The 72,089-nt window shown below is 48.2% G+C and overlaps 4 pseudogenes across 4 annotated transcripts in view; 2 read left to right on the forward strand and 2 right to left on the reverse strand.

Annotated features, from left to right (window-relative positions):
* Positions 1-16,671: 16,671 nt before the first annotated feature.
* Positions 16,672-17,158, reverse strand: LOC309621461 (serine/arginine-rich splicing factor 3 pseudogene; annotated as a pseudogene). Its single transcript has one exon. The product of its transcript is annotated as a serine/arginine-rich splicing factor 3 pseudogene (transcript).
* Positions 17,159-21,895: 4,737 nt separating this feature from the next.
* Positions 21,896-25,322, forward strand: LOC309621462 (thimet oligopeptidase-like; annotated as a pseudogene). Its single transcript has 7 exons — positions 21,896-22,037; positions 22,238-22,613; positions 22,693-22,888; positions 23,886-23,943; positions 24,050-24,178; positions 24,815-24,953; positions 25,167-25,322. The product of its transcript is annotated as a thimet oligopeptidase-like (transcript).
* A 40,607-nt stretch (positions 25,323-65,929) lies between these two features.
* Positions 65,930-66,416, reverse strand: LOC309621463 (serine/arginine-rich splicing factor 3 pseudogene; annotated as a pseudogene). Its single transcript has one exon. The product of its transcript is annotated as a serine/arginine-rich splicing factor 3 pseudogene (transcript).
* Positions 66,417-71,153: 4,737 nt separating this feature from the next.
* LOC309621464 (thimet oligopeptidase-like) overlaps positions 71,154-72,089 on the forward strand; it is a 3,427-nt pseudogene continuing 2,491 nt past the window's right edge. Inside the window, exons 1-3 of the transcript in view lie at positions 71,154-71,295; positions 71,496-71,871; positions 71,951-72,089. The exon at positions 71,951-72,089 is cut by the window's right edge and continues 57 nt beyond it. The product of the transcript in view is annotated as a thimet oligopeptidase-like (transcript). The remainder of the gene's footprint in view (positions 71,296-71,495; positions 71,872-71,950) is intronic.

Below are 72,089 nucleotides of genomic sequence, written 5' to 3' on the forward strand. Positions count from 1 at the left end.
GGATGGCAGAAAGGGGTTACAGGAGGGAGCGTGGGGAGCAGAAAACACAAAGGAAGACAGAATCCTCAAACAGAATCCTCAATGCCTTTCAGAGACTGGAACTAGACCTGCAGAGGAGGGCAGCCCTGTCACACCGACCCCCCACCCCGCCCCGGGCATGTTAATAACACGGAACCACTTGCTCAAATTACACGTTAAAAAACACCTTCTTGGCCTTCCCTGGTGGCGCAGTGGTTACGAATCCGCCTGCCAACGCAGGGGACACGGGTTCGAGCCCTGGTCCCGGAAGATCCCACATGCCGCGGAGCAACTAAGCCCGTGCGCCACAACTACTGAGCCCGCGTGCCACAACTACTGAAGCCCGCGCACCCTAGAGCCCGTGCTCCACAATAAGAGAAGCCACCACAATGAGAGGCCTGCGCACTGTAACAAAGAGTAGCCCCCGCTCACCGCAACTAGAGGAAGCCAGTGCGCAGCAATGAAGACCCAACACAGCCAAAAATAAAATAAAATAAAAAATAAAATAAATTTAAAAAAAAACTGTAAATGACGCCTGCCCTCAAAAAATGCCCTGGGGTAGGGCATAGGCAAGGAAATTCAACACATGACAAATTTTTCAAGAACTCAATATGAAGAGGGAAGGTGTAGTCACTCTTTAAAAAAAAAAGGAAAAGAAAAAAAAGGACATGCCTAAAGTTCACTATAAGGAATTCTTAGCCATATGCAAATCCAACGTCCAAAAAGGTTTCAGCTCACACCAGTCAAATGACCATCAGCAAAAAGTCTACAAACTATAAATGCTGAAGGGCTTTTAGAGAACTGTGTACCTTCTAGCTGCTGGTGGGATGTAAAGTGGTAACAGCACTAACACAAACTGAATGGAGCTGCTTGAAAAGGTAAAAATTCAGCTACCATATGATGCGGCAGGGCACCTTTTGGGCCTATAACCTAAGGCCACCAGAATCGGAAAGACAGAGGCAGGCAAATGTGCACTGCAGCAATATTGAAATAGCCAAGATATGGAAGCAAAAAAAAGGTCCATAAACAGATGAATGGACAAAGAAGAAGTGGTATATAGACAGAATGGAATATAAGTCACGAAAAAAAGTAAAAGAATGGCATATGCAGCACCACACATGAGCCTAGAGATAATCACACAACGTGAAGTAAATCAGAACGCGAAAGACAAATGCCTTTTGATATCACTTATGTTATCTGAAAATTCATAAAAATGAACATATTTCCACAGAGAAAGGCAATCTCAGATTGAGAAGACAAACTTATGGTTAAGCCAAAGAAAAGGTGTGAGGAATGGATAAATTAGGATATTGGGGTTAACACACATATACTAATACATATAAAATATATAATCCCCAAAGACCTATGGAATACCAAGAGTGGTCTACTCAACACTCTGTAATAACCTACATGGAAAAGAACCCAAAGATCAATAGATATATGTATATGTGTAAATGAACAAGATTCTGTACACCTAGAAAAAAAGACATTTTTCAATCAAGTTTGCTCTGATAAAAACTACAACTTAAAGACACAGACAAGAATTAAGGAGGCTAAAACTTATGGGGGTTTGTCCTGGCACATTCCACTCTAATCTGCAACCTAAAAGCACAACTTGCAGCAAGGTTCTGTTTCCCTAGCAAGCAGAGTTGGCAACGTAGAAGTCTTCCCACCCTAAGGCCGTTTCCTCAAACAGCAGCTCAAATCTACTGCTAATGGTCACTAATATTCACAAGGACTGCAGGGCTGTAAATGACTCATGCCCTCAAAAAATATCCTGGGGCAGGGAATGGCCAAAAAATCCAAACGCGGCAAATTTTTCAAGAAGGCAATTAGAAGTTGTAAGTTTAGCTCAATCTTAAAAAAAAATGAAAAGGACATTGATAAACGCAAAACATCAGGAATTGTCAGACGCATGGAAACCCAATCTACACAAAGGTATCACCTCACACCAGTCAGAATGACCATCAGCAAAAAGTCAACAAACAATAGATGTTGAAGAAGTTGTGGAGAACAGCATAACCTCTCGGTCTAAGTGGGATGTAAACTGGTAACAGCCAATAATAGGAACAGAATGGCAGTGTGTTTAAAGGTAAAAAGTGAGTCACCATATGATCTGGAAGGCCCACTATTGGGCCTGTCACCTGTGAAAGCCAGAATCCAAAAGACACGGGATGGAAAATCGTGTATTGCAGCAGTATTTACAATAGGCAAGACATGGAAGCAAACAAAATGCCCATCAACAGATAAATGGACAAAGAAGAAGTGGTATACGTACCGAATGGAATAGTAGCCTCGGGAAAAAAATGAACAATGCCGTTTACAGGACTACAGATGAGCCTAGAAATAATCATATTAGGTTAAGTCAGTCAAAAGGGAATGACAAATATCCTATGATATCATTTATACATGTTATCCTAAGATTGCTACCAATGAACATATTTCCACAGAAAAAGACACTCACAGACTTATAAAACAAACTAATGGTTAACCAAAATGAAAGGTGGGAGGATGGATAATTTAGGACTAAGGGGCTAACATACATAGATTAATGTATGTTAAATGTATATAAACATATAACATATAAACTATATGAATTATATAATCACTAATACATAGAAAATATATAATGACAAAACACCTACCAAATACCAAGGGAGGTCTACTCAACATTCTGTAATAACATACATGGTAACAGGATCCGAAGATGAACAGACATATGCATGAATCGTTGAGCAGATTCTGTACAGCCAAACAATCACAACACTCTAATCAAATTTACTCCGATAAGAAATAGAAATTAAATTTAAAAAACAAACATAAGTAAGGAGACATAAACTTCTGGGGGCTTGTCCCAGCACATTCCACTCTAATTTACAACCTTGGAACGCTACCTCCAGGAAGACTCTGTTGCCCTAGTAACAAGAGTTGAGAACGAAATAATGCTGCCACCTTGTGGCTCTTTCCCACAACAGCAGCTTTAAACCCAGTGCTAATGGTAGCTTAATAGTCACAAGGACTGCTGGGCTGTAAATGACGCCTGCCCTCAAAAAATGCCCTGGGGTAGGGAATAGGCAAGGAAATTCAACACATGACAAATTTTTCAAGACGTCAATATGAAGAGGGAAGTTGTAGTCACTCTTTAAAAAAAAGGAAAAGAAAAAAAAGGACATGCCTAAAGCTCAGTATAAGGAATTATTAGCCACATGCAAATTCAACGTCAAAAAGGTTTCAGCTCACACCAGTCAAATGACCATCAGCAAACACTGCAGGATTCCACTCCCTGTGCTTTGTGGCTGCTTCCCAATAGCTATCTAGTTTACATTTGGTAGTGTATATATGTCCATGCCACTCTCTGACTTCATCCCAGATTACCCTTCCCCCTCCCTGTGTCCTCAAGTCCATTCTCTATGGCTGAGTCTTTATTCCTGTCCTGCCCCTAGGTTCTTCATAACCATTTATTTCTTTTTTTTTAGATTCCATATATATGTGTTAGCATACGGTATTTGTTTTTCTCTTTCTGACTTACTTCACTCTGTATGACAGTCTCTAGGTCAATCCACCTCACTACAAATAACTCAATTTCATTTCTTTTTATGGCTGAGTAATAGTCCATTGTATATATGTGCCACAGCTTTATCCATTCATCTGTCGATCCTGCCAACACTTTTACTTTACTCAACTGAGACCAATGTCAGACTTGTAAGGTAATAAATTTACGATGTTTTGAGTCACTCAATTTGCGGTAATTCGTATGAAAGCAATAAAAAACAAATACAGAGGTCCTACAAGAGCCAGGCTATATATTTATATTTAAGTATTTCTAAAATGAATTTAACCCTGTGATTCACAGCAGCAGCAGCTTCCAAGGGATCCCACCACACACCTGAGGCGAAAGCAGCCTAATAAAGAAGCAGTGACAGCAGCAGGTCACTGCCCCACACTTGGGGTAGAGGGGGATTTGATCTACTGTAGCAGCAGCGTAGCCTGAATGGGAATGCATCCTCCTGTGGCACTAGTCCCATCAGCATTAGTCTAATCTGCTAGCATCTGCTGTGCCAACAGGCCCAACGTATACAAACCCTCCAACTCAGTAGCATTAAGTGAGCCAGGCTCAGTGTTTCCTGAAACTCATATCCAATGGCACTGGAAAGCCCAGATATCACCTACTGTTATGAAAACATAAAAAACAATAACAGAAGACTGGCAACTTCAGAAAGAAAAGGGGAAAAATGGAATGGGTGAAAACAAGTGGGATAAATATAAGAGACTATCATTAGCCTCATGAGTTTCTTAAATTCCCTATGATGGTCAAAGCAAAAATTATGACACCATCTGATGTGGTTCTCAATGTATATAAAGGAAATACTACAGAAAATCATACTTTAAAACTGGGGACTATTAAGAGACCTAAATGGAAGTAAAATTTTGAAACTTCACTTGAAGTAATAAAAGACAGATTCCAGTAGGCTATGATAAGTTACATATGTATAGTGTAATGCCAAAAGCAACCACTAAGAAAACTATACAAACAGTATACACAAATGATTATAAATAAATTAGATTAAAATGGACTTACCAAAAAATGTTTAAGTAACCCACAAGAAGGCAAAATAAGAGAAACACAGGATTGAGAAACTAAGGTAAAAGACAAAACAAAAAATAAAATGGTAGACCTAATCTTTAACATAGCAATAATTACATTAACTGTAAACGATCTAAATAACCAAGTCAAAGACAGAGATTGGAAGAGTAGATGAAAAAATCACAAGCATGATCCAACTCTATACTGTCTATAAGAAGCTTACTTTAAACATCATGATATAGGTAGTTCAAAGTAAAAGGATGAAAAAGGTATATCATGTGAACATTCATCAGAAAAAGCAGGAATGGCTATATTAATATCAGATAAAGTAGATTTCAGAGCAAAGGAAATTATTAGGGGCAAAGAGGGTCATTACATAAAGATAACAGGAATAATCCACCTAGATGACCTAGTGATACTAAATGTGTGTGCACCAAACAACAGAACTTCAAAACACATGAAGCAAACACTGAAAAAGGTAAAAGGAGAGAATTTCAAATCCACAATTATTATTTGAGACTTCAACACAGCAATTTATAGAACTCCCAGAGAGAAAAATCAGCAAGGGTATGGAAGAACTGAAAACATCATCAATCAACAGGATATAACTGACATTTAAAGAACACACTCAATAAAAGCAGAATACATATTCAAGTGTCCATGGAACATTCACTCATATACCATACACTGGGTGCTAAAAAAAAACATTAGCAGATTTAAAAGAATAAAAATCATAGAGAGTATATTCTCTAGCCATAATGGAACCAGACTAGAAATCAATAACAGAAAGACAACAGGAAAATCTTCAATCACATGAAAACTAAACATCACAATTCCAAATAACTCATGGGTAAAAAGTCAAGGAAAAATTTTTAAATGCATAGAATAAAAGAAAATGGAGATATAACAGATCAACATTTGTGGAATGAAGTGAAAGCAATGCTGAAAGGGAAGTCTATAGCACTAAATTGGGAAAGAAAATATTTCAAAGAAATAGTCTAATTTTCTATATTAAAATAGTAAAAACGGAAGAGGAAAAAACACTAAACAAGCAGAAAGAAGGAAATAATAAAGATGAAACAAAAATCCATGAAACTGAAAACAGGAAAATGGGGGGCGGGGAGGAAATCAATGAAACAAAAGGCTGGTTCTTCAAAATAAACAATCTCATCAAGAAAGATGTAGCAAGACTGATCAAGATAAAAAGAGAGATGGCACAAATCACAGATATCAGAAATGCAACCAAGGATACCATGACATATCCTGCAGGTTAATAAGGGACAAGTTATTATGAACAAGTCTACACTATAAATTCAAAAATGTGGATGAAATGGACCAATGCGTCTACACCCAGAACTACCAAAACTCAGCCAAGATGAAAGAGACAATCTCAATTTTCCTGTAACTATGAGAAACACTGATTTTTCATTTAAAAACTCCCAAAAGAAATATTCAGGCTTAGATGTTTCACTTTTACCCAAGACTTAAAGAATTAACACCAATTTTACATGACTTGATAAGAAACAGAAGTAGAGGGAACAGTTCCTAATTAATTTTATGAAGCCAGTATTACCTTGATACCAAAACCAGACTGGGATAGTATAGAAAGAAGAAAACTACAGGCCAGTATTTTTTATGAAATTGGCTGTAAAAATCTTCAGCCAAATATTAGCAAATTAACTCCAGAAATATATAAAAAGAATAATATACCATGACCAAGTGGTATTCATTCCAGTTATGCAAAGTTGGTTAAATATTTGAAAATCAAACAATGTAATCTACCATATCCAATAGATTAAGGGGGAAAAGTCATGTGATCCTAATCATTAATGCAGAGAAAGCATTTGACAAAATCCAATCCCATTCATGATTTAAAAAAAAAGAAGAAAAGAAACTCCAAGCAAACTAGGAATAGAAAAGGAACATACAGAAACTCATAAAGATGATCTACAAACAACCTATACCGACATTATATTTAACTGTGAAAGACTGAACGCTTTCTCTGTAAGATCAGAAACAAGGCACCGATATCTGCTCTCACCACTTTTATTAAATATATTACTGGAGGTTCTAGTAAGAAAATAAAGCAAAAATAAATAAATAGATAAATTTAAAAGTTAAATTTTTAAAAAGTTTATTTAAAAGATGAAAGAACTATTCCTACTATGTTGAATAGGAAGGAATATATCCTCCTGAATGTTGAATAGTAATATATCCTATTATATTGAATAAGGAAAACTAAAACTGTCTGTATCTGAAGATGAGATGATAATCTAAATGGAGAAAATACCAAGGAATCCACATAAAGCTTGAGAAATAATATTAGTTTGTAAATGTTTTAGAGTACAAGATCCACACAATTTTATCAAATTATATATTAATAACAAATGTGTAGAAGCTTAAATAAAAATATGTGATGCCATTTACAACTGACCTAAATAAATACTTAAATAGAAGCCCAATAAGACATTTATAGGACCTCTATACTGAAAATTACAAAATGCTGATGAAGAAAATTTTAAAAGTCCCAAACAAAGAGGGAGACATACCTTGTTCATGGATTAGAAAACACAACATAATAAAGCTGTCAATTCTCCCCAAGTTAAGAGGCTTAACACAATTACTCTTAAAATGCCCTCAAGGTTTTTGTGGATATAGACAAGCTTATTCTAAGATTTATATGGTAGGAAGAGGCTGAAGAACAGCTAAAACAATTTGTAAAGGAAGATTAAAATGGGAGGAATTAATCTACCCAATTTCAAGATTTCGCAGTAGTGATGGAGGGTAGATACATAGATCAATGGAATGGAACAGAGAACCCAGCAATAGACTGACACAAATACATTTAACTTGGTTTTGACAGCAGTGCAAAAGCTATCAAGGAAGAATAGACTTTTCAAAAAATGGTACTGAAACAGTTGGACATCCCTCGACAAAAACAAACAAACAAACAATGAACCTTAACCTAAACCTTACACATCTTACACAAAAATTAAATCAAAGTGGATCATAATCTTAAATGTAAAAGCAGGACATTTTTAGAAAAAAAAAATAGGAGAAAATCTTTGGCATCTACAACTAGGTGAATAATTCTTAGACTTGACACCGAAAGTATGATCAATAAAAGCAAAAACTGATCAATTGGATCTCATCAAAATGAGTTAAAGATGCTTCATAGAAGATCCTTTTAAGTGGATGAAAACTCAAATTACACAGTGGGAAAACATATTTGAAAATCCCATAGGAGACAAATGACTTGTATCTATAATATACAAAGAACTCTCCAAACAACTTAAAAAAATCCAACTAGAGAATAGGCAGAAGACAGGAACAGACATTTCATGGAAGAGAATATACACATGGCAAAGAAGCACATGAAAAGATGTTCAACATCGTTAGCCATCAGGGAAATGCAAATTAAGACCATAATGAGATATCAGAGAATAACTAAAATTAAAGTATAGTGACAACATCAAATGCTAGCGAGTACGTAGAAAAATTATATCACATCACTGGTGGGAAAATAAAATGGTTTAGCCACTCTGAGAAACAGCTTGACAGTCTCTTTTAATCCTAAAAGTAGATTCACCCTACAATGCAGTAATTGTACTCTTGAGCATTTATCCAAAAGAAACAAAAACTTAATGAAGTTCCCACAGAAACTTACACATAAATGTTCATAGCAGTTTTATTTCTAATAGCCACAAACTGGCAACTCCCCAAATGTCTTTCAATGGGTGAATGTTGAAACAGATTGTGATAAAATCTTATGATAGAATACTACCGAGCAACAACAAGGAACAAATTATTAATATATGCAAAAATTGAAATGAACTTCAAGGGAATGATGCCGAGGGAATAGTTTTTAAAAGCCAATCTCCGAAGATTAAGTAATTCATGATTATGTTTACATATTATTCTTAAAATAACAAAACTGTGGAGATGGAGAACAGATTAGAAGTTGCCAAGGGTTAGAGATGGGGGTAGAAGGTACAGCGGGGGAACTCTGTGAGGTTTTTGTGGTCCCAGTACAAATAATACAGCAATCTTGGTTTTAATCCCTAAAGATTTTTAAAAGCAATTCCTAGTAAGAGGTGTCCAGATATTTAGCAATGGCAGCAGATTAGAGGTATAGCTCCCCAACATGACAACTTCGAAAGAGATCTATACTATCAATACTAATTTAATGCATATGTTAATTTTTAAAAGGCCAGTCACAATACTTAAATGGTACATATCTTAACGATATTACTCTGGGTATCCAGCTATACCAGATGGACTAGCAGGATTTTCTGTCCATTCAATCTTATTTAAGACAGTAAATCTTATAATAAGACAGTTAAAAAAAGAAAAAGAAAAACAACAAACCTCAACTACAGTTGGATATTCTCACAGCAAGATGAGGTGAAAATACGTAGCAGCGGTTCAAAAGCTTAAGCAGTGGCACCTAAATTTGGCTGCACATTAGAATCCTCTGAAGCACTTTTTAAAAACCCTCACACCGACGGTTGGTCATGCTAGACCAATACAATCCTTTTAACTCTCCTCAGACGATGCCAATGTCTAGCCAGAACGGAGAACCAGCGGACTAAGCAGAAGGGGATGTTTCTACAAAGATCTCTTAACAATAAGTCCTCTCACCCAATCAAGATTTACCTCCCCGCAAAGGGGTAAAGAAGGCTAGATGTTGTCCATACTTGCTTAGCTTTAATTAGCACTTGTGACTTGCCCAAAACCTAGATCATGTTTCCCCTAAATTTCACGTTATTCCCTAAGTTTATCAAACCCAAGGCTAAGGGGTTTGCCAGGATGAGATTTTAAGTGCTCACACAGGGGAAGTCCCTGGCAAACCAGGACAGCGGTCACTCTACACTGCAATGTAAAGCATCCTAAATAACCCTGCCACTGCTCCCAGATACTAGTCTGTGCCAACCAGTGGAGAAAAGGCATTCTCCATTACTACCATGGCAAATGCTACTGTACTTACCTTGGCTAGTCCCTATCTTTTCCAGGCGCCACTCCCCTTCACCTGCTGGTGGACGCTTCGGCCAGCTGACAATGCAGATATTTTCAAACTTTAAGGTGAATAAAAATCATCTGGAGGGCCTGTTGTAACAGAGATCACTGAGCCCCACCAGAGTTGCTGATTCCATAGGGCTGGGACCGGGCCCTAAAACTTGAATATCTAACACATTATCAGGGGATGCTGGGAAAGCTGGTCAGGTAATGGTAAAGCTGGCCAGGAAAAAGAAACCCGACGTGTCAGATCATAAAGTATGGAAGGGCAAGCCCGCCGGCAGTCCAGGCCGGGGGGAGGGGGCGGACCTGGGTCCCCAGCCCTACAGGGCCAACGGCAGACCGGCTCGGGCGCCCCTCGGAAGCGCGGGGTCCCCGCTGCCGAGTCTGTGGCCCCGGCCGGCCCCGGCTCCCCTCTGCCCACCCTGCGCGCGGGGGCTGCAAACGGCCGCGGAGAACCAGGCAGGGCGGGAAGGGGGGCTCCAAAGAGGGTCTGGCGACTCGAGTCGCTCCGTTACTCGGTGGGCTCAGCGCGCGCCGTGGGGGAAGAGAGGTGGAGGTCCGGGAAGAGGGGACGGGCGGCACTCACGTAGACCAGCAGCAGCCATGGGTAGACGGCGGGCTCGGCCACCACGGGCGACTCCAGCCTCAGCTTCTCCCCCACGTTTTCGCGCGCGGCCCCCGCACCAGGCTAGTCTGGCGGTTGGGGGAGGGGCGGGGCGCCGCCGGCGGGGGCGGGACAGGCGGGCGGGCGGGCGGGAGGCTGAGGGGAGGGAGCCTGGCCTGGGCCTCAGCCGGCGCCGCCGCCGCCGCCGCCGCCGGCCTGCTCCCGTCCGGCCCCCGGCTCCCTCTTTGTGGTCACAGGCCCGGGGCCTCCAGCGCTGCTGCCAACTGGGGCCGGCGTGAGGCAAGCACAATGAGCCGGGGCCCGGCTGAACCACTCACTCGCAGCGAGCGCCTCCCGCCCCGTGGACCCGCCCCCACGCACGCACGTACGCACGTACGCACGTACGAACGCACGCACGTACGCACGCAAAGCACGCACGCACGTCTTCAGCTGCCCCGCCCCCCCCCCCGGCCACACCCACCGGCCCGAAGTGGAGACCCGGGGAGACCCCTCGGGGCCTGGGGTGGCGGGTTCGACTCCCCCCCTTGACGTACCGTGACACCTCCCCCCCCAATATGTTTCTAGGTATTATATGTATATATGAATATACTATTATATACACACTTGCGTATCAATTTATATGTGTATGTACATGCGCATATTTACATATAGGTGTGTGTGTGTACACATTGTATATATGTATGTGTATATATCTTATATATATGATATATGTATGTATATATACGATGAATTTCTATATACAGTACATATATATTTTTATGCTATATGCTTTTATATGTAGGTGTATATGTGTGTCTATATGTATGTACGTGTATGTAATGCATATATTATATGTGTATGTATGTATACTGTCTATATGCACACCTAAATATCTTTGTATGTGTGTATATACGTATGCTATATATGTACCTAGGTGTGTATATTGCATATGTTATACGTATGTGTACATACTGTATACATACGAACTATGCATTTTATATGTGTGTATGTATAGTGTATATGTATGTGTGTATTGTCTATATTGTGTGTATATGTGTGTATACATACTGTATATATACGAACTGCATTTTATATGTGTGTATATATGTATGTGTGTATTGTATATACTATGTGTGTATATGTGTGTACGCATACTGCATATGTACACAGCTGTATATTTTTGTATGCTTGTACATATGTACGTGTGTGTGTATATACACACACACCCCATATGGATTCTGTTTGTCTGGAGAACCCTCACTGATACGGACACTTATGACAATTGAGTACCTGCTCTTTGCCAGCCAGGGAGCCAAAGGCTTGTCTTTCGGTGTCTCCCTTAAGTATCACGAGTCCCAGGAGGGAAGGTGATGCTGCTCCTACCAGTTGAGGTGCCTCAGGGTCAGTTAGGTGGACAGGGCGGGGGGCTGGAGCCTGGTGGAGCCCAGGTGGAGTTCTAGCAGCAGTACAGCCTAGCAGTCCCACTTCCCCGGGTGCTTCTCACAAAGACGCCGAGGGAGAGTCGGGACCTGAAGGAGGGAATGAGGAAGCTTCCGTGGGTCCGCAAGCCCAGACCAAGGCTGACTCGTCAAGAGTGTTAGAGGTCAGGACTGTGGTTACCCTGGGGGTGGGCTTACACAGAGCCATTCATATCCTGAAAAAGTATCCATTCTGCTCTTGTTTGTATGGTTACCCCCCTCCCCCAAATCTTTTAAAAACAGATTCTCTTGGTTGCTGGGAACACACACGGGGAAGTTGTGTGTGAGGGGGTATGATCCAGGGGACAGGGAGGATAAGCCCCCCACTCGTAGGGCAAGGAGTGGCTCAGCTTTGTGAGCTGAGGATGGCCCACGAGGTTCCAGAGAGAAGGGTCCCTGCTCCGTTCCTGCTCTGTGCACCCCATTCCCAGCCTGAGAAGCCCAGAGCCACCCACCCCCCCGCAACACACACACACCAGGGAGGAGAGCCAGTCACCCTGGCTCCCAGCCTCCGGCTCCAAGGCTCCCGGCACTAGGAGCTATTTTCAGCTTTCATGCCCTAGGACACGGCCAGAGCTATTGTCTCCGGAAACTCTCTGTCTGTCTCTCCCCCGGCCTCCCTCCCTTCCTCCCTCCCTCCTCCGCTTCTTCCCCTCCAGCTCCATCTGTCCTCCCCTCCACCCTGCATTTCTACCCAGGATGGCTCACAGACAGCTGCTCCCCGTGCCCACCTGCCACCATTCCATGGATGTCAAAGCAAGCCCTGGGGACTTCCCTGGAGGTCCAGTGATTAAGACTCCGAGCTTCCACTGCAGGGGACGCGGGTTCGATCCCTGGTCAGGGACATAAGATCCCACATGCCACACAGCACGGCCAAAATAAAATGAATAAATAAAGTTATAGTGATGAAACAGCCCTAGTGGTGCAAGGATGGGACGTATAGCTCTATGGTATAGAAAAAAGGTCCAGAAACAGATATATGAGAACTTGATATGATAGAAAGTGGGGAAATTAAGGAGTTTTCAATAAATGGCATTAGGACAATTGCATATCCATGTGGGGAAAAGTAAATTAGAAAAAAAAAAAGCAAGCCCTGGTCAGGTGTGACCTTGGGCCCAGGGCCATTGGCACAGGTTGTCATGTGGGATGTTCTTCCTTAGACTCCTCCCTCCCTCCTGTGTCACTGTCACTTCCTCCAGAACCTTCCTGGACTCCCCTCCACAAGCCCGGGGTGTGCCCTCACCCGCCCTGGATCACCAGAATTCCAATCCCGGCCCACCCTTCCCCGCCAGGTAGAGAACTGTGCATGGTCAATAAGACCGTAGAGGTCATTGGCCATTGCTATTGCAGCTGGAATTGTTACTGTGTTTAGATAGGGTGACCAACACCCGCCCCCAGTTTGCCCAGGACCGCTCAGGTTTGAGCGCTGGAACTCTGGGGAAACTCTCAGTCCCGGGGAACCCCAGAAGGCTGGTCAGCCTATTTAGGACAGATCTTTCACTTGATCTCCCAACCCCCGAGAGCCAGAAAGGGAATCTCCCCCCTCCTTCCATTGTAACCTTCATTCATTCACCCACTCATCCCTTTATTCAACTCCTTTATTCAGCAAGTATTTATGAAGCATCTACTACACAGCAGACACTCTTCTAGGTGCTGGGGACATAACAGCATCCCTGTCCTCAAAGAGCTCACGTTCTAGCGAGGGCAGCAAACAGTAAACTGAGAAGGTGTGATTTATTACATGGGGATGATGTCTCGGAGACCACTGCAGGGCAGGGGAGGTGGGAGAGGAAAGGGGCAGTTCTAAATGCAGGCGCTGACGGGATTGGGGCAGACCTTGCCCTGGGCCAGGCTGGTTGCTTCAACACAGCTGTCCTCGCCCAGAGCCATCCTGCCCCCGCCTCACCCAGTTCTTCCGTGATGTGTGGGGAAAATCTGTGGTTGTCACAACTGGGAGGGAGGGCCCCTGGAATCAAATGGGTGAGGCCAGGGATGCTGCTAAACCCCACACAGTGCCCAGGAGGGGCCCTCAGCAGAGGATGACCCGCCCCGAATAACCCCAGTGCCACGGGGGAGACCCTGCACTAATATTATTCAGACCCGCTGGTGCCCCGATTCCTGCACAGGCAGGGACTCTAACCGGCTCACCTCTGTATCCCGAGGTGACCTAGAGTGGGGCAGCCACGAGGGCTGAGATGAGTATCGGGGGTGAAATGACAAACCTCTGCACCCACTCTCCCCTCCGCACCCCAGGGGCGATGGTCTCTATCTCCTCCCCGTGCAGGTAGCTTTTCCCTGAGCCATTTCTTCTTGTCAAGGTCCCTGTCGCAGGTTGGGTTCCCCGAAGATGACGTTGAGAGCAAGGATTGGAGTGCAGGTGGTTGATGTGAGGCGTGCAGGAACAGATACAGCTGCCATAGGGTCCCACAATTCCACTCCCGGGCATAGATCCAGAGAAAACTCTAATTCAAAACTATACATACACCCCTGGCATTTCCCTGGTGGTCCAGTGGTTAAGAATCCATGCTTCCAGTGCAGGGGGCGTGGGTTCCATCTCTGGTCAGGGAACTAAGATCTCACATGCCGTGTGACAATAAAAGAAGAAAGAAAAAAGAAAGAAAGAAAGAGAGAAAGAGAGAGAAAGAAAGAAAGAAAGAAAGAGAAAGAGAGAGAGAGAAAGAAAGAAAGGAAGAAAGGAAGAAGGAAAGAAGAAAGAAAGAAAGATACATGCACCCCAACGTTCATTGCAGCACTATTTACAGTAGCCAAGACATGGAAGCTACCTAAATGTCCACTGATGGATGAATGGATAAAGAAGATGTGGTACATATATACAATGGAATATTATTCAGCCATAAAAAGAATGAAATAATGCTATTTGCAGCAACGTGGATGGACCTAGAGATTATCATACTAAGTGAAGTAAGTCAGAAGAGAAAGACAAATATCATATGATCTCACTTATATGTGAAATCTAAAATACGACACAAATGAACTCGTCTACAAAACAAAAACAGACTCACAGACATAGAGAACAGACTTGTGGTTGCCAAGGGGGAGAAACAGTGAGGGAGGGTTGGATTGGGAGTTTGGGGTTAGCAGATGCAAACTATTAAATATAGGATGGATAAACTACAACGTCCTACTGTCTAGCACAGGGAACTATATTCAGTATCCTGTGATAAGCCATAACGGAAAAGAAAAAAGTTTTATTTATAGGTTCCATCCCTAACTGAGCTGGCCCATCCCCTCCCATGTTTCTAAGTGCAGCCCGAGGCTGCAGACTTCCCACCGTGGTCTTCAGCTCCAGAGCAAGCCACCTGCGAACCACCCACATCTTCCCAGGGGCTGGCAACTCTCCTTTGCTACTGATTCCAAGACACATCCAAATAGCAAAAATGTGACCATGAAAAGAAACTCAGGCATGTTCAAATCAGGGAAATAACATTCTTAGCTCTGTTCAGTACTTGCTTAATTTTATAAGAGCTTAGAGTTACAAAAAAGTTGCAAAGATCTGTACAGAGTGTACAGAGTGCCGTGGACCCTGACCCAGTACCCCTATTTCCAACTCATTAGTACCTTAGTGTGACATGTTTATCCAACTAAGGAACCAAGATGGATACATTGTTATTAACTAAAGTCCACACTTTATTAGAATTTCCCTAGTGTTCCCCTAACATCCTTTTTCTGTCCCAGTCTCCTCTGGGCTGTGACATTTCTCAGACGTCGCTGGGTTTTGATACCTTGAAAGTTTTGAGGAGGACTGGTCAGGTGTTTTGTCCCTCAATTTGTTAGTCTGTTTGTTTTCTGATGTTTTCTTATGGTTGGTCTGGAGTTATGGGGTTTGGGGCGGAAGACCCAGACAGAGATAAAAATGCCATTCTCCTCAGGTCACATCAAGGATACACACCATCAACGGGACTTATGACAAACGATTTTACCCTTGATCACCTGGCCAGTATCGTCTTTTTTTTCTTGCTGCGTTGGGTCTTCATTGCGTGTGGGCTTCTGTAGTTGTGGCACGGGGGCTCAGTAGTTCTGGCTCCCAGGATCTAGAGTGCAGGCTCAGTAGTTGTGGCCCACGGGCTTAGTTGATCTGCAGCACCTGGGATCTTCCCGGACCAGGGCTTGAACCTGTGTCCCCTGCATTGGCAGGCGGATTCTTTTCTTTTCTTTTTTTCTTTTGCAACCAAAACGTTAATCCCAAGGATTCTCACAAAACATATTACAAATGACAGCATGAAAAAAAAAATTGCACAGTAACTCAAAGTTCAGCTCTACAATATACTCTTAATCTGGCAGGACATTGGTATCTTGATAATCTCAAATTTCCAAAAAATATTACAAAGAGCTATGTATTCATGTACAGCAATCACAGAGGGGACGTATGACCTAACTCAAAGGTAAACTAACTTCCTTGAAACTTCTTAGATTTTAAACTCCCTGGACAATCTCTTGTCCGGTGTGAAGACTAGTGGAATTTTTAAACCTCTAATCTAGGGTAAGGGTGCGGCTTTCATTTTTACCTGCTGGCTTGGGTTCACAGCACCTTTTAAAGACTGCTTGCTTAACTACAGCTGCATACCATATCCCAGCTACAGAAAGTCTTTTCAATGTTTGCCAGTGTTGTTTCCATAATAGTAAACATCACACTTTAGGTGGGCAGGAGTTAGAGTTTTATTATCAGTCTAGGCAAGACCAAAAATTCAAAGCAAGTTCAATTTTGCTTAAGGGAACATTGTAAGGTAACAATTCTTCATATTACATGCCTCCCAGGACCCATTTCAAACCATAGAGAATGACACCTTTATGTGTCACTGTCCCAAGAGACAAACAAATGTGAACAACTAAAACATTTAAAAAGTGCACCAAGCTTCGGAAGTCTCAAACAAAACTTGAATTTTCTGTACATACTCCTGCCAAATGAAGTTATTGCCTGTACACCACTCCTCTTGCAAAGTGGTCTTCTATTTCCTTTCATCTGACCTAGATCGGCTAGGAGACCTAGAGAAAGATCGGGACGGCTTGTGATTTCTCTCTTGGGACAGGGATCTCTCTCTTCTCCTATATCTAGAAAGGGACCTGCTCTGGCTGACGGAGAAGGCTCTCCATCTTGGAGATGTGCGGGAGGTGGAGGACTCCTCCTCCCATAATCATCTCGAGGGCGACGACCCCAAGAAGGAGGCGGTCACGATTTCGACTTCTCTTTTCCCCATTCGACAGGTCCACTCTTACTCGGCAGCCACATAGTGTTCTCCCATCTAGTTCTCGGACAGCATCGGCTGCATCTCGGGGATCTTCACATTCAACGAGAGCGAAGCCGGGAGGGTTTTTAGCACCCCACACACTTCAGAGTGGTCCATAATAGCCTAAAGCTCGTTCCAATTCAGCCTTGTTACCACTGTTTCCAAGATTCCCTACATAAACTTTACAGTCCAACGGACAGGAATCACGTTGCAAGACCCTCGTGGCTCCTGGGTTTCACGGGCCACAGGGTGGTCCCGGGCCTCTAGAATCTGGTAGCTGAATCTGCTCGCACAAGCTGTCCTGTGGGGATGCGTTTTCCCCTATGTGTCCAGCCCGGGGCCCTGCTCTCTTGGCCTGGCCTCCCGGGTGAGAGGGTGAACCCCAGCTCCCTGGAGCAGACACTCAGAGCCCTGGTGACCGGACTCACGGCTGACGGGGCTGGAGCGGCGGCTGGACACGTGTGGCCAGCCTGGTGGTGTTTGGCCCCGTCTGCAGTTCCAGTTCCAGCTGAGAAAGAGCCTCCCTGTGTTACTTTCTCCTGGTTGTGTAAGGATCCCCGGTGTCATTTGACAGAAATGTAGACGGTGTGTTCTTTCTCTCTTTTCTCCCTGCTTCCTCTCCTCCCTCTCTGCCTCCCTCTCTCCCTGTACCTCTTTCCCTGTTCCGCTCTCCCTCTACCTCTTTCCCACTCCCTCTCTCGCTCTCCCTCTGTCTCTTCCTCTCTCCCTCCCTCTCTCCCTCTCCCTCCCTCTCCCTCTCTCTTTCCTCTCCCTATCTCCCTCTCTCCTCTCTCCCTCTTCCCTCTTCCTCTCCCTCTTCCCTCTGCCTCTTTCCTCTGCCTCTTTCCTCTCCCTCTTCCCTCTCCTCTTTCCCTCTCCTTCTCTCCCTCCCCCTCTCTCCCTCTCCCTCTCTCCCCCCTCTCTCTCCCTCTTCCTCTCTCCCTCTCCCCTGTCTCTGCCTCTCCCTCCGTCTCTCCCTCTGGGAGGGAGTGAGGGAGATGGAGAGATGGAGGGAGCGGGAGAGTTGGAGGGAGAGGGAGAGGGAGAGGGAGAAGAGGGAGGAGAGGGAGGGAGAAGACGTCTCTCCCTCCCTCCCTCCCTCTGCCTCCCTCCCTCTCCTCCCTTTCCCTCTCCCTCCGTCTCTCCGTCTCCCTCACTCCCTCTCAGAGAGGGAGAGACGGAGGGAGAGGCAAAGACAAGGGAGAGGGGGAGAGGGGGAGAGGGGGAGAGGGAGAGAGGGAGGGGGAGAGAGAGGGGGGAGAGAGGGAGAGCTCTCTTCCTCCCTCCTTCTCCCTCTCTCCTCCTTCTCTCCCTCTCTCCCTCACCCTCTCTCCCTCTCCCTCCCTCCATCACTTTCCCTCCTTCTCCCTCTCTCCCTCCCAGAGAGGGAGAGACAGAGGGAGAGGGAGAGGGGGGAGACAGGGACACGGAGAGGGAGGGAGGGAGGGAGGGAGACAGAGAGGGAAGCAGGCACCCTCTCGCCTTCTCCCTCTCCCTACCTCCTTCTCCGACTCCCCCTCTCCTCTCCCTCTGTCTCTCCCTCTCCCTCCCTCCCTCCCTCTAGGAGAGGGAGAGGGAGAGGAAGGGAGGGAGAGAGAGAGAGGGAGGGGAAGGGAGACGGAGAGGGAGAGACGTCTCGCCCTCCTTCCTTCTCCCTCCCTCTCCCTTTCCCTTCCTCTCTCCCTCTCCCTCCCTCTGTCTCACCCTCTCCCTCCGTCTCTCCCTCTCCCTCCCTCTGTCTCTCCCTCTCCCTCACTCCCTCCCAGAGAGGGAGAGATGGAGGGAGAGGGAGAGACGAGGGAGAGGGGGAGAGGGAGAGAGGGAGGGGGGAGAGAGGGAGAGGGAAGAGGGAGAGTGGGAGAGAGGGAGAGAAGGAGGAGAGAGGGAAAGGGAGGAAGAGACCTCTCTCTTTCTCCCTCTCTCCGTCTCTCCCTCTCTCCCCCTCTCTCTCCCTCTCCCTCTCTCCCTCTTCCCTCTCTGCCTCTTCCCTCTGCTTCTTTCCTCTGCCTCTTTCCTCTCCCTCTTCCCTCTCCTCTTTCCCTCTCCTTCTCTCCCTCCCCTCTCCCTCTGGGAGGGAGTGAGGGAGATGGAGAGATGGAGGGAGCGGGAGAGTTAGACGGAGAGGGAGAAGGAGAGGGAGAAGAGGGAGGAAAGGGAGGGAGGAAACGTCTCTCCCTCCCTCCCTCCCTCTCCTCCCTTTCCCTCTCCCTCCGTCTCTCCGTCTCCCTCACTCCCTCTCAGAGAGGGAGAGACGGAGGGAGAGGCAAAGACAAGGGAGAGGGGGAGAGGGGGAGAGGGAGAGAGGGAGGGGGAGAGAGAGGGGGGAGAGAGGGAGAGCTCTCTTCCTCCCTCCCTCTCCCTCTCCCCTCCTTCTCTCCCTCTCCCTCCCTCCATCACTTTCCCTCCTTCTCCCTCTCCCTCTCTCCCTCCCAGAGAGGGAGAGACAGAGGGAGAGGGAGAGGGGGGAGACAGGGACACGGAGAGGGAGGGAGGGAGGGAGGGAGACAGAGAGGGAAGCAGGCACCCTCTCGCCTTCTCCCTCTCCCTACCTCCTTCTCCGACTCCCCCTCTCCTCTCCCTCTGTCTCTCCCTCTCCCTCCCTCCCTCTAGGAGAGGGAGAGGGAGAGGAAGGGAGGGAGAGGGAGAGAGGGAGGGGGAGGGAGACGGAGAGGGAGAGACGGAGAGAAGTCTCACGTCTCGTCCTCCTTCCCTCTCCCTCCCTCGCCCTTTCCCTTCCTCTCTCCCTCTCCCTCCCTCTGTCTCACCCTCTCCCTCCCTCTGTCTCTCCCTCTCCCTCACTCCCTCCCAGAGAGGGAGAGAAGGAGGAGAGAGGGAAAGGGAGGAAGAGACCTCTCTCTCTCTCCCTCTCTCCCCCTCTCTCTCCCTCTCCCTCTCTCCCTCTCCCTTGTCTCTGCCTCTTCGTCTCTCTGTCTCTGGGAGGGAGTGAGGGAGATGGAGAGACGGAGGGAGAGGGAGGAGAGGGAGCGAGGAAGAGGGAGAGAGGGAGGGAGAGAGGGAGAGAGGGATAGAGGGAGGGAGGGAGAGATGTCTTTGTCTTTCCCTCCCTCCATCACTCTCTCCCTCTTCCCCCTCCCTCTCCTGCTCCCTGTCCCTCTCCCTCCCTCTATCCCTCTCTCCCTCTCCCCCCTCCCTCTCCTGCTCCCTGTCCCTCTCCCTCCACCTCCTTCCCTCTCTGGAGAGGGAAGGAGGTGGAGGGAGAGGGTGAGGGAGAGGGAGCAGGAGAGGGAGAGAGGGAGAGGGAAAGAGGTATAGGAAGAGCGGAACAGGGAAACAGGGACAGGGAAAGGGGGACAGGGAGAGAGGGAGAGGGAAAGAGGGAGAGGGAGAGGGAGAGCAGAGCAGGGAAACAGGGACAGGGAAAGAGGGCGGCAGAGAGGGAGATGGAAACGGGGAAAGGGAGGGGGGACGGATAGAGGGAGAGGGAGAGAGGGACAGGGAAAGAGAGACAGGGATGGAGGGAGGGAGAGAGGGACAGGACAGGGCAAGAGGGACAGGGAGAGAGGGAGGGAGAGAGGGAGGGAGAGAGGCAGAGGGAGAGATGGAGGGAGAGTGAGAGGCAGGGAGGTAGAGGGAGGGAGGGAGGGAGGGAGACAGAGAGGGAGACAGGGAGAAGGGCTGATGGGGGCTCCCTCCCCCTCCCATCCTCTGCCCACTGCTTTCTCTTTTTTCTGCTTCAACAAACACCAGGCGCCTTTCAGATCAGCCCTGAAGTCAACGTTGATGCTTGGGACGGCCTGACCTCCCCGCTGCCTTCCAGCCCAGGACCACAGCTGGGAGATGAAGTCTGCGGGGCCCTGGGGGGGGGGCAGCGGCGGCGGAGGTGGTGGAGGCAGGCACCTCCTCTGACGCCCAATCTCTCCTCGTTTACGAGGCAGCCGCCAGCTCCCCTCCCTGACTCCCCAAGATTTGGGGCCATTTTAATATGTGTCGATAATGCCATGAGCTACTATTTAACTTTTCCACGAGGACCCATCTCCCGAAATGCAGTGGTTTTCAGGCTTGGCTGCACTAGAGAACCCCCAGGGAAAGGAGAGACGTCTGTACCTCCCTCTCTCTCCCTCTCCCTCCGTATCTCCTTCTGGCTCTCTCCCTCTCCTTCTGGGGTGATGCCCGATGAGCTCAGATTCGCAGATGTTCCCCCCATCCCCTCTCTGTGCCTTGCGTGGGGCCTGGGCCTTCTCACTGTGGCCCGGGAACAGCCTCGACATTCAGACATCGGTTCCTGCAAGGACACTTGCGTTTGGTCCATACCGCATGTGGCTGCAGTCTGTGCTTCTCCCGTTTAGCATCTTCAGTAGATGGGGGCTGTGCATGAGCCCTTCATCTTCCCCGCAGACACCACTGGTGCTTGCTCGGCCTCGCGGGTGATGTCCACGGGGGACAGACCTGTGTCCCCACCTTCTTGGGCTGCAGACAGGCCACGTTGGTCCTGTGGTGACTGGGGGCTCCCAGGAGAACCCCACCGCAGACCCAGAGAGGTGGCCCCAGAGAAGGTGGCGTACGCCTGGGGCCAGGCCTCACCAGCCAACCACGGGGCACCTGCAGCAACAGGTCTCTCGCCGTCCAGGGGCTGGGTGTTCGGGCGCCGTGGGGATGAGCTGCTGTCTGCACGGCAGCCAAGTTTGTATTGTTGAGCCCGGGGAGGCCCCTGGGTGGCTCCTGGAGAGCCTGGTCACATTTCTTCCTGCCCTTGGCCTTAGAGCTCATCATGGTTCACGCCGTTTCTGGTTCCAAAAGGACCTGTGTTCATAAAGACCACATGTTAGGACAGCACCAAAGTGTCTAGAAATCCAGGCCAGGAGGAGGAGGGAGGGGGTTTGGCTGTGCCCGCCAGTGGCCTGAGAGCCCTCCCACCCACAGAGACCTGGCCCGGGGCCTGTGGGGAGGGCGTGGCCCACGGTCCCCAGCGCTGGCTGTCTCTGGGTTCCAGGAGAACTGCGCGATCCTCGGGGAGCTGGTAAGGCTGCAGGCTCAGAAGTCCCGCCTGCTGGGATTCAGCACGCGAGCCGACTCTGTGCTGGAGATGAACATGGCCAAGACCAGCCAGGTGGTGGCCACTTTCCTAGGTAACCCCGCCTCCCCGAGTCCCAGTGGGGACGGGGGTCAGGTGGACCTTGACTGGACGTGGTGCTGCCTGAGACCCCACTGTGTCAGCCCTTGGGGGTCGCCTTCCCCAACCCTTCATTCTGCCTCGAGGGGCGTGGGGTGGGGGGCGGCTGGGCGGCTGCCACAGGGACATAGCTGAGCCTCTCCCCTCCGCCCGCAGATGAGCTGGCCCAGAAGCTGAAGCCCCTCGGGGAGCAGGAGCGGCCGTGATCCTGGAGCTAAAGAAGGCTGAGTGCCAGAGGCGGGGCCTGCACTTTGACGGGCCCATCAACGTCTAGGACCTGCGCTACTACATGAACCAGGGGGAGGAGACGCGCTACCACGTGGACCAGTACCTGCTCAATGAGTCCTTCCCCATGCAGGTGGTCACGCGCGGGCGGCTGGGCATCTCCCAGGAGCTGCTGGGGCTGACCTTCGACCTGGAGGAAGGCGCCAACATGCGTCACGAAGATGAAGATGTGAGGCTCTACACGGTCCGGGACGCGGCCTCGGGCAAGGTCATCCATCAGCAAGTTCTACCTGGACCTCTACCCTCGGTGCATGCGTGGGGGAACCTGTCGGCCGTGGGCCGGGGCTCCTCTGTGGTAGCGGGGCCTCACCCGCGTCCCTCCCCAGGGAAGGGAAGTCCGGGCACATGGCCTGCTTTGGCCTGCAGCCGGGCTGCCTGCAGCAGGACGGGAGGCGCCAGATTGCCATCGCGGCCATGGTGGCCAACTTCACCAAGCCTACGCCCAACCCGCCCTCCCTGTTGCAGCATGATGAGCTGGAGACCTACTTCCATGAGTTCTGGCAAGCGATGCACCAGCTCCGCTCCCAGGAGGGTGCGGGCGAGGGGCTGAAGGCAGGGGGCGGGGAGGGCCCGGGCTCTCCCGTGGTCCTCAGGCAGGCCCTCGCCACGGGATTCTTCCGCTGATGTCACCCCGCACGAGGAGACGCTCTCGGTGTCAGTTTCCATCATCAAACCCCACGCACTGGGCGCGTAAACAACGGAAGTGGATGTCCTCGAGACTCTGGAGGCTGGAAGTCCCAGATCAAGGAGTCAGGACTGGTTCCCTGCATGTTAAATACAGGTATTCAAGAGTTGCCTTTAAAAAAGACAAAATAGAAGAAAGGAACGTTGCATGCAAGGCTGGTGACAGGCAGTGATGAGAACCAGAGGTTAGGCTCTGGGGCCGGGAGCACCACGCCCTGTGAGGCCCTGGGGCTGCTGCCAGTCTCGGTGGAGGCTCAGCAAGTCCCAGTGACTTCCCAATGTGGGGGGGGTCCCCAGCTGAGCGTCTGGGCCCAGGACCCAGTGCTCGTTCAGTCTTCCTGCAGTCAGCCCTTCGTCCTGAGAGCGATGCTCTCACAGACTGCAACCGGAGCGCGTGGGGACACTTTACTGAGCTGTGCAGCCGTCACTACTGCCCTGTTCTGGAACATTTCCCTCACCCCAAAAAGGTCCCTCACGCCCTTAGTTATCATTCCCTCCCCTCCCCTGTCCCTGACAACCAGGAACCCACTCTGACTCTGTGGATCTACCTGTTCTGGACGTTTCCCCTCAGTGGGGTCACACCCTGTGTGTCCTTCTGTGTCTGACTTCTCTCGCTGAGCATCGTGTTCTCAGGGTGCATCCACGTGGCAGCGAGTGGCAGGGCTTCACAGCTTTGCGTGGCTGCGGGCCGGAAAAAAGACAAACGAAAAGAAGGGCACGTTGCCTGCGACTCTGGTGACAGCCGGGGATGAGAACCAGAGGGTAGGCTCTGGGGCCGGGAGCGCCGCGCCCTGTGAAGCCCTGGCGCTGCTGCCAGTCTCGGCGGGGCACGGGCAGCGCCGTCCCCCAGGAGCTGCTGGACAAGCTCATCAAGTCCCGGCTGGCCAACCCCCGTGCGGCCGGGCCGAGGGAAAGGAAAGGGGCTCCCGGACCGCCCGGCTGGAAAGCACGGCCTGGACACAGTGCCAGCGCCCCCGTCTCCTTCCTCCCGCCCTCCAGGCCTCTTCAACCTGCGCCAGATCGTCCTGGCCAAGGTGGACCAGGCCCTGCACATGCAGACGCCCTCGGACCCGGCCTAGGACAATGCCCGCCTCTGCCAGGAGATCCTCAGGGTCCCAGCCACGCCAGGTAGCCAAGCACACGCCGGGCCCACCTTAGCGGTCGGTTGGCGGCTACTGCCCAGTTCAAGAGGATCCTCTGGTGGTGTGTGAAGGGGGACCGACTGACGGGCTCTGGTCGAGGCCCGCTGACCTCTGGCCTCTTCCTGCCTGGGTTCCTGGGCTGGTCCCTCCAGCTGTGGCGCGCGGAGTCCGAGGGTGGGCTGGGCCTATCTGCACGTGCTTTCTGGAGAGCCTGGAAGAGGCAGGAGAGGGCTTCATACCCCGGACGGAACGCGTCGACGAGGTTTGCCCGTGCGTGTCGGTGCGGAGACGCAGTTCACTCCCTCGTGAGCGCTTTAACCCGCGCTCTCCCCGTGCTGGAGGGCGAGCCCTGACTCATCCCTCGGAGCCTCGGGCAGCTGTCCCTGTAAGAGGCTTAGGGGTGAACCCTCGTGAGCTTCAGCAGAAAGTCGGCAAAGATTGAATTGTGTCCCTCCACTGAGTTGCCAGCAAGGTCCCCGTTTTCTAGAAGTGTTGGGCCAATACTCCCTCTAGTGGCAGGGGACTCAGACAGGGCTGCTTTGAGGCCCCAAGCTCTGGGCTCTGGGGAAGGGGCACGGAGCGGCCAGGGGGCCGGGCAGGAGCCTCTCCGCGTGTGTCCCAGGGACCCACCTGCCTGCGACTTTCGGCCACCTGGCAGGAAGCTACGACGCCCAGTCCTATGGCTACCTGTGCAGCGAGGTGTACTCCGCGGACACGGTCCACACACTCGTTTCAAGCAGGAGGGCGTCCTGAGTGGCAAGGTGAGAGGCCGGCCTGCCGTGCAGACCAACACGGAGGTCCTTGGCCTGGGCCTAGATGCTTGTGCCGCCCGCCTGGGCCTGCCAGGCTCTGAGGGCCCTGCCCAGAACCCCCTGCTCCCCTGCCCTTTGTTGAGTCACAGCAGAGGTGGCCACACCCACACCCTCTGTGAAGGGGGTGCTCCACCCTCCTGCAGCCCCGCCCCCTCTCCTCAGGTTGCCATGGACTACAGAAGCTGCATTCTGAGGCCAGGGGGCTCCGAGGATGCCAAGGGCATGGTGAAGCTCTTCCTGGGTTGTGACCCCATGCAGGACGCCTTCCTCCTGAGCAAAGGGCTGCAGGTTGAGGGCTGCAAGCCGCCGGCCTGCTGACGGCACGGGGTTTTGCCCCCCCAGGCGGGCCGGGTGCCTTAGCGCCCCGTCGGGGCGGGGGAGGGGCCGTGTGTCCTCCCAGCCCCCGAGTCCCCGGCGGCCGGCCTAGGCCAAAAGTCTCCACCTGGAAGTGTCTGGAAAGCCTGGCATCAAGGCTCCCCCTTGTTGCACTAATGCAATCCCTTCCTGGGGAGCTTTCCTGGTAACAAAACGGTTCTTTGAAAACGCAGCCATTAATAAAAAAGACTCTACTCCTGGTCTCTGCCTGCCGTCCCTTCCACCACAGGAGTGGCATGGGGGCCGTCACACTGGGGGGAGTTCTGACCTTGGTCGGGGATCAGCCCTGGGGCCGTGGTGACGCGTCTGGGTCACTGGGAGACGGCTGAGCTGTGGGGTGAGTTCAGACGGGGATGGTGCCCCGCACCCCGACCGGGCAGGCTCTCCAGTGAGGGGGTGTCAGTTTCCTGCCGGCCTCTCGCCCGTCACTGTTTGGCATCTCGGGGGCTGTGACTGGCTGGAGCTGGTTCTGGCGGTGGGCACAGCTGCGGGAAGCCCGGCTGTGGCTGTCCCTGTCCCCGTGTCCTGTCCTCCTGCTCACGGCCGGCCGGCTGGCTCCCTCTGGTCATCGGCAGCTGCTGAAGTCTGGACCACAGCAAGGGGCCGCCTTCCTGGGTCCTAGCAATTCTTCCCAAAGGCCTTAGGGATGTGTTTTGGTGGCAGTAGGAATTCAGAGAGGGTGCTGCACCACTGGAGCGGTAGGGTGGCTCTGGACCGTCCCGTGTGTCCTTCCCTGGCCTTTGAGCTCCTTGGGAGCCCTGCCTCCACAAAGGACGCCAGGCAGCGGAACGAGGGCGCAGGCGGTGCCCCGACCTTCTCCCCGTGGCCCAGGCGGGCAGGCCGTGCCACGCTCTGTCCTCCCCTCAGCCTGCCCGCCCGTTCTGTTGTTATTTTACCGAAGAGGACACAGACATTCAGAGAGGCTAGGGTCCATGCCTGAGGTCTCATATCCAGTAAGTGTCAGAGCCGGGGTTTGAACCCAGCCTGTCCCGGAGACCGCGCCCTTACCTCTACACAAACCACCTCCTGGTTCCCTTTATTAGCACAAGACTCATTTCCCTGACAAGCCCAGGCCCCATAAAGGCAACCCTGCCTCCCCCACGTGACCAGCCCTTGCCAACTACTTACCCCAGTGGCAGAGGGACGAGCCACACAGGGGACCCGCCCATCTTGGCCATGGGGACACAGACACCCACTCACACCCAGAAGGACCTCCTCTTTACCTTAGGCCACACGCCCATGCCGAAGGAGCTGCTGTCTGCCAGCTGGTGCAGGTACAGTTCTGTCCTGGAAACAGAGAAGGGACCAGAAGTAAGGGAGGACCCACCCACACCAGTGGCCTGGCAGGGCAGGTGGGCATCATGGCACGGGGCTCCACAGAGTGCCCCAGGTGGCCCCGGGGTCTGCCTCAGGCCCTGGCCCTGCCTCCCGAATATTCCTCACTTGCTGCCCTCAATGGGCCCTTCTTAAGTGAAGGCCTTCCAGAAGCTTCCTTACTCCTCAGTTACCCTGCTCTGAAAACTGGGAGTTTCCTCCCTAATCTGCCCTCTCTCCAAAGGGTAAGGTGCCCCTCTGGCCTTAGCCAAGAGGCTCAGGACAGGTTGGGCCTGCCCTTCAGACGGGGGTGGAAGGCAGGAGACAAATGATGGGGGACGCAGAGGCAAATTGAAAATTATCACCCCTCGCCTGGGGTGAGCACTCCCTGGAGCTTCACTAGATAGAACCTTACTCATTCGTTCAACAGATGAGGAAACCAAGGCTCAGAGACAGGGAGCCACATGTCCAAGAATTCCCAGGAGTCAGCGAGGGGCAGAGATGACTCCCTGGGCCACCTCCCCCAGAAGGCCCTCCCAGATGAGTCTTGTGGCTTCTCTGCTGTCCCACCTGGTGCCTCCTCGCCCTGAGCTACCTCAGGTGCACCCAAGGCTCTCACAGAGTTTAGGAGCTTCTGGAAGATTTGGGGTCTGCTGTTCCTTGCCCACCTCCCACGCTGCTGTCAGAACCTGTACCAAAATGTCACCGTCACAGCAGACACCCACCACCACCCCCCAGCGTGTATAAAGAGCCATATGTGAATTATCTCACTTAATCCTGTAAGGTCAGCAGTCAAGGTACTATTTCCACTTTACAGAGGAAGAAACGGAGGTTCAGAGCAGGTGACACCTGGCCAGGTTCACCCAGCCCAGGAGCAGTACCAGGCAGCAAGAATCAGAGGCCAGATTCCTAACCACTGGGCTCCACTGCCTCTCACCTCTGGGCAGAGGCAGGGCTGGGGCCCTGGAGAGCGGAGGCCCTTTGTCTCACTGCCCTCGGCTGTCCCTGCTCAGCCCAGTCGCTCACCTGAGAGCCAGGTCCAATCCGGATAGCATCTGGGAGAAAACCTCGAAATTGCCTTCCCCTTCCAGCTGCGGGGCCACGTGGCTCTTCTCCAACAGCATCGTCTGCCAGGGGAGAGGACAGGCGCCGGTCAGCACGAGGCCCCGCTAGGCTGCCCGCACACCCCCACCAACCCCCAGGCCCACTCTTCGAGGCAGCACCTCAGGCCCCAACTTGGCTGGACGCCTCCAAATCAAAACGTGCCAGGCCTTTGTCTCACTGATTCAGAGTCCACGCAGGCAATCAACGAATGCAACGGGCTCATTCCGATGAAGGAATCCAAGGGTACTAACAATTAACCCAGAGCCGCCCTCCAACACACTCTTATGCAACCGAAGCCCTTAATAACTTGACCCACATGGTGATGCACGGTAGACTTTCAGGGCCGGGACAGAAAGGGATTTATCGTGCACCAGCGAGTCTGGGTATTCTCCTAGCTCCACATACAAACAACCCTTCTAATAACCTAATCCTGTTTTCTGTTCAAACAGAATGTTGGTGGGGGCGGGGGGGGGGGAAGGGGAGGAGCCAGGTGATTTCAGAGAGAGGAACAAACAGGCCATGTGCCTGTCACACACGGGCTGCCGCAGAAGGCCAGCGAGCGCCTGTTTAATTTCAGCTTACGCTTTTAAGACCCAGCTAATGAGCGGCTGAATTATGTATCTACTCATGAATATTTCATCCCTGTGATACTCCGAGGCACAGACGAGCTGGCCTGCTCCAGGAGGAGATGTCTGGGCACTGAGTGAGGTGGGGAGGAGCTGGCCTTGGCCTGGGGAGCGATGACCATTTAGACACATTCCAGGGTCCCAGCTGGAGGCGTGGGCCCTGCTGAGTGGGGCTGAGGCTACTGCAGCCCTAAAGAGCCCCCTCTCCCTCCCACCCAGAGGCCTCACCTGGAGCTGGGCGGCCGTGACTCGGCCTGTGGCGTTCAAGTCCAGTGACATCACCATGGAGCACCGGGTGGCATGGCGGCTGTGGCCGGTGAACACGGAGCCAAAGGCCCGGAGGACAGTGAAGGTGGCTCGAATCTTCTCCACTGGTGGGGCACAGACAGGGCATCACCCGTGGCCCAGATGCTGCCACCCCCACCTCTCACAGGACCCCATTCTGGCCCCAGGCCCCAGCAGGGGCCCCTCCACTCCCCCAACTCAGCTCTAAGCCACACCTCTTCCGCTGCTGGGCTGGCCCTGTGCTGCAAGCAGGGGCGCGGGGTGAGCAAGAGTGAGCCCAGAAGGGGAGATACACACACCTAGGATTGGTACGATCTGAGTGACAAGGGCTGCCCTAGGGCCTCCTGGGCCTGGTGGAGTCTAGGAGGAGGGCAGAGCATTAACATTCTTCGACCTGCTCTCGGGGAACGCCCATCACAGCCAGCTCAAAAAGCCCAGCAGTCCCAAGCTTTTTAACATAACTATTTAACAAGCACCCACTATGTGCTAGGCACCTGGATACAGCCTAGCCTGACTCCCACTCCCCCAACACACACTTTCAGCAGATCTACATTCTGGGAGGGCCTCTCCTTGCTGTATCCCCAGCTCCTCACAGGGCTCTAACCTGGGCCAGGTGCAGAACAGGTGATCAATAAAGCATTGGAATAAGCCCAGTGGAGAAGCAGGATAGTACAATGGTTAAACAAGCTTGAATATGGCCTCTCCCCGTTGTTAGTCACCTGATTTGGAGCGAATAAATTAACCCCCCTGTGCCTCAGATACCCCATCTATAAGATGGGGGTAATAATAGTACTTACTTACCTCATGTGGTTGCCACAAAGACTAAAAGCTTTAATAATGTAAAGTGCTCAGAACATGCTCCAAATGTGGTGGTGTTAGTATTGTTTGTTATTATTAGAAAAGCAATACTGCCTGGGCCATATATTCTCAGCAGGGGGAATACTGCCCCCAAGAGGGCAGAAACTGATTCTTGAGGATGGGGGCAGTTTTCCTTTCTTATGTATAGAATAGAGCACAGATACACACACACACACACACACATGTCTGTGTGTGTCTGTATATATATACACACATACACACACACTGCATAAACAAATATATGGTGAATCTATGGCATTAACTTTTCACGGTGGGAGACGATTAGGAGAAAGAACAACTAAAAAGGCTCCTCAGAGGGGCAACAATACATTGAGGACACTGGCCCAGGGGTAACAGCTCTGGAGCCAAACTGTCTGTGTTTGAATCTCGGTGCTAGGATGTATGAGCTGTGTGGCCTTGGGCAAGCTGGTTAACCTCCCTGCGTTTTAATGGCCTCATCTATAAAATTCAAATAATAATAATGTCTACCTTATAGGGATGTTTTAAATAATAAATAAGTTAACCTGCTTGGAATAGAGCCTGGCGCGTAAGTCCTCAGCAAGCATTTACCACGATCCCCATCAATATTGTAATTATTATCACCAACTGACACTATTTTTTATTGAAGTATAGTTGATTTACAATGTTGAAACTCTTTCTTTAATGCCCAGCTCAAACATCATTTCCTCAAGGAAGCCCCCCGGCCCCTTCTCTGTGCTCCCTCCGCCTCTCCCCTCCCCAGCTCGGCCAGCAAGCGGTGCAGAGCACTGGAGTCTGGCACAGATGTGCAGCTGAGTCTCCCTTCCGGCTGTCAGTGCCTCCTTGTCTTTGTTTTTACTTATCGGGTCCTCTGCACAGTCCAGTGGGCTGTGCGCTGCACAAGGACACCACACCTAAGGGCACAGCATTTATATCAGATAGCCATAGGCCTGTATACTTATTAGGATGATGGCCCAGAACGTGGTGGTCAAGTGTTTGGTTCTAACAATGTCAATGCGTGACGACGGTTCCACATGTGGCAGTGAGTGTCTTAGGCAAGGAGTACCTGTTTCTAATTCACACAAAAGTACCCAACAGACTAGGGGTGGCCCTGCCCAGAAGCCAGCACAGGGTCTGCACACAGGTGCTCAGTGAACGCTAGCTGAGCAGATATAAGAAAGAGCCGCCCAGCACCCCCTCTGACTCTCCCTTCCCTTCCCCCACGCCACCGCCCCCACCACGTCCCAGCTGCACGTCACCTGGAGACCACTGTACCTGAGACCCTGCCATCCACACTGCCTGCCATCCCCACCAGGTGCTCCAGGACCTGCTCGCAGCAGGTGGTCTTGCCAGCACCGCTCTGGCCCAGGGCCACGATGCTCTGGTCCCTCTGCTGGCTCAGCAGAGCCCAGTACGCCCGCTGGGCCAGGGAGCCAACGTGGGCGGGTAGGCCATCCCAGCAGCTCCTGGGCACCTGCAGGAAGAGCGCCGGCATCAGCCTTCCCACCCGGCCGGGGCCCAGGGAGCACTCCACAATGCTCCAACCCGGCCTCAAGCCCAGATCCACGTCCATGCCTCCCATCCTACTCCAGCCTTGTCAGAGACGTCGTGCATTTTTCTGGGGAGAGCCCAGCCTGGAGATCTAGTCCTGCCACTGGCTCGCTGTGAGTCCTTGGGCAGCCTTGGACCCTGCTCTGAGCCTGGCCTCTTCTTCAGCCAATGAGAGGCTTGAACTAAAGCTGCATTAGCTCATGGGGCTCATCTCACTTGCTACACAAAGGACTGGATCGTACCTGTCTGAAATGAAGCAGGTGGATAAAATGGCTCAATTGATGAGTGACGTCTGCCATGGAAACAGAATGGGGCATGGGGGAATTGGCGGTACGTGTGCTATGTATTTGCTATAACAGATTTAGATACCGGAAGCCCCTTTGACTTCATTCATTCATCCATCCATACATTCATTCACACAGTAAAAAAAAAAAAATTCATTGAGTGTCTACTACATAGCAGGCACTAACCCAGGCACTGGGGGCACAACACTACTCAAGGCGAATAAAGGAAATCTCTGCCAACCGTGAGGAGATATCATTATACACCTATTAAGATGGCTAAAAAACCGGTTTTTAATTTTTTTTGACACACTACCAAGTTCTGGTTAAGATGCAGAGCAAGTGGAATTCTCCCACAATGCTACACAATACAGCCACTCTGGAGAACAGCTTGGCAGCCTCTTTTACAGTGATACGTACACTCGTCATCCAACTGAGCAACCCCACTCCTAGGTATTTACCCAAGAGAAATGGACATTTGTGTTCACCAAAAAACCCTCTGTCACTGGTTATATTGAGTAGGTATTCAAAATCATCAACAACCTAGAAACAACCCAAATGTCCCTCAACTAAAGAACTAAGATAACCAACCACCCTGGTTTTAGCACTGAAAGTCCCATGTCCCAGAAAAACCATTCCCTCCCACGGAAACCAGGACAACTGGTCCCCCTCCGAACAGATAAACAAAGCTGTGCAATAAAATACAATAGAATAAAAGAACTAACGGCTCACAGCTGCAACAATATGGGTGAATCTCAAATGCGCTGTGCATTGTGATAAGTGGAAGAAGCCGATTCCAAAGGTTACACGCAGTACAATCCCATTTATATGACTTTTCAGAAAAGGCACAACTAGGGAAAAGGGACAAAAGAACAGATTAGTGGCTGCCCAGGGCGGGACATGGGGGAGGGGATGACCACAAGGGTATGGAGAACTTTTGGGGGTGATGGGAACTGTCCTGTAATTGATGGCAGAGACAGTTTCACAACTATACGTGTTTGTCAAAAACTTACAGAAGTGAACACTAAAAAGGGTGACATTAACTGTATGTAAATTATACCTTAATAAACCTGACTTAAGACAAAAAAAGCCCTGCCTGTAGAGCTTGCTTTCCTTTGGGAGAAGACAGATGATAAAAAACCAACTAATTAAATTATACTCAACGGGAGTCATTTGAAAGCCATGAGCTTGGATGAGATCACCAAGGAAGTGGGCGTTTAAAGAGGGAGACAGAAGAGGTGTAGGGATGGGGCACCCAGACTTGGAGAGATCAGGGACCAGCAAAGGAGGCTGAGAGGGAGGGCCAGCGGGACAGAAGGAAAACCAGGAGAGCGGAATTCCTGAGCTGCGGAAGGGAGTGATGGCAGGAGGAGGGAAGGACCAGCCCCTGAAGTGCTGCTGAGGGTCAAGTCAGAGGAGGCCGGAGAATTGTCCACTGGGCTTGGCAGCATGGAGGTCACTGTGACCTTGACAAATGTCTGCTTAGCGTGGTTTTCAGGGAGAACGGAAGAGGGCGGTGGAGGTAGTGAGGGCAGTAGAAAGGCACCAAAGGGAGCAGGGAAACGGGCCTGGCTGGAGGAGGACCTTGGAAGCCCAGGATGCTAAGCGGGTGACAAGTGGGCTAGCATCCACCCTCCCAGTGGCTTGGCAGGACCAGGGGCACAAACTCCGGTGTGGCGGCCCTCCCCCTCCCCGAACCCCCAGCCTGGGGCTAAGGAGCACCCCCAGTGCACTGTTGGCCTTTCCTACCCCGAGGCCCCCAGGAACAGCAATGAGTCCCCATCCTGACACAAATCAAAAGGCTCACAGACCTACTAGAGAATGGACCTGAGGATATGGGGAGGGGGAAGGGTAAGATGTGACAAAGTGAGACAGTGGCATGGACATATATACACTATCAAACGTCAAACAGAGAGCTAGTGGGAAGCAGCCGCAGAGCACAGGGAGATCAGCTTGGTGCTTTGTGACCACCTAGAGGGGTGGGATAGGGAGGGTGGGAGGGAGGGAGATGCAAGAGGGAAGAGATATGGGAACATACGTATATGTATAACTGATTCACTTTGTTACACAGCAGAAACTAACACACCATTGTAAAGCAAGTATACTCCAATAAAGATGTTAAAATAAATAAATAAATAAATAAAAAAGGCTCAGCAGGACCCCAAACCTGGCAAAGTAGGACAAGCCGCCACACTGGCTGGACACAGCCTAAGGGAACGCAGCGGGCAGGGGGTCCTGAGGTCCGAGCCTCGGAGCCACCTGCCGCTTTGGAAACATAAAGTTCAAGGGCCAGGCTATCCCAATCGTCAGCCTTCTCAGGCCTGCAGGGGAACAGGGAGGATTCTGCAGACCCAGGCCCCACAGTCACACACAGGTACCCCCTGCATGCTTGCACACGGGCATGCTCAAGGGCACACGCACCCAACAGCTGCAGAGGCCTCTGCACACAGGTGTGCCCATCTACACCCCACGCAGTCACAGCACACTCACCCCAAAAGAGGCCTGCACCCCCAGGCACGCACCCAGCTCCCAGCCACCCGGCAAGCCCAGACCCCCAGTGAGAGAGGCCCCCAGCCCTGCCTGGAGCCCTCCTAGCCCATCTTCAAGGAGGCCTCAGTCCCAGCCTCACCGCAGGTCTCTGCTCCCACCTGGTGGCCATTTGAGGAACCAGAGGGGACTCAGCCAAAGACAGAAGGAAGCTGTGGGTGTGGGAGGCAGCGTGACTTGAGGGGGACCCACGCCCACCGCAGGGTTACAGGGGCTTAGGGGGATCACGGGACTCAAGTTCCTCCTACCAGGTTGGGTCCCAATCCCCGCACTTTTAGGCTCTTTGACCCAGGCCGTGTAGCAGACGCCGCAATCGAGGACAGTCACGGTCGAGAGAACTGGGCTTGCGGAGAGACCTGTGACAAACACCCCTCCCAGGGGCCCCTAAGGAACCAGAGCAGGCTCTCGGGGCCTTGGGCTGCAGTAACAGAAGCACAGCCTGCCTGGCAACGGAGGGGAGAGTGCAGCGTCGCCCTTCCAGGCTAATGAGAACCTACTGTATAGCACAGGGAACTCTACTCAATGCTCTGTGGTGACCTAAATGGGAAGGAAATCCAAAAAAGAGGGGATATATGTATATGTATAGCTGATTCACTTTGCTGTACAGCAGAACTACGCTCAAATAAAATTAATTTTTTAAAAAAGGTGCCTTTTGTTATGTTAATGAGGTGACTTTTGGAAAGCCAAATATATATGAGATGACCAAATATATATATATATATATATATATATAATATTTTTTTTTCCTTTCTAGATTACCAGTTTATTATAAAAAGATCTAACTCAGGAACAGCCATATGGAAGAGACGCACAGGGCAAGGTATGGGGAAAGGGGTGCAAAGCTTCCATGCTGTCCCACCTGGCACCTCCCTGGGTACACCAATCCAGAAGCTCTCCAAACTCCATTCTTTTTTTTTTTTTTTTTTTTAATAATTTTGAAGAACGTTTTTTTAAAATTATTTATTTATTTATTTATTTTAGTTGCGTTGGGTCTTCGTTTCTGTGCAAGGGCTTTCTCTAGTTGTGGCAAGCGGGGGCCACTCTTCATCGCGATGCGCGGGTCTCTCACCATCGCGGCCTCTCTTGTTGCGGAGCACAGGCTCCAGACGCACAGGCTCAGCAGTTGTGGCTCACGGGCCCACTTGCTCCGTGTCATGTGGGATCTTCCCAGACCAGGGCTCGAGCCCGCGTCCCCTGCATTGGCAGGCAGACTCTCAACCACTGCGCCACCAGGGAAGCCCCAAACTCCATTCTTTTAATTTCACTGAAGCTTCGTTATGTAGACAGGATTAACTGATTCAACCTCAAGCCCCTCTCCCCTTCAAGGGGGTGGGGGGGAGGGTGGAAGAGACTGAAAGTTCCAATCCTCTAATTCTGGTTGGTTCCCCTGGCAACCAGCCCCTTCCTTAGGGGCTTTCCAAAAGTCACCTCATTAACACAAACTCAGGTGTGGTTGAAAGGGTTTTGTTATGAATATCAAAAGACACTCCTATCTGGAAATTCCACGGGGTTTAGAAGTTTTGTGCCAGGAATGAGGGACAAAGACCAAATATATATTTTATTATACCTACTGCCTAATACTAAATCTTACTGCTAATAAGGTAAGTACAATTAAAACGATAGTGAAATACCATTTTCACCTATCAAATTGGCCACATGGAAAAGTCTGATATTACTCTGTGTTGGTGAGGATACTGGGGAACAGGCAATCTCATACACTGCTAGTGCAAGTATGAAGGGCAGCATCTGCTGAAATTTTCAATGCATATTTCCTTTAATCCAGCAAGTCCACTTTTGTGGGCAATTCAGAACCCTCTCTAGAATAAGGGTCCGCAAATTTTTTTTTTCCAAAAAGGGCGAAAATGTAAATATTTTAAGGTTTGGGCCACGTGGGAGATGGCCAAATATATATTTTTGGTCTGAATGACCAAATATGTATTTTTCTTCATAAATCACAATATTGCACCCAGCTCAATAAAAATCTCCAAATGCTTTGCACATCAGCTGGCTTTGACAAGTCTTCACCTCTCCCCCCACCCCCTTCCTCTCTCCCTAAATCATGCTCTGAGTGTTTCTTGAAGAAATAGAAAAATCTTGGCTCCTCCAGCACATTGCCTCTCCACTCTCCATATTTGTGGTTGCCTCACTGACCCAGGTTGGCCACACGTCCCTTGCCAGCCACCTTACAGCCTGGTGAGATCCTGGACCTCCCAGATGGGCCTCCTGGCCTAGGGATGACCAGTAATATTTCTCTCAAATGCTAGCATCTACTGATCTGTAGTTGGGGACTGCCTGGAGTGTTGTATTGAGAAGGATCCTGAGCTATGGCTGAACTAGCAAGAAAGTGTGTGGTGATTGACTAGCAGTGTCTGCCATGGGCGCAGGAATGGTTCGGAGTGGTGCCTGTGCCAAGTATTTGCCATTTCCAGCCTGGGGCTTCCCCTGCCACAGTGAGGCAAGAGGCTGGTCAGTCTTTTGCTGGGAGGCTCCCCTGACTGCTCCATCACAGGGCTGTCTTTCTACCCCTGCTCCCTTGCTACCTGGAGTTTTGCTGTCTAATACGGCAGCCACTAGCCACATGGGGCTATTTCAATTTAAATGAATTAAAATTAAATTAAAACCTCAGGGGCTTCCCTGGTGGCACAGTGGTTAAGAATCCGCCTGTCAATGCAGGGGACACGGGTTTAAGCCCTGGTCCGGGAAGATCCCACATGCCTCGGAGCAACTAAGCCCGTGCACTACAACTACTGAGCCTGCGCTCTAGAGCCGGTGAGCCACAACTACTGAAGCCCACGCACCACAACTACTGAAGCCCGCGTGCTACAGCCCGTGCTCTGCAACAAGAGAAGCTACCACAGTGAGAAGCCCTCACACCACAACGAAGAGCAGCCCCCGCTCGCCGCAACTAGAGAAAACCCGTGCACAGCAACGAAGACTCAACGCAGCCAAAAATAAATAAATAAATAATTTAAAAAACACACACGTAAGATGATTTTTTTTTAAAAAAGATCTGTATGTAGAACACTGAGCACCTAAGGGCTCGATTATGGGCTGTTATCATTCAAACGGGACTGATACAGAACTTTTCAAAGCTTCTGCTTCTGAGGTTTACACGTGCTGCTATGCCTAAGCCGGAAACTGATCATCACCATCTTTACATCACTTTGTGAAGTCATAACAATGGTGTTATGCATCTAGGGTTTTACAGGCAGTCCCAATTTCACATATTTAACACATTCTCCTGCCAAGAACCAAATACTTTATTTCAAAAATAAAATTACACTTCAGAACATAATATGGTAACCAGAGCCGAACCTAAGCTCCCACAATAACAACGAGAAAACTGGACAAAGTATATGAAGTAACTGTTTTCAGACACAGAAGGGGCTAGAGTCCCTGAAAGAAGGGAAGCAAGCTAGGAGGACCCCAGGCTGCGTCAGCTCTTCGCCTGGAGGCACTTTCTGAAATGTGGTGCTGGGAGGGGGACCCAAGCAGACCATGGTGGTCCTGCCGAGGCAAAGGCACCAGGAGTTCACGGAAGACGAGGTGCCTGGAAACACCAGAAAAATAAATGAAATGAAGAGCTATATAGCTATTATAAGCCAGTGGTGATGACAACTTACTAGGATATACTCAATCCAAAAGAAGACTGGAGAAGAAAAAAGCAACAAGGAAACAAATAATACATACGAGATTTAAATCCAACTAAACTGGTAATTATTCAAGTGTAAATGGTCTAAATAGTCTAATTACAAGGCAGAGGTCAGAGAACAGACATACCATGCAAACACCAATATCAAGAAAGCTCGAGTGATTATAACAATATTAGACAAAGTAGACGTCAGAACAAATATATTATTACCAGGACAGACTTCTCATCATGATAAAAGTGGTAGATTCATCAAGATGACATAACAATCATAATGTGTGTGTACTGGGAATTCCCTGGCGGTAAGTGGTTAGGGGTCCACGCTTCCACTGCAGGGGGCACAGGTTCAATCTCTGGTCGGGGGACTAAGATCCCGCAAGCTGCATGGTACGACCAAAAAACAAAAAAATACCGTGTGTACCTATCACAGGAGATGCAACAATGCCTCTCCTAGGCACTTACCAAAGAGAAATGACAGCATTTGTTCACAACAAGACTTGATGAAAAATATCCATAGCAGCTTTACTCATAATTTCCCTGAACTGGAAACAACCCGATGTCCATGAAAAGTGAAGTGTGTTAATAAGTCCATACATTGGAATACTATTCAGCAATAAAAGAAACAAAAACCCCAACACAAGCAACATGATAATGAACCTCAAGGAAGAACATGGTGCTGAGGCAAAGGGGCCAGACCCAAAAGAGTGCATAGGATTTGATTCTATTGATAGGATGTTCTAGAAAAGGCAAATATAATCTATTGTGACTGGAAGCAGAAGCAGATCAGTGTTTGCCTGGGGCTGGGTGGGATGAGCTATTTAGAAACGGGCCCAGAGTGTACTTTTTAAAGTGATGGAAATGGTCCATATATGGATCGTGGTAACAGGTACGCGGGTGCACACTTTTGTCAAAACTCAAACTCTATACTTAAATTGGATGTATTTTATTGTGAGTGTTTTATACCTCAATAAAATTGCTTTTTAAAAGAACAAAAGCATACAGCATATTTATCAGTAAACAAAGAAAAATTAAGTAACAACTGGATCCTTAGACATGTGGTATCTCACGAGAAGGAAATCAGGCATATTCTGAAAGAGATAAGCTAAAAAGTTAACACTAGAAGAAAAGGGCCCAAATCAATGTTCCCAATAAGCTATCCTATTTCAAGTTCTCTTCCATCACCAATTCTGAACCCACTTCTTGGTTTAAAAGTAGAAGCCACAAAACAAACCTAATTTCAATCTTCTGAAATAGTCATAGATTATATGGTAAGCAAATGAATTCTGAAAGAGCAAACTTTGAAGACAATGAATTAAAAAATAAAATCAAAGCAGTGAAATATTTCCAGTAAGGAAAAAAAAAAAAGATTTCTTTGGAGAGTAAGTGCCTCTTACAAGGGAAGAAAGAATATGTGCTTCTTGAAGAAGCTGTCCTAGTTGCTCTCACTGTGTTCTACTGTTATAAACAGTCTCTTTGAGGGACTAAAGCAATTCTCTCTGCCCCCACCTCCATCCACACTTTGCTGGGATTTCTCTTGGAAACCACCAAATCACAAGAATCTTCTCTGTTCATCAGCGAGCAGAGTTGGGACAAAGCTCTGAACTCTAAGGCTGACCTAAAAGCATCACGCAGAACACAGAGCGGGTGTGACAATACTCTTCAGCAGACGGCCCACTGTGCAAAGCAAGCAAGTCATCTTAATTCCGAGATGCATGAACACAGTCATCGCCCTACACCCTCAGGCTCTTGCCTGAGCCTTTCTTTCACCTTCTGACCCCAGCTGAACCCAAGCACATGGTACCCTGCAAGCCCCTGTGCCTCCCACCCGCTTTTGTACCACAGCACAATTCACTGCAAATCTATCCTCCCATCTTCAGATGACTTCTCACCACCTCCACTGCTGGCCGCTGGTCCCAAAGCCGGGATCATCTCTTGCTGAGCGCTGCAGCATCTCCTGCTTCTTGCTTCCACAGCACCGAGACGATGCTGCATGAGCACTTGAGTCAGGGTGTGCCGCCCCAGTGCTCAAACTTTCCTGTGCCCCATCCCAGGACCAGTAAAAGTGGAGATCCTCGTGATTGCCTAAAAAGCCTCGCCAACCACCCCCCACCTGTCTCGCGGTCCCTCGCACTCAGCCCCTTGGCTGCAGCCACCTTGCTCTTCCTCCACCACGTGGTTCCAGTCTTAGGGTCTCTGCCCTGCTGAGCCCTCTGCCTGGACCCACTTCCCCCCAGTACACAGGGGCTCAGCCCTCACACCTCCCCAGGACGCTGTTCAACCGTCCCTTTATAAGTGGTGCCTTCTCCAAACACCCTTTTGAAACTGCCGCACATACCGGCAAGCCCTGCCCCCCTCTGGCCTCTACAATTCTCCACAACATTTACTACTGTGCGGACAGTGTGTATTCGTTGGTCTGTCTCCCGCCCCCCCCCCAACCCCCCGGTAGAATGTTAGCTCCAGGGACTTCCCTGGTGGTCCAGTGGCTAAGTGCAGGGGGGCCCGGGTTCGATCCCTGGTCAGGGCACTAGATCCCACATGCCACAACTAAGAGTTCGCATGCTGCAACTAAAAGATCCCACGTGCCACAACTAAGACCCAGCGCAGCCAAATAAATAATTAAATAAGTATATTAAACAAAGAATGTCAGCTCCATAGGGGCACCCATAGCAGTACTACTCACGGATGCATGGGACACAGTGAAAGTCACTGAACGAAGGACGGAATTTTTAGTAGATTTCAAACAAAGCCCGAGAACCACCTCATAGCATATCTCTACATTTCCTGGTCTTGACTTTGACTAGAAGTAGGAATACTAAAATAAATCAAAAATAATGTATAAAACCCTCAGAAAAGGTATCTCCCAAAGAGCTAAAACCAGGGGATATTAATGACAGTGCACTGCCACCTGGAATTTCAGGCGTTTGGGGCTCCTAAAGTCCTAAACCCGCCCAATCATCCCTCTACTGTCAGTTCAAAAAGCTGACGGTCAACTTTTCCAGTAGAGGTGATGTTTCCTGGGTCCTTAGAACTCTCTAGGAATATATATTAAGACCCCAGCTTTGCTAATATTGCTAGAGCATGTAGCATTTTCCCTTAATTATGTGGACCCAGGCAACGAGACAGCTACAAAGTTGAGTCAGTTGCAGATGTTGGCTGATTGGCTAGACTTTCCTTTTGGCTAAGAGTGGTTTCCCCACACTTGCCGTGGGATCTAAACTCATGGCTCTGAAACATCACCAGTAGCCCCTTCCAAGAATTTCGGAGACTTCTGGGCAGTAGTAAACACTCCTTACAGCTGTCTGATACTGGCATGCCAGAGGTCTGTGGGTTTCACATCCATCCTTTTGCAGAGTGAGCTGGTGGCAGGTGGAAAGTCCTCTGTGGCCTGACGCTGTTCTAGTCTCCCCTATGTGCTGTTTTGTTTAATAAGACATTTCCAGTGGAGCACTTAATATATATTAGATTCTCAATGTCTCATTCAACAAAGCACATAAAGCAGAGACCTGTGCACTGCCCCCAAATTCTGGATTTTAGTATCATGATATATTAACTAGGAATTGTATAGTTTATATGCTTTTTTAAAAAACAAACTCCAGCACTACTTACAATAGCCAAGACATGGAAGCAGCCTAAATGTCCGTCCACAGATGAATGGATAAAGATGATGTGGTATATATCAATATATACACAATGGTATATTATGCAGCCATAAAAAAGAATGAAATAATGCCATTTGCAGCAACATGGACGGACCTAGAGATGATCATACTAAGTGAAGTGAGTCAGACAGAGAAAGACAAATATTACATGGTATCACTTATACATGGAATCTAAAAAAATGATACAAATGAACTGATTTACAAAACAGAAATAGACTCACAGACATAGAAAACAAACTTATGGCTACCGAAGGAGAAACGTGGGGAGGGATAAATTAGGAGTTTGGGATTAACAGATACACACCATTATATATAAAATAGATAAACACAAGGACCTACTGTATGGCACAGGGAACTACATTCAGTATCTTGTAATAACCTATAATGGAAAAGAATCTGAAAAACAATATATATATGTATAGCTGAATCACTTTGCTGTACACCTGAAACTAACACAACATTCTATCAACTATACTTCAATTAAAAAAAAACCCAGGGCTTCCCTGGTGGCGCAGTGGTTGAGAATCTGCCTGCCAATGCAGGGGACACGGGTTCGAGCCCTGGTCTGGGAAGATCCCACATGCCGCGGAGCAACTAGGCCCGTGAGCCACAACTACTGAGCCTGCGCGTCTGGAGCCTGTGCTCCGCAACAAGAGAGGCCGCGAGAGTGAGAGGCCGGCGCACCGCGATGAAGAGTGGCCCCCGCTTGCCGCAACTGGAGAAAAGCCCTCGCGTAGAAACAAAGACCCAACACAGCCAAAAATAAATATAAATAAATAAATTTAAAGAAAAAAATAAAATAAAAAAAAAAACCCCGAGGCGTGCTCATTTCCCCACTAACTTTTCCTGGTGACAGACGGAAAATAGCAGTTGTGAAGTGCCTACCTCCTATTCAGGCTCTGCTTTTTGGGGGATGGGCAAACTTGGTCACATTATTTTAACTAGCATAGAAAATACTAGTGCTGTGTTTAGTACACAGGTGGCCATCACTGTCTTAAACCAACAGTAATTCCCATCAACCACGGGCTCAGAAGAGCTCAGGGAAAATTAAATAGCAACCACCTACAAGATCAGAGAGAGAGTTGCCAGCCTGCAGATCAGGGGTCTGGTGGTCACATGCCAGGGTTCCTATAGTTCTAGTGATTAGCAGATGTTAAAGGATTGTGCCATTCCAGCAGAAGTGTAGCTCTTCTGAATTTTTCTGGGAAGAGATAATCATGGCTGATCTTAGAACCTGAATGATGTCTTGTAAGAGGAAAACCGGCCCAAATAAACTGGTTTAAAATAAACGAACAAAAAAGACAACGAAATTTCTCATAGGACTGGTTTAAGCCTTTTTACTCTCTTTGAAAGCTGCCACAATTTTCTCAGATGTCCCCAGTTTTCAGAGCCGCAGAGGCTGCGTGGCAGGGCAGGTGGCGTCTCCAACCCGGGGCGCCAATACCCAGGCTTGTGGGAGCCAACACAGATAAGGAGTCAGCCCAAAGGACTGCCTACCAGTGGGGTTTGGACTCACAGCCTTTCCCTCTTCTTCAGTGTCTTTCCTCTCTAGGCGGCATTTCTGTCTAGAGATGCAAGTTGAAAGTGCAGAATCTGTGTCCATCATTTCTGTGGGTTCCTCACCACCCGTTGCCTGTGGCTGCCTGGCCTCTTCAATTGAAAATCCAATCAGCTGTGCTTAGCCAAGTGTTTACCTCTGCTGTTTGAAAGTTTAAATGGATCTTTAACTCTTTCCCTCACTAGAAGTCTCCACAAAGCCATGGATAATTGATGCAGGGTTGAATGGGGCCTCAGGTTTTCTTCCCTTTTGGGGCTGGTGGCTCTCAGCTGGAGGAAGTTTTACACGTCAGACAGGGTGGGACGGCGGCCATCTGTGACTGTCAATCAGGGAGGCTGTTTGTCTGGGGAAGGCCCTGCACAGGGACACAAACAAACTCTTCCAAACAAAGGTGGAAACAAAAGAGAAAACAAAGCCTGAAGGGGGGTTCCCAGGTTAAGATTTCCCTCTCTACGACCACAAGCAAAAGGGCTCGATGTTCTATCATTTAACTCTGCTCTTCAAGTCAGAAGTTGCACGGAGGTTAAGTATTTGCAGATTTTAGCCACCTACCATGTTTTGAAGCACAAAGCACTTCGAGCAATAATTTTATAATCATACAATAGGCTGGTAACTTTGTTCCTTGAAACTGACAAAAAAGTAAACCTAAAATGTTTTCCTCTGTGTCGCTTATTTTTTTTTCAGTACTTCTGTGGTCCTGTATTTTGCATATAATTACCAAATTAAAAAAAGAGGTCTCTAGGTCATGTCTGTGTCCATCTTTCTTTCTACAGGCCTGCTTAGAAAATCCTTTTAAAAAGAACTTTGGGGCTTCCCTGGTGGCGCAGTGGTTGAGACTCTGCCTGCCAATGCAGGGGACACAGGTTCGAGCCCTGGTCTGGGAAGATCCCGCATGCCGCGGAGCAACTAGGCCCGTGAGCCACAACTACTGAGCCTGCGCGTCTGGAGCCCGTGCTCCGCAACGAAAGGCCACGATAGTGAGGCCCACGCACCGCGATGAAGAGTGGCTCCCACTTGCCGCAGCTAGAGGAAGCCCTCGCACAGAAACGAAGACCCAACACAGCCAAAAATAAATAAATAAATAAATAAATAAATAATAATTTAAAAAAAAAGAACTTTGTAAGATAGCAATTTGTCTTTCCAATGTATCCTTTTTATAATGAAACATACATTTTTTTTTCAAAGTCCATGGCAAGTATATTTCTTATGCCTTAGCCCCAAACGCCAAATATAATTTATGCATTCTTTCAACCCGAATGTTCTTTGAAAGCATGCTAAATATGTTTGAGACCAACGTTAATAAATATTTAAGAAATTAAAGTGAAAAGGAAAAATCGAAAAGAAAAGGCACCAGACTGGAAAGAAAGGAGTACATTTGTTTTTATTCAGAGACAGGATCTTACATGTAGAAAATCCTGAAGAACTCACACACATACACACATACACAAATCTACTAGAACTAATAAATTAGTTCAGCAAGATTGTAGGATACAAGATCACCATACAAAATCCAATTCTATTTCCATGTACTAGCAATGAACAACCAAAAATGAAATTAAAGAAACAATTTCATCCATAATAGCATCAAAAACATTAAAATATTTGTGAATAAATTTAAGAAGACACATAAGACTGAAAACTACAAAGCACTGCTGAGAGAAATTAGGGACGACGTAAACAACTGTAGAGACATTTCATTCATGGATTGGAAGACTTAATGTTGTTAAAATGACAGTTGTCTCCAAATCTATACATTCAACAAAATCCCTACCAAAATCTGAGTAGGCTTTTTTTTGAGGGGGGGCAGAAATTGAAAAACTGATGCTAAAATTCATATGGAAATGCAAAGGATCCAGAAGAGCCAAACACAAGTTTGAAAAAAAAAAAAGAAAGAAAAGAATAAAGTGAGAAGATTTTTATTTCCTGATTTCAAAACTTACTATAAAGCTACAGTAATCAAGACACTGTGGGACCAGCATAAGGACAGACATATACATCAACAGAACAAAACTAAGAGTCCAGAAATAAGTCCTTAAGTTTATGGTCAATCAATTTTCAACAAAGGTGCCAAGACAATCCAACGGGGGAAGAAAACGTTTTTATCTTCAAACAAAAAAACAAACATTTTTCAGACAACTAGATAGCCACATGCAAAAAAAGATGAATTTAGACCCTTACCTCACGTTATACATGACAACTCAAAAATCAAACAAAGACCTAAGAGCTAAAATGCTAAAACACTTCTAGAAGAAAAAGAGAAAAAAATCTTTGGGGAATTCAGTTAGGCAAAAAGTTCTTAGATAAGACACTAAAATTCATTCCAAACAGTTGTAAACTGGACTTCAAAATTAAAACCTTCTGTACTTCAAAAGTTACTATGAAGAAAATGAAAAAGAAGCCACTGACTGGGAGGAAGTATTTGTGAATTATACACATGATAAATAACATAAATAAAGACAATCAATTTTTTAAATGGGCATAAGATTTAAATAGATATTTCACCAAAGAAGATATAAGAATGGCTAATCACCACAAACATGTCCAATATCACTAACTGTTAGGGAAATGCAAATCAAGACCCCAATGAAGCACCACTTCACACCCACTAGGAAGGCTAGAATCAAAGACAACAGCAAGTGTTGATGAGGCTATGGCAAACCCGGAACTCTCATAAAATGATGGTGAGAATGTAAATGTAGTATAATTTAGAAAGCAACTAGTGATTCCTTAGAAAGTTAAACATGAATTCACCATACAGCCCAGCAATTCCACTCCTAGTTACATACCCAGGAGAAATGAAAACATACATCCACACTTGTACGTGAATGTGAACACAGCAGCATCGTTTGTAATAGACCAAAAGTGGGAATAATTCAAATGTCCATCAACTGGCGAAGGGATAAACAAAATGTGGTCTATCCACGTAATGGAATATTATTCAGCAACAAAAGGGAACGAGAGACCGGAACACACAACGTGGATCAACCTCCAAAACCTGGTGTTAAATGAAAGAAGCCATGTGCAAAAGACAAACAGTCTACAACCTGTAAGATTCCACTCATATGAAATGTTCAGAAAAGGAAAATTACTATAGAGACAGAAAGCAGATTATTGGTTGCCTGGGGATGGGAGCAGGAAGTGACTACAAGTGGGCACAGGGGGTCTCTTTGACACATGGAAATGTTTTAAAATTAGACTGTGGTGCTGGCTGCACAACTCAGAGTTTACTAAAACTCATCAAATTTACACTCATAGTGAGTGAATTTTATAACATGTAATAGCATGCCTCGATAAAGCTGTTTTTCAAAGAGTAAAAGTTGCAAAATTTTGTTTTGACCAAAACCATGTTTCAAAGACACCAATTCTCACACGAATTCAAAAAGATCAATATTCAGACTCTGGATTAAGCTCTGAAGTCAGTGTGAGAAAATGAAATGTCTTCCATGGCAATAATGATGTGACGTCATAGTACTTTAACCATGATGTTCTTTATATATGAGAGTAACATTTGCATACTTTATGAATTAAGCATCTATTTTGGAGTCTCCTTATAATCGGAAACATCCTTCTCTAACAGGAGAGGGTATGCAGTCAGAGAAGTGAGTAGATTGTCAACAGACAGATGGAATTTATCAAATGTTATGTGCCCCACTTGCATATGATGAAATTATTTCAGTATATCACAGAAGAAAATGGTAGCAAAACATCTTAACCATACAAATTGATTTTAACCGACAAATTGATTTTACTGTCTATTTGATAACCAGTATCCCTTTAAAACCATTCTTTCAATGAGCCAAACCCAGGACACTTGTCAATCTCTAAATGAGTAAGTTTTACTGACAGCAAATTAGGAATCCACTTCATTGATGTCCGTTAAGACGTATGGTTTCTATGTAAGGATGAGGAAGATAAAGGCAGCTGTCATTTACTTAACCTTTTTTATTCTGGAAACCGGCAATTAAAAACAAAGAAGTTAAGCATTGATCCTGCTCTATTAGTCTTCTATTGCTGTGTAACAAACATCCACAAACTCAGTGACTTAAAAACACCGCTAATAAATACCTCCCAGTTCTGGAGGTCAGAAGTCCTGGCTGGCTCTGCTGGGTTTTCTGCCTAGGGGCTCACAAAGCCAGAATCAAGGTGCTGGCAACCTGGGTTCTTATCTAGAGGCTCCAGGGAGGAATCTGCTCCCAAACTCATTCATGCTGTTGGCAGAATGCAGTTCCGAGGGCTGTAGGACTGAGGTCCCCGTTCCCTTGCTGCCTGCCAAGGAGGAGGGGTCACCCTCAGCTCCTCGACACACTCACAATCCTTCTCATGGGGCCCCCTCCACCTGCAAAGTTGCCAAGGGTGCGTCCCACCTTTCTCCTGCTTCAATCTCTCTGACTTCTGCTGCCGGCCTGAGGACATTCTCTGCTTTTAAAGGGCTGGTGTGAGCAAATTCAACCCACCCAGAACACAACCTTAATTATATCTGCAAAATCTCTTTCAGCGGGTTACCCCTGGGAGTAACCCCTGGAGGCTTTTAAAAGTCACGGGAGACGTCGCAGAAATCTGCCAACCGCACCTGACTGTCTTTACAGGCAAATATATAGCGCAAGTGGATGAGTAAAAAGCAGTCAACGTGGAAGGAATGGCATGATTAGCAAACTCACCGCTTCCTAACTTCCTAATAAAATAATCGATTTATGCAGAGATCGTCAGTGAAAATGAAACGAATGGCAGATGACAGCTGAATGAGGAGCAGGAGAGCTGAGCGCACCTGAGCCCACTTTAGAGAAGTGACGGACGGCAGAGCGGCCCCTACGTGTCATGTGCCTCTTGCTACAAAGTCCGAACCTAACAGGCTAATCCAGCTGTTGGAGCTGGCTTTCAGCTCATAGGAAATTTAGGAAGCAGAAGTGCAATTTAAATGACACCACGAAAAAGCAAACAGAGAAATCCAGAATGTGGAACACTCTACAGCCGGCCCAGTTTCTTCAATACGTCAATTACCTGGGGGTGGGGGTGGGGGTGGGGTGGGGGGCTGTTCTGGATTAATGGGATGTTATTACCAATTACAATACAAGAACAATATTTGGATCCTGATTCAAAAAACACAAGAGTAAAAGGACATTTTAAAGTTAATCAGAAAAACCTGAATATGGACTCAGTATTAAAGTAAGAATCATCATTTTCATTGGTTGGCATAAAGGTCTTAAGGTTGTATGAGAAAACATTCAGATTTTTAAGAGACGCACATAGGGCTGAAATGCTACGAGGGGTTTGCTAATTGCTTTAAAATATTCCGGCAACCACAAGAAGAGGGGATGGACAAAGCAGGTACACAAAATGTTGAAACATACCGAATCTGGCTGATGTATATGCATGGGGGCTCATTGTTCTGGTCCACTTTTACCCCGGACTAAACATTTTTATAATAAACGATTTCATTTAAGAGATTTCATTCATTGAGCATCTGCTGAGAATCAATCACTGTGCTCAGGGCTTCGCATCCACTTCCTGCTGGATCCTCACTACGGCCTTATGAAGCAGGTACCATTTGTATCCCCACTTTTATAGCTAAGAATATGAAACAACGACCAGTGTGGGGTGTAGCCGACAGGCCTGCCAATTGCCCGCCACCCCAGCGAAGCCTCAGAGGCCAAGGAAATGAAAGATTTCTACATTTTTTGGTTTCACAAAGCAGTCTGACAAGTCGCCTGCAGCCCGCGTTGGAGGGCGATCCCCCAAACCATGCGCCAACCGCAGCACAGGGGATGCTGGAAGGTTCGGAAGGAGACAAAAGGCGGAGACAGGTAGAGGGTGAAAGAGAAACAGAGGGACCACAGAAAAGCAACAAGGTGGAAACACAGGGAGACAGTCACGGAAAGGGGTGGAGGGAAGAGATGGGGAGACAGTGGGGAAGAGGGATGTGCTTGAAGGGGGATGTCACAGACCTAGAGTCAGACAAAGCTACTGCAACCTTGGTCCACCTTCCACTCTGCCCCACCCCTCACACCAACCAGAAAACGGGAACGCCTCGGAGCAAAGGAGGGACCAGACACGTTCAGTATAGAGCTCTGTCCACGTGTAGTTACAGATCCGTGTCAGGCACGGTTACCTTGTCCTCTCTCCCCATCCCCCAGCCCCCATCCCGTGACCTTCTCCCCAGACAGTTCACCAGCTCCAAGCTCAGAGTCAGGAGGAAGGGAAGGAGGAGTTATTTATTTATCTAAACCATGTTTCAGTTTTTTAACGGCCTAACTGAGATAAAAGTCACAGACCCTCAGTGCCCAGCAAAGCTGTTCTCAGCGGGGAAAGTCTGTGAGGCTGAAGTTAATAGCACGAGGGCCACGTTAATGCCACTAGGGGGTTCAGATCAGAGGCTCCTGGAGGCGGCTTCAGGTGACGGTTTAATCACAACGGAAAAAACGGGTCTGGGGTTTGCAACGTGTGACTGGGGGGGTGGGGGGAGTGGGGATGGCAGAAAGGGGTTACAGGAGGGAGCGTGGGGAGCAGAAAACACAAAGGAAGACAGAATCCTCAAACAGAATCCTCAATGCCTTTCAGAGACTGGAACTAGACCTGCAGAGGAGGGCAGCCCTGTCACACCGACCCCCCACCCCGCCCCGGGCATGTTAATAACACGGAACCACTTGCTCAAATTACACGTTAAAAAACACCTTCTTGGCCTTCCCTGGTGGCGCAGTGGTTACGAATCCGCCTGCCAACGCAGGGGACACGGGTTCGAGCCCTGGTCCCGGAAGATCCCACATGCCGCGGAGCAACTAAGCCCGTGCGCCACAACTACTGAGCCCGCGTGCCACAACTACTGAAGCCCGCGCACCCTAGAGCCCGTGCTCCACAATAAGAGAAGCCACCACAATGAGAGGCCTGCGCACTGTAACAAAGAGTAGCCCCCGCTCACCGCAACTAGAGGAAGCCAGTGCGCAGCAATGAAGACCCAACACAGCCAAAAATAAAATAAAATAAAAAATAAAATAAATTAAATTTAAAAAAAAACTGTAAATGACGCCTGCCCTCAAAAAATGCCCTGGGGTAGGGCATAGGCAAGGAAATTCAACACATGACAAATTTTTCAAGAACTCAATATGAAGAGGGAAGGTGTAGTCACTCTTTAAAAAAAAAAGGAAAAGAAAAAAAAGGACATGCCTAAAGTTCACTATAAGGAATTCTTAGCCATATGCAAATCCAACGTCCAAAAAGGTTTCAGCTCACACCAGTCAAATGACCATCAGCAAAAAGTCTACAAACTATAAATGCTGAAGGGCTTTTAGAGAACTGTGTACCTTCTAGCTGCTGGTGGGATGTAAAGTGGTAACAGCACTAACACAAACTGAATGGAGCTGCTTGAAAAGGTAAAAATTCAGCTACCATATGATGCGGCAGGGCACCTTTTGGGCCTATAACCTAAGGCCACCAGAATCGGAAAGACAGAGGCAGGCAAATGTGCACTGCAGCAATATTGAAATAGCCAAGATATGGAAGCAAAAAAAAGGTCCATAAACAGATGAATGGACAAAGAAGAAGTGGTATATAGACAGAATGGAATATAAGTCACGAAAAAAAGTAAAAGAATGGCATATGCAGCACCACACATGAGCCTAGAGATAATCACACAACGTGAAGTAAATCAGAACGCGAAAGACAAATGCCTTTTGATATCACTTATGTTATCTGAAAATTCATAAAAATGAACATATTTCCACAGAGAAAGGCAATCTCAGATTGAGAAGACAAACTTATGGTTAAGCCAAAGAAAAGGTGTGAGGAATGGATAAATTAGGATATTGGGGTTAACACACATATACTAATACATATAAAATATATAATCCCCAAAGACCTATGGAATACCAAGAGTGGTCTACTCAACACTCTGTAATAACCTACATGGAAAAGAACCCAAAGATCAATAGATATATGTATATGTGTAAATGAACAAGATTCTGTACACCTAGAAAAAAAGACATTTTTCAATCAAGTTTGCTCTGATAAAAACTACAACTTAAAGACACAGACAAGAATTAAGGAGGCTAAAACTTATGGGGGTTTGTCCTGGCACATTCCACTCTAATCTGCAACCTAAAAGCACAACTTGCAGCAAGGTTCTGTTTCCCTAGCAAGCAGAGTTGGCAACGTAGAAGTCTTCCCACCCTAAGGCCGTTTCCTCAAACAGCAGCTCAAATCTACTGCTAATGGTCACTAATATTCACAAGGACTGCAGGGCTGTAAATGACTCATGCCCTCAAAAAATATCCTGGGGCAGGGAATGGCCAAAAAATCCAAACGCGGCAAATTTTTCAAGAAGGCAATTAGAAGTTGTAAGTTTAGCTCAATCTTAAAAAAAAATGAAAAGGACATTGATAAACGCAAAACATCAGGAATTGTCAGACGCATGGAAACCCAATCTACACAAAGGTATCACCTCACACCAGTCAGAATGACCATCAGCAAAAAGTCAACAAACAATAGATGTTGAAGAAGTTGTGGAGAACAGCATAACCTCTCGGTCTAAGTGGGATGTAAACTGGTAACAGCCAATAATAGGAACAGAATGGCAGTGTGTTTAAAGGTAAAAAGTGAGTCACCATATGATCTGGAAGGCCCACTATTGGGCCTGTCACCTGTGAAAGCCAGAATCCAAAAGACACGGGATGGAAAATCGTGTATTGCAGCAGTATTTACAATAGGCAAGACATGGAAGCAAACAAAATGCCCATCAACAGATAAATGGACAAAGAAGAAGTGGTATACGTACCGAATGGAATAGTAGCCTCGGGAAAAAAATGAACAATGCCGTTTACAGGACTACAGATGAGCCTAGAAATAATCATATTAGGTTAAGTCAGTCAAAAGGGAATGACAAATATCCTATGATATCATTTATACATGTTATCCTAAGATTGCTACCAATGAACATATTTCCACAGAAAAAGACACTCACAGACTTATAAAACAAACTAATGGTTAACCAAAATGAAAGGTGGGAGGATGGATAATTTAGGACTAAGGGGCTAACATACATAGATTAATGTATGTTAAATGTATATAAACATATAACATATAAACTATATGAATTATATAATCACTAATACATAGAAAATATATAATGACAAAACACCTACCAAATACCAAGGGAGGTCTACTCAACATTCTGTAATAACATACATGGTAACAGGATCCGAAGATGAACAGACATATGCATGAATCGTTGAGCAGATTCTGTACAGCCAAACAATCACAACACTCTAATCAAATTTACTCCGATAAGAAATAGAAATTAAATTTAAAAAACAAACATAAGTAAGGAGACATAAACTTCTGGGGGCTTGTCCCAGCACATTCCACTCTAATTTACAACCTTGGAACGCTACCTCCAGGAAGACTCTGTTGCCCTAGTAACAAGAGTTGAGAACGAAATAATGCTGCCACCTTGTGGCTCTTTCCCACAACAGCAGCTTTAAACCCAGTGCTAATGGTAGCTTAATAGTCACAAGGACTGCTGGGCTGTAAATGACGCCTGCCCTCAAAAAATGCCCTGGGGTAGGGAATAGGCAAGGAAATTCAACACATGACAAATTTTTCAAGACGTCAATATGAAGAGGGAAGTTGTAGTCACTCTTTAAAAAAAAGGAAAAGAAAAAAAAGGACATGCCTAAAGCTCAGTATAAGGAATTATTAGCCACATGCAAATTCAACGTCAAAAAGGTTTCAGCTCACACCAGTCAAATGACCATCAGCAAACACTGCAGGATTCCACTCCCTGTGCTTTGTGGCTGCTTCCCAATAGCTATCTAGTTTACATTTGGTAGTGTATATATGTCCATGCCACTCTCTGACTTCATCCCAGATTACCCTTCCCCCTCCCTGTGTCCTCAAGTCCATTCTCTATGGCTGAGTCTTTATTCCTGTCCTGCCCCTAGGTTCTTCATAACCATTTATTTCTTTTTTTTTAGATTCCATATATATGTGTTAGCATACGGTATTTGTTTTTCTCTTTCTGACTTACTTCACTCTGTATGACAGTCTCTAGGTCAATCCACCTCACTACAAATAACTCAATTTCATTTCTTTTTATGGCTGAGTAATAGTCCATTGTATATATGTGCCACAGCTTTATCCATTCATCTGTCGATCCTGCCAACACTTTTACTTTACTCAACTGAGACCAATGTCAGACTTGTAAGGTAATAAATTTACGATGTTTTGAGTCACTCAATTTGCGGTAATTCGTATGAAAGCAATAAAAAACAAATACAGAGGTCCTACAAGAGCCAGGCTATATATTTATATTTAAGTATTTCTAAAATGAATTTAACCCTGTGATTCACAGCAGCAGCAGCTTCCAAGGGATCCCACCACACACCTGAGGCGAAAGCAGCCTAATAAAGAAGCAGTGACAGCAGCAGGTCACTGCCCCACACTTGGGGTAGAGGGGGATTTGATCTACTGTAGCAGCAGCGTAGCCTGAATGGGAATGCATCCTCCTGTGGCACTAGTCCCATCAGCATTAGTCTAATCTGCTAGCATCTGCTGTGCCAACAGGCCCAACGTATACAAACCCTCCAACTCAGTAGCATTAAGTGAGCCAGGCTCAGTGTTTCCTGAAACTCATATCCAATGGCACTGGAAAGCCCAGATATCACCTACTGTTATGAAAACATAAAAAACAATAACAGAAGACTGGCAACTTCAGAAAGAAAAGGGGAAAAATGGAATGGGTGAAAACAAGTGGGATAAATATAAGAGACTATCATTAGCCTCATGAGTTTCTTAAATTCCCTATGATGGTCAAAGCAAAAATTATGACACCATCTGATGTGGTTCTCAATGTATATAAAGGAAATACTACAGAAAATCATACTTTAAAACTGGGGACTATTAAGAGACCTAAATGGAAGTAAAATTTTGAAACTTCACTTGAAGTAATAAAAGACAGATTCCAGTAGGCTATGATAAGTTACATATGTATAGTGTAATGCCAAAAGCAACCACTAAGAAAACTATACAAACAGTATACACAAATGATTATAAATAAATTAGATTAAAATGGACTTACCAAAAAATGTTTAAGTAACCCACAAGAAGGCAAAATAAGAGAAACACAGGATTGAGAAACTAAGGTAAAAGACAAAACAAAAAATAAAATGGTAGACCTAATCTTTAACATAGCAATAATTACATTAACTGTAAACGATCTAAATAACCAAGTCAAAGACAGAGATTGGAAGAGTAGATGAAAAAATCACAAGCATGATCCAACTCTATACTGTCTATAAGAAGCTTACTTTAAACATCATGATATAGGTAGTTCAAAGTAAAAGGATGAAAAAGGTATATCATGTGAACATTCATCAGAAAAAGCAGGAATGGCTATATTAATATCAGATAAAGTAGATTTCAGAGCAAAGGAAATTATTAGGGGCAAAGAGGGTCATTACATAAAGATAACAGGAATAATCCACCTAGATGACCTAGTGATACTAAATGTGTGTGCACCAAACAACAGAACTTCAAAACACATGAAGCAAACACTGAAAAAGGTAAAAGGAGAGAATTTCAAATCCACAATTATTATTTGAGACTTCAACACAGCAATTTATAGAACTCCCAGAGAGAAAAATCAGCAAGGGTATGGAAGAACTGAAAACATCATCAATCAACAGGATATAACTGACATTTAAAGAACACACTCAATAAAAGCAGAATACATATTCAAGTGTCCATGGAACATTCACTCATATACCATACACTGGGTGCTAAAAAAAAACATTAGCAGATTTAAAAGAATAAAAATCATAGAGAGTATATTCTCTAGCCATAATGGAACCAGACTAGAAATCAATAACAGAAAGACAACAGGAAAATCTTCAATCACATGAAAACTAAACATCACAATTCCAAATAACTCATGGGTAAAAAGTCAAGGAAAAATTTTTAAATGCATAGAATAAAAGAAAATGGAGATATAACAGATCAACATTTGTGGAATGAAGTGAAAGCAATGCTGAAAGGGAAGTCTATAGCACTAAATTGGGAAAGAAAATATTTCAAAGAAATAGTCTAATTTTCTATATTAAAATAGTAAAAACGGAAGAGGAAAAAACACTAAACAAGCAGAAAGAAGGAAATAATAAAGATGAAACAAAAATCCATGAAACTGAAAACAGGAAAATGGGGGGCGGGGAGGAAATCAATGAAACAAAAGGCTGGTTCTTCAAAATAAACAATCTCATCAAGAAAGATGTAGCAAGACTGATCAAGATAAAAAGAGAGATGGCACAAATCACAGATATCAGAAATGCAACCAAGGATACCATGACATATCCTGCAGGTTAATAAGGGACAAGTTATTATGAACAAGTCTACACTATAAATTCAAAAATGTGGATGAAATGGACCAATGCGTCTACACCCAGAACTACCAAAACTCAGCCAAGATGAAAGAGACAATCTCAATTTTCCTGTAACTATGAGAAACACTGATTTTTCATTTAAAAACTCCCAAAAGAAATATTCAGGCTTAGATGTTTCACTTTTACCCAAGACTTAAAGAATTAACACCAATTTTACATGACTTGATAAGAAACAGAAGTAGAGGGAACAGTTCCTAATTAATTTTATGAAGCCAGTATTACCTTGATACCAAAACCAGACTGGGATAGTATAGAAAGAAGAAAACTACAGGCCAGTATTTTTTATGAAATTGGCTGTAAAAATCTTCAGCCAAATATTAGCAAATTAACTCCAGAAATATATAAAAAGAATAATATACCATGACCAAGTGGTATTCATTCCAGTTATGCAAAGTTGGTTAAATATTTGAAAATCAAACAATGTAATCTACCATATCCAATAGATTAAGGGGGAAAAGTCATGTGATCCTAATCATTAATGCAGAGAAAGCATTTGACAAAATCCAATCCCATTCATGATTTAAAAAAAAAGAAGAAAAGAAACTCCAAGCAAACTAGGAATAGAAAAGGAACATACAGAAACTCATAAAGATGATCTACAAACAACCTATACCGACATTATATTTAACTGTGAAAGACTGAACGCTTTCTCTGTAAGATCAGAAACAAGGCACCGATATCTGCTCTCACCACTTTTATTAAATATATTACTGGAGGTTCTAGTAAGAAAATAAAGCAAAAATAAATAAATAGATAAATTTAAAAGTTAAATTTTTAAAAAGTTTATTTAAAAGATGAAAGAACTATTCCTACTATGTTGAATAGGAAGGAATATATCCTCCTGAATGTTGAATAGTAATATATCCTATTATATTGAATAAGGAAAACTAAAACTGTCTGTATCTGAAGATGAGATGATAATCTAAATGGAGAAAATACCAAGGAATCCACATAAAGCTTGAGAAATAATATTAGTTTGTAAATGTTTTAGAGTACAAGATCCACACAATTTTATCAAATTATATATTAATAACAAATGTGTAGAAGCTTAAATAAAAATATGTGATGCCATTTACAACTGACCTAAATAAATACTTAAATAGAAGCCCAATAAGACATTTATAGGACCTCTATACTGAAAATTACAAAATGCTGATGAAGAAAATTTTAAAAGTCCCAAACAAAGAGGGAGACATACCTTGTTCATGGATTAGAAAACACAACATAATAAAGCTGTCAATTCTCCCCAAGTTAAGAGGCTTAACACAATTACTCTTAAAATGCCCTCAAGGTTTTTGTGGATATAGACAAGCTTATTCTAAGATTTATATGGTAGGAAGAGGCTGAAGAACAGCTAAAACAATTTGTAAAGGAAGATTAAAATGGGAGGAATTAATCTACCCAATTTCAAGATTTCGCAGTAGTGATGGAGGGTAGATACATAGATCAATGGAATGGAACAGAGAACCCAGCAATAGACTGACACAAATACATTTAACTTGGTTTTGACAGCAGTGCAAAAGCTATCAAGGAAGAATAGACTTTTCAAAAAATGGTACTGAAACAGTTGGACATCCCTCGACAAAAACAAACAAACAAACAATGAACCTTAACCTAAACCTTACACATCTTACACAAAAATTAAATCAAAGTGGATCATAATCTTAAATGTAAAAGCAGGACATTTTTAGAAAAAAAAAATAGGAGAAAATCTTTGGCATCTACAACTAGGTGAATAATTCTTAGACTTGACACCGAAAGTATGATCAATAAAAGCAAAAACTGATCAATTGGATCTCATCAAAATGAGTTAAAGATGCTTCATAGAAGATCCTTTTAAGTGGATGAAAACTCAAATTACACAGTGGGAAAACATATTTGAAAATCCCATAGGAGACAAATGACTTGTATCTATAATATACAAAGAACTCTCCAAACAACTTAAAAAAATCCAACTAGAGAATAGGCAGAAGACAGGAACAGACATTTCATGGAAGAGAATATACACATGGCAAAGAAGCACATGAAAAGATGTTCAACATCGTTAGCCATCAGGGAAATGCAAATTAAGACCATAATGAGATATCAGAGAATAACTAAAATTAAAGTATAGTGACAACATCAAATGCTAGCGAGTACGTAGAAAAATTATATCACATCACTGGTGGGAAAATAAAATGGTTTAGCCACTCTGAGAAACAGCTTGACAGTCTCTTTTAATCCTAAAAGTAGATTCACCCTACAATGCAGTAATTGTACTCTTGAGCATTTATCCAAAAGAAACAAAACCTTAATGAAGTTCCCACAGAAACTTACACATAAATGTTCATAGCAGTTTTATTTCTAATAGCCACAAACTGGCAACTCCCCAAATGTCTTTCAATGGGTGAATGTTGAAACAGATTGTGATAAAATCTTATGATAGAATACTACCGAGCAACAACAAGGAACAAATTATTAATATATGCAAAAATTGAAATGAACTTCAAGGGAATGATGCCGAGGGAATAGTTTTTAAAAGCCAATCTCCGAAGATTAAGTAATTCATGATTATGTTTACATATTATTCTTAAAATAACAAAACTGTGGAGATGGAGAACAGATTAGAAGTTGCCAAGGGTTAGAGATGGGGGTAGAAGGTACAGCGGGGGAACTCTGTGAGGTTTTTGTGGTCCCAGTACAAATAATACAGCAATCTTGGTTTTAATCCCTAAAGATTTTTAAAAGCAATTCCTAGTAAGAGGTGTCCAGATATTTAGCAATGGCAGCAGATTAGAGGTATAGCTCCCCAACATGACAACTTCGAAAGAGATCTATACTATCAATACTAATTTAATGCATATGTTAATTTTTAAAAGGCCAGTCACAATACTTAAATGGTACATATCTTAACGATATTACTCTGGGTATCCAGCTATACCAGATGGACTAGCAGGATTTTCTGTCCATTCAATCTTATTTAAGACAGTAAATCTTATAATAAGACAGTTAAAAAAAGAAAAAGAAAAACAACAAACCTCAACTACAGTTGGATATTCTCACAGCAAGATGAGGTGAAAATACGTAGCAGCGGTTCAAAAGCTTAAGCAGTGGCACCTAAATTTGGCTGCACATTAGAATCCTCTGAAGCACTTTTTAAAAACCCTCACACCGACGGTTGGTCATGCTAGACCAATACAATCCTTTTAACTCTCCTCAGACGATGCCAATGTCTAGCCAGAACGGAGAACCAGCGGACTAAGCAGAAGGGGATGTTTCTACAAAGATCTCTTAACAATAAGTCCTCTCACCCAATCAAGATTTACCTCCCCGCAAAGGGGTAAAGAAGGCTAGATGTTGTCCATACTTGCTTAGCTTTAATTAGCACTTGTGACTTGCCCAAAACCTAGATCATGTTTCCCCTAAATTTCACGTTATTCCCTAAGTTTATCAAACCCAAGGCTAAGGGGTTTGCCAGGATGAGATTTTAAGTGCTCACACAGGGGAAGTCCCTGGCAAACCAGGACAGCGGTCACTCTACACTGCAATGTAAAGCATCCTAAATAACCCTGCCACTGCTCCCAGATACTAGTCTGTGCCAACCAGTGGAGAAAAGGCATTCTCCATTACTACCATGGCAAATGCTACTGTACTTACCTTGGCTAGTCCCTATCTTTTCCAGGCGCCACTCCCCTTCACCTGCTGGTGGACGCTTCGGCCAGCTGACAATGCAGATATTTTCAAACTTTAAGGTGAATAAAAATCATCTGGAGGGCCTGTTGTAACAGAGATCACTGAGCCCCACCAGAGTTGCTGATTCCATAGGGCTGGGACCGGGCCCTAAAACTTGAATATCTAACACATTATCAGGGGATGCTGGGAAAGCTGGTCAGGTAATGGTAAAGCTGGCCAGGAAAAAGAAACCCGACGTGTCAGATCATAAAGTATGGAAGGGCAAGCCCGCCGGCAGTCCAGGCCGGGGGGAGGGGGCGGACCTGGGTCCCCAGCCCTACAGGGCCAACGGCAGACCGGCTCGGGCGCCCCTCGGAAGCGCGGGGTCCCCGCTGCCGAGTCTGTGGCCCCGGCCGGCCCCGGCTCCCCTCTGCCCACCCTGCGCGCGGGGGCTGCAAACGGCCGCGGAGAACCAGGCAGGGCGGGAAGGGGGGCTCCAAAGAGGGTCTGGCGACTCGAGTCGCTCCGTTACTCGGTGGGCTCAGCGCGCGCCGTGGGGGAAGAGAGGTGGAGGTCCGGGAAGAGGGGACGGGCGGCACTCACGTAGACCAGCAGCAGCCATGGGTAGACGGCGGGCTCGGCCACCACGGGCGACTCCAGCCTCAGCTTCTCCCCCACGTTTTCGCGCGCGGCCCCCGCACCAGGCTAGTCTGGCGGTTGGGGGAGGGGCGGGGCGCCGCCGGCGGGGGCGGGACAGGCGGGCGGGCGGGCGGGAGGCTGAGGGGAGGGAGCCTGGCCTGGGCCTCAGCCGGCGCCGCCGCCGCCGCCGCCGCCGGCCTGCTCCCGTCCGGCCCCCGGCTCCCTCTTTGTGGTCACAGGCCCGGGGCCTCCAGCGCTGCTGCCAACTGGGGCCGGCGTGAGGCAAGCACAATGAGCCGGGGCCCGGCTGAACCACTCACTCGCAGCGAGCGCCTCCCGCCCCGTGGACCCGCCCCCACGCACGCACGTACGCACGTACGCACGTACGAACGCACGCACGTACGCACGCAAAGCACGCACGCACGTCTTCAGCTGCCCCGCCCCCCCCCCCGGCCACACCCACCGGCCCGAAGTGGAGACCCGGGGAGACCCCTCGGGGCCTGGGGTGGCGGGTTCGACTCCCCCCCTTGACGTACCGTGACACCTCCCCCCCCAATATGTTTCTAGGTATTATATGTATATATGAATATACTATTATATACACACTTGCGTATCAATTTATATGTGTATGTACATGCGCATATTTACATATAGGTGTGTGTGTGTACACATTGTATATATGTATGTGTATATATCTTATATATATGATATATGTATGTATATATACGATGAATTTCTATATACAGTACATATATATTTTTATGCTATATGCTTTTATATGTAGGTGTATATGTGTGTCTATATGTATGTACGTGTATGTAATGCATATATTATATGTGTATGTATGTATACTGTCTATATGCACACCTAAATATCTTTGTATGTGTGTATATACGTATGCTATATATGTACCTAGGTGTGTATATTGCATATGTTATACGTATGTGTACATACTGTATACATACGAACTATGCATTTTATATGTGTGTATGTATAGTGTATATGTATGTGTGTATTGTCTATATTGTGTGTATATGTGTGTATACATACTGTATATATACGAACTGCATTTTATATGTGTGTATATATGTATGTGTGTATTGTATATACTATGTGTGTATATGTGTGTACGCATACTGCATATGTACACAGCTGTATATTTTTGTATGCTTGTACATATGTACGTGTGTGTGTATATACACACACACCCCATATGGATTCTGTTTGTCTGGAGAACCCTCACTGATACGGACACTTATGACAATTGAGTACCTGCTCTTTGCCAGCCAGGGAGCCAAAGGCTTGTCTTTCGGTGTCTCCCTTAAGTATCACGAGTCCCAGGAGGGAAGGTGATGCTGCTCCTACCAGTTGAGGTGCCTCAGGGTCAGTTAGGTGGACAGGGCGGGGGGCTGGAGCCTGGTGGAGCCCAGGTGGAGTTCTAGCAGCAGTACAGCCTAGCAGTCCCACTTCCCCGGGTGCTTCTCACAAAGACGCCGAGGGAGAGTCGGGACCTGAAGGAGGGAATGAGGAAGCTTCCGTGGGTCCGCAAGCCCAGACCAAGGCTGACTCGTCAAGAGTGTTAGAGGTCAGGACTGTGGTTACCCTGGGGGTGGGCTTACACAGAGCCATTCATATCCTGAAAAAGTATCCATTCTGCTCTTGTTTGTATGGTTACCCCCCTCCCCCAAATCTTTTAAAAACAGATTCTCTTGGTTGCTGGGAACACACACGGGGAAGTTGTGTGTGAGGGGGTATGATCCAGGGGACAGGGAGGATAAGCCCCCCACTCGTAGGGCAAGGAGTGGCTCAGCTTTGTGAGCTGAGGATGGCCCACGAGGTTCCAGAGAGAAGGGTCCCTGCTCCGTTCCTGCTCTGTGCACCCCATTCCCAGCCTGAGAAGCCCAGAGCCACCCACCCCCCCGCAACACACACACACCAGGGAGGAGAGCCAGTCACCCTGGCTCCCAGCCTCCGGCTCCAAGGCTCCCGGCACTAGGAGCTATTTTCAGCTTTCATGCCCTAGGACACGGCCAGAGCTATTGTCTCCGGAAACTCTCTGTCTGTCTCTCCCCCGGCCTCCCTCCCTTCCTCCCTCCCTCCTCCGCTTCTTCCCCTCCAGCTCCATCTGTCCTCCCCTCCACCCTGCATTTCTACCCAGGATGGCTCACAGACAGCTGCTCCCCGTGCCCACCTGCCACCATTCCATGGATGTCAAAGCAAGCCCTGGGGACTTCCCTGGAGGTCCAGTGATTAAGACTCCGAGCTTCCACTGCAGGGGACGCGGGTTCGATCCCTGGTCAGGGACATAAGATCCCACATGCCACACAGCACGGCCAAAATAAAATGAATAAATAAAGTTATAGTGATGAAACAGCCCTAGTGGTGCAAGGATGGGACGTATAGCTCTATGGTATAGAAAAAAGGTCCAGAAACAGATATATGAGAACTTGATATGATAGAAAGTGGGGAAATTAAGGAGTTTTCAATAAATGGCATTAGGACAATTGCATATCCATGTGGGGAAAAGTAAATTAGAAAAAAAAAAAGCAAGCCCTGGTCAGGTGTGACCTTGGGCCCAGGGCCATTGGCACAGGTTGTCATGTGGGATGTTCTTCCTTAGACTCCTCCCTCCCTCCTGTGTCACTGTCACTTCCTCCAGAACCTTCCTGGACTCCCCTCCACAAGCCCGGGGTGTGCCCTCACCCGCCCTGGATCACCAGAATTCCAATCCCGGCCCACCCTTCCCCGCCAGGTAGAGAACTGTGCATGGTCAATAAGACCGTAGAGGTCATTGGCCATTGCTATTGCAGCTGGAATTGTTACTGTGTTTAGATAGGGTGACCAACACCCGCCCCCAGTTTGCCCAGGACCGCTCAGGTTTGAGCGCTGGAACTCTGGGGAAACTCTCAGTCCCGGGGAACCCCAGAAGGCTGGTCAGCCTATTTAGGACAGATCTTTCACTTGATCTCCCAACCCCCGAGAGCCAGAAAGGGAATCTCCCCCCTCCTTCCATTGTAACCTTCATTCATTCACCCACTCATCCCTTTATTCAACTCCTTTATTCAGCAAGTATTTATGAAGCATCTACTACACAGCAGACACTCTTCTAGGTGCTGGGGACATAACAGCATCCCTGTCCTCAAAGAGCTCACGTTCTAGCGAGGGCAGCAAACAGTAAACTGAGAAGGTGTGATTTATTACATGGGGATGATGTCTCGGAGACCACTGCAGGGCAGGGGAGGTGGGAGAGGAAAGGGGCAGTTCTAAATGCAGGCGCTGACGGGATTGGGGCAGACCTTGCCCTGGGCCAGGCTGGTTGCTTCAACACAGCTGTCCTCGCCCAGAGCCATCCTGCCCCCGCCTCACCCAGTTCTTCCGTGATGTGTGGGGAAAATCTGTGGTTGTCACAACTGGGAGGGAGGGCCCCTGGAATCAAATGGGTGAGGCCAGGGATGCTGCTAAACCCCACACAGTGCCCAGGAGGGGCCCTCAGCAGAGGATGACCCGCCCCGAATAACCCCAGTGCCACGGGGGAGACCCTGCACTAATATTATTCAGACCCGCTGGTGCCCCGATTCCTGCACAGGCAGGGACTCTAACCGGCTCACCTCTGTATCCCGAGGTGACCTAGAGTGGGGCAGCCACGAGGGCTGAGATGAGTATCGGGGGTGAAATGACAAACCTCTGCACCCACTCTCCCCTCCGCACCCCAGGGGCGATGGTCTCTATCTCCTCCCCGTGCAGGTAGCTTTTCCCTGAGCCATTTCTTCTTGTCAAGGTCCCTGTCGCAGGTTGGGTTCCCCGAAGATGACGTTGAGAGCAAGGATTGGAGTGCAGGTGGTTGATGTGAGGCGTGCAGGAACAGATACAGCTGCCATAGGGTCCCACAATTCCACTCCCGGGCATAGATCCAGAGAAAACTCTAATTCAAAACTATACATACACCCCTGGCATTTCCCTGGTGGTCCAGTGGTTAAGAATCCATGCTTCCAGTGCAGGGGGCGTGGGTTCCATCTCTGGTCAGGGAACTAAGATCTCACATGCCGTGTGACAATAAAAGAAGAAAGAAAAAAGAAAGAAAGAAAGAGAGAAAGAGAGAGAAAGAAAGAAAGAAAGAAAGAGAAAGAGAGAGAGAGAAAGAAAGAAAGGAAGAAAGGAAGAAGGAAAGAAGAAAGAAAGAAAGATACATGCACCCCAACGTTCATTGCAGCACTATTTACAGTAGCCAAGACATGGAAGCTACCTAAATGTCCACTGATGGATGAATGGATAAAGAAGATGTGGTACATATATACAATGGAATATTATTCAGCCATAAAAAGAATGAAATAATGCTATTTGCAGCAACGTGGATGGACCTAGAGATTATCATACTAAGTGAAGTAAGTCAGAAGAGAAAGACAAATATCATATGATCTCACTTATATGTGAAATCTAAAATACGACACAAATGAACTCGTCTACAAAACAAAAACAGACTCACAGACATAGAGAACAGACTTGTGGTTGCCAAGGGGGAGAAACAGTGAGGGAGGGTTGGATTGGGAGTTTGGGGTTAGCAGATGCAAACTATTAAATATAGGATGGATAAACTACAACGTCCTACTGTCTAGCACAGGGAACTATATTCAGTATCCTGTGATAAGCCATAACGGAAAAGAAAAAAGTTTTATTTATAGGTTCCATCCCTAACTGAGCTGGCCCATCCCCTCCCATGTTTCTAAGTGCAGCCCGAGGCTGCAGACTTCCCACCGTGGTCTTCAGCTCCAGAGCAAGCCACCTGCGAACCACCCACATCTTCCCAGGGGCTGGCAACTCTCCTTTGCTACTGATTCCAAGACACATCCAAATAGCAAAAATGTGACCATGAAAAGAAACTCAGGCATGTTCAAATCAGGGAAATAACATTCTTAGCTCTGTTCAGTACTTGCTTAATTTTATAAGAGCTTAGAGTTACAAAAAAGTTGCAAAGATCTGTACAGAGTGTACAGAGTGCCGTGGACCCTGACCCAGTACCCCTATTTCCAACTCATTAGTACCTTAGTGTGACATGTTTATCCAACTAAGGAACCAAGATGGATACATTGTTATTAACTAAAGTCCACACTTTATTAGAATTTCCCTAGTGTTCCCCTAACATCCTTTTTCTGTCCCAGTCTCCTCTGGGCTGTGACATTTCTCAGACGTCGCTGGGTTTTGATACCTTGAAAGTTTTGAGGAGGACTGGTCAGGTGTTTTGTCCCTCAATTTGTTAGTCTGTTTGTTTTCTGATGTTTTCTTATGGTTGGTCTGGAGTTATGGGGTTTGGGGCGGAAGACCCAGACAGAGATAAAAATGCCATTCTCCTCAGGTCACATCAAGGATACACACCATCAACGGGACTTATGACAAACGATTTTACCCTTGATCACCTGGCCAGTATCGTCTTTTTTTTCTTGCTGCGTTGGGTCTTCATTGCGTGTGGGCTTCTGTAGTTGTGGCACGGGGGCTCAGTAGTTCTGGCTCCCAGGATCTAGAGTGCAGGCTCAGTAGTTGTGGCCCACGGGCTTAGTTGATCTGCAGCACCTGGGATCTTCCCGGACCAGGGCTTGAACCTGTGTCCCCTGCATTGGCAGGCGGATTCTTTTCTTTTCTTTTTTTCTTTTGCAACCAAAACGTTAATCCCAAGGATTCTCACAAAACATATTACAAATGACAGCATGAAAAAAAAAATTGCACAGTAACTCAAAGTTCAGCTCTACAATATACTCTTAATCTGGCAGGACATTGGTATCTTGATAATCTCAAATTTCCAAAAAATATTACAAAGAGCTATGTATTCATGTACAGCAATCACAGAGGGGACGTATGACCTAACTCAAAGGTAAACTAACTTCCTTGAAACTTCTTAGATTTTAAACTCCCTGGACAATCTCTTGTCCGGTGTGAAGACTAGTGGAATTTTTAAACCTCTAATCTAGGGTAAGGGTGCGGCTTTCATTTTTACCTGCTGGCTTGGGTTCACAGCACCTTTTAAAGACTGCTTGCTTAACTACAGCTGCATACCATATCCCAGCTACAGAAAGTCTTTTCAATGTTTGCCAGTGTTGTTTCCATAATAGTAAACATCACACTTTAGGTGGGCAGGAGTTAGAGTTTTATTATCAGTCTAGGCAAGACCAAAAATTCAAAGCAAGTTCAATTTTGCTTAAGGGAACATTGTAAGGTAACAATTCTTCATATTACATGCCTCCCAGGACCCATTTCAAACCATAGAGAATGACACCTTTATGTGTCACTGTCCCAAGAGACAAACAAATGTGAACAACTAAAACATTTAAAAAGTGCACCAAGCTTCGGAAGTCTCAAACAAAACTTGAATTTTCTGTACATACTCCTGCCAAATGAAGTTATTGCCTGTACACCACTCCTCTTGCAAAGTGGTCTTCTATTTCCTTTCATCTGACCTAGATCGGCTAGGAGACCTAGAGAAAGATCGGGACGGCTTGTGATTTCTCTCTTGGGACAGGGATCTCTCTCTTCTCCTATATCTAGAAAGGGACCTGCTCTGGCTGACGGAGAAGGCTCTCCATCTTGGAGATGTGCGGGAGGTGGAGGACTCCTCCTCCCATAATCATCTCGAGGGCGACGACCCCAAGAAGGAGGCGGTCACGATTTCGACTTCTCTTTTCCCCATTCGACAGGTCCACTCTTACTCGGCAGCCACATAGTGTTCTCCCATCTAGTTCTCGGACAGCATCGGCTGCATCTCGGGGATCTTCACATTCAACGAGAGCGAAGCCGGGAGGGTTTTTAGCACCCCACACACTTCAGAGTGGTCCATAATAGCCTAAAGCTCGTTCCAATTCAGCCTTGTTACCACTGTTTCCAAGATTCCCTACATAAACTTTACAGTCCAACGGACAGGAATCACGTTGCAAGACCCTCGTGGCTCCTGGGTTTCACGGGCCACAGGGTGGTCCCGGGCCTCTAGAATCTGGTAGCTGAATCTGCTCGCACAAGCTGTCCTGTGGGGATGCGTTTTCCCCTATGTGTCCAGCCCGGGGCCCTGCTCTCTTGGCCTGGCCTCCCGGGTGAGAGGGTGAACCCCAGCTCCCTGGAGCAGACACTCAGAGCCCTGGTGACCGGACTCACGGCTGACGGGGCTGGAGCGGCGGCTGGACACGTGTGGCCAGCCTGGTGGTGTTTGGCCCCGTCTGCAGTTCCAGTTCCAGCTGAGAAAGAGCCTCCCTGTGTTACTTTCTCCTGGTTGTGTAAGGATCCCCGGTGTCATTTGACAGAAATGTAGACGGTGTGTTCTTTCTCTCTTTTCTCCCTGCTTCCTCTCCTCCCTCTCTGCCTCCCTCTCTCCCTGTACCTCTTTCCCTGTTCCGCTCTCCCTCTACCTCTTTCCCACTCCCTCTCTCGCTCTCCCTCTGTCTCTTCCTCTCTCCCTCCCTCTCTCCCTCTCCCTCCCTCTCCCTCTCTCTTTCCTCTCCCTATCTCCCTCTCTCCTCTCTCCCTCTTCCCTCTTCCTCTCCCTCTTCCCTCTGCCTCTTTCCTCTGCCTCTTTCCTCTCCCTCTTCCCTCTCCTCTTTCCCTCTCCTTCTCTCCCTCCCCCTCTCTCCCTCTCCCTCTCTCCCCCCTCTCTCTCCCTCTTCCTCTCTCCCTCTCCCCTGTCTCTGCCTCTCCCTCCGTCTCTCCCTCTGGGAGGGAGTGAGGGAGATGGAGAGATGGAGGGAGCGGGAGAGTTGGAGGGAGAGGGAGAGGGAGAGGGAGAAGAGGGAGGAGAGGGAGGGAGAAGACGTCTCTCCCTCCCTCCCTCCCTCTGCCTCCCTCCCTCTCCTCCCTTTCCCTCTCCCTCCGTCTCTCCGTCTCCCTCACTCCCTCTCAGAGAGGGAGAGACGGAGGGAGAGGCAAAGACAAGGGAGAGGGGGAGAGGGGGAGAGGGGGAGAGGGAGAGAGGGAGGGGGAGAGAGAGGGGGGAGAGAGGGAGAGCTCTCTTCCTCCCTCCTTCTCCCTCTCTCCTCCTTCTCTCCCTCTCTCCCTCACCCTCTCTCCCTCTCCCTCCCTCCATCACTTTCCCTCCTTCTCCCTCTCTCCCTCCCAGAGAGGGAGAGACAGAGGGAGAGGGAGAGGGGGGAGACAGGGACACGGAGAGGGAGGGAGGGAGGGAGGGAGACAGAGAGGGAAGCAGGCACCCTCTCGCCTTCTCCCTCTCCCTACCTCCTTCTCCGACTCCCCCTCTCCTCTCCCTCTGTCTCTCCCTCTCCCTCCCTCCCTCCCTCTAGGAGAGGGAGAGGGAGAGGAAGGGAGGGAGAGAGAGAGAGGGAGGGGAAGGGAGACGGAGAGGGAGAGACGTCTCGCCCTCCTTCCTTCTCCCTCCCTCTCCCTTTCCCTTCCTCTCTCCCTCTCCCTCCCTCTGTCTCACCCTCTCCCTCCGTCTCTCCCTCTCCCTCCCTCTGTCTCTCCCTCTCCCTCACTCCCTCCCAGAGAGGGAGAGATGGAGGGAGAGGGAGAGACGAGGGAGAGGGGGAGAGGGAGAGAGGGAGGGGGGAGAGAGGGAGAGGGAAGAGGGAGAGTGGGAGAGAGGGAGAGAAGGAGGAGAGAGGGAAAGGGAGGAAGAGACCTCTCTCTTTCTCCCTCTCTCCGTCTCTCCCTCTCTCCCCCTCTCTCTCCCTCTCCCTCTCTCCCTCTTCCCTCTCTGCCTCTTCCCTCTGCTTCTTTCCTCTGCCTCTTTCCTCTCCCTCTTCCCTCTCCTCTTTCCCTCTCCTTCTCTCCCTCCCCTCTCCCTCTGGGAGGGAGTGAGGGAGATGGAGAGATGGAGGGAGCGGGAGAGTTAGACGGAGAGGGAGAAGGAGAGGGAGAAGAGGGAGGAAAGGGAGGGAGGAAACGTCTCTCCCTCCCTCCCTCCCTCTCCTCCCTTTCCCTCTCCCTCCGTCTCTCCGTCTCCCTCACTCCCTCTCAGAGAGGGAGAGACGGAGGGAGAGGCAAAGACAAGGGAGAGGGGGAGAGGGGGAGAGGGAGAGAGGGAGGGGGAGAGAGAGGGGGGAGAGAGGGAGAGCTCTCTTCCTCCCTCCCTCTCCCTCTCCCCTCCTTCTCTCCCTCTCCCTCCCTCCATCACTTTCCCTCCTTCTCCCTCTCCCTCTCTCCCTCCCAGAGAGGGAGAGACAGAGGGAGAGGGAGAGGGGGGAGACAGGGACACGGAGAGGGAGGGAGGGAGGGAGGGAGACAGAGAGGGAAGCAGGCACCCTCTCGCCTTCTCCCTCTCCCTACCTCCTTCTCCGACTCCCCCTCTCCTCTCCCTCTGTCTCTCCCTCTCCCTCCCTCCCTCTAGGAGAGGGAGAGGGAGAGGAAGGGAGGGAGAGGGAGAGAGGGAGGGGGAGGGAGACGGAGAGGGAGAGACGGAGAGAAGTCTCACGTCTCGTCCTCCTTCCCTCTCCCTCCCTCGCCCTTTCCCTTCCTCTCTCCCTCTCCCTCCCTCTGTCTCACCCTCTCCCTCCCTCTGTCTCTCCCTCTCCCTCACTCCCTCCCAGAGAGGGAGAGAAGGAGGAGAGAGGGAAAGGGAGGAAGAGACCTCTCTCTCTCTCCCTCTCTCCCCCTCTCTCTCCCTCTCCCTCTCTCCCTCTCCCTTGTCTCTGCCTCTTCGTCTCTCTGTCTCTGGGAGGGAGTGAGGGAGATGGAGAGACGGAGGGAGAGGGAGGAGAGGGAGCGAGGAAGAGGGAGAGAGGGAGGGAGAGAGGGAGAGAGGGATAGAGGGAGGGAGGGAGAGATGTCTTTGTCTTTCCCTCCCTCCATCACTCTCTCCCTCTTCCCCCTCCCTCTCCTGCTCCCTGTCCCTCTCCCTCCCTCTATCCCTCTCTCCCTCTCCCCCCTCCCTCTCCTGCTCCCTGTCCCTCTCCCTCCACCTCCTTCCCTCTCTGGAGAGGGAAGGAGGTGGAGGGAGAGGGTGAGGGAGAGGGAGCAGGAGAGGGAGAGAGGGAGAGGGAAAGAGGTATAGGAAGAGCGGAACAGGGAAACAGGGACAGGGAAAGGGGGACAGGGAGAGAGGGAGAGGGAAAGAGGGAGAGGGAGAGGGAGAGCAGAGCAGGGAAACAGGGACAGGGAAAGAGGGCGGCAGAGAGGGAGATGGAAACGGGGAAAGGGAGGGGGGACGGATAGAGGGAGAGGGAGAGAGGGACAGGGAAAGAGAGACAGGGATGGAGGGAGGGAGAGAGGGACAGGACAGGGCAAGAGGGACAGGGAGAGAGGGAGGGAGAGAGGGAGGGAGAGAGGCAGAGGGAGAGATGGAGGGAGAGTGAGAGGCAGGGAGGTAGAGGGAGGGAGGGAGGGAGGGAGACAGAGAGGGAGACAGGGAGAAGGGCTGATGGGGGCTCCCTCCCCCTCCCATCCTCTGCCCACTGCTTTCTCTTTTTTCTGCTTCAACAAACACCAGGCGCCTTTCAGATCAGCCCTGAAGTCAACGTTGATGCTTGGGACGGCCTGACCTCCCCGCTGCCTTCCAGCCCAGGACCACAGCTGGGAGATGAAGTCTGCGGGGCCCTGGGGGGGGGGCAGCGGCGGCGGAGGTGGTGGAGGCAGGCACCTCCTCTGACGCCCAATCTCTCCTCGTTTACGAGGCAGCCGCCAGCTCCCCTCCCTGACTCCCCAAGATTTGGGGCCATTTTAATATGTGTCGATAATGCCATGAGCTACTATTTAACTTTTCCACGAGGACCCATCTCCCGAAATGCAGTGGTTTTCAGGCTTGGCTGCACTAGAGAACCCCCAGGGAAAGGAGAGACGTCTGTACCTCCCTCTCTCTCCCTCTCCCTCCGTATCTCCTTCTGGCTCTCTCCCTCTCCTTCTGGGGTGATGCCCGATGAGCTCAGATTCGCAGATGTTCCCCCCATCCCCTCTCTGTGCCTTGCGTGGGGCCTGGGCCTTCTCACTGTGGCCCGGGAACAGCCTCGACATTCAGACATCGGTTCCTGCAAGGACACTTGCGTTTGGTCCATACCGCATGTGGCTGCAGTCTGTGCTTCTCCCGTTTAGCATCTTCAGTAGATGGGGGCTGTGCATGAGCCCTTCATCTTCCCCGCAGACACCACTGGTGCTTGCTCGGCCTCGCGGGTGATGTCCACGGGGGACAGACCTGTGTCCCCACCTTCTTGGGCTGCAGACAGGCCACGTTGGTCCTGTGGTGACTGGGGGCTCCCAGGAGAACCCCACCGCAGACCCAGAGAGGTGGCCCCAGAGAAGGTGGCGTACGCCTGGGGCCAGGCCTCACCAGCCAACCACGGGGCACCTGCAGCAACAGGTCTCTCGCCGTCCAGGGGCTGGGTGTTCGGGCGCCGTGGGGATGAGCTGCTGTCTGCACGGCAGCCAAGTTTGTATTGTTGAGCCCGGGGAGGCCCCTGGGTGGCTCCTGGAGAGCCTGGTCACATTTCTTCCTGCCCTTGGCCTTAGAGCTCATCATGGTTCACGCCGTTTCTGGTTCCAAAAGGACCTGTGTTCATAAAGACCACATGTTAGGACAGCACCAAAGTGTCTAGAAATCCAGGCCAGGAGGAGGAGGGAGGGGGTTTGGCTGTGCCCGCCAGTGGCCTGAGAGCCCTCCCACCCACAGAGACCTGGCCCGGGGCCTGTGGGGAGGGCGTGGCCCACGGTCCCCAGCGCTGGCTGTCTCTGGGTTCCAGGAGAACTGCGCGATCCTCGGGGAGCTGGTAAGGCTGCAGGCTCAGAAGTCCCGCCTGCTGGGATTCAGCACGCGAGCCGACTCTGTGCTGGAGATGAACATGGCCAAGACCAGCCAGGTGGTGGCCACTTTCCTAGGTAACCCCGCCTCCCTGAGTCCCAGTGGGGACGGGGGTCAGGTGGACCTTGACTGGACGTGGTGCTGCCTGAGACCCCACTGTGTCAGCCCTTGGGGGTCGCCTTCCCCAACCCTTCATTCTGCCTCGAGGGGCGTGGGGTGGGGGGCGGCTGGGCGGCTGCCACAGGGACATAGCTGAGCCTCTCCCCTCCGCCCGCAGATGAGCTGGCCCAGAAGCTGAAGCCCCTCGGGGAGCAGGAGCGGCCGTGATCCTGGAGCTAAAGAAGGCTGAGTGCCAGAGGCGGGGCCTGCACTTTGACGGGCCCATCAACGTCTAGGACCTGCGCTACTACATGAACCAGGGGGAGGAGACGCGCTACCACGTGGACCAGTACCTGCTCAATGAGTCCTTCCCCATGCAGGTGGTCACGCGCGGGCGGCTGGGCATCTCCCAGGAGCTGCTGGGGCTGACCTTCGACCTGGAGGAAGGCGCCAACATGCGTCACGAAGATGAAGATGTGAGGCTCTACACGGTCCGGGACGCGGCCTCGGGCAAGGTCATCCATCAGCAAGTTCTACCTGGACCTCTACCCTCGGTGCATGCGTGGGGGAACCTGTCGGCCGTGGGCCGGGGCTCCTCTGTGGTAGCGGGGCCTCACCCGCGTCCCTCCCCAGGGAAGGGAAGTCCGGGCACATGGCCTGCTTTGGCCTGCAGCCGGGCTGCCTGCAGCAGGACGGGAGGCGCCAGATTGCCATCGCGGCCATGGTGGCCAACTTCACCAAGCCTACGCCCAACCCGCCCTCCCTGTTGCAG

This window comes from Balaenoptera borealis (genome assembly GCF_965194805.1).
Source record: "Balaenoptera borealis genome assembly, contig: HAP1_SCAFFOLD_477, whole genome shotgun sequence".
Classification (NCBI taxonomy): Eukaryota; Metazoa; Chordata; class Mammalia; order Artiodactyla; family Balaenopteridae; genus Balaenoptera; species Balaenoptera borealis.